Here is a 69964-nt window from a genome sequence, read left to right on the forward strand (position 1 = left end):
TCTCTCGGAAATTTTCTCTCTAAATAAAATTATAATTTAGCTAGTTTTTATATTTTTTTCACTTAAATATGTATAATAAGTATATAATTTTGATATTTATTAAGAAGTGATTAAATATTATTTTTTAATATAACCTTTAGAATATTTTATAATTTATATTTATTATTATTAATTATTAATTAATTAATTATATATATATATATATGATTTTTTTATTTATAACTTTTTAAATATCATAATTTATAGTTTCAAAATGTGAATTAATTTATTATAATTATGAAGAAAATTATCATATATATAGATAATAAATAAAAGATACAAACCTGTAGGGGAATTATAATGGATTATTGGTAATTTTTAACCAAAGAAACTCTTCGGTCCATGACATTTTATTTATTTAATTAGCTTAGACTTGAGAAATTTTATATATTTAAAATAAAATTGTAATGGAAATGAATTTAAATGGGTTTAATAAAAAAATATTATTTAAATATCAATATGAATAATTTACTTTTGATTTTCCTTAGAATTTGTTTACTTGATATTACTTATGTGACTAAGGAATACAACCATCATTAGTTTATTTTTGTCATTAAATTATATTGCTTTCATGATATTAATTATTTTATTTTTTATTATAAAATATGTTTTTAATAGTGTGATATTTTATTAATATTTTAAATTTGTAAATATAAATTATTTTAAATTACGTATTGTAATTTTATTTAGAGAAATTAAATATTTAAAGTGTAATTATTTTTTATATAAAAAAGTGATTATATATCTTTCTGATATAATTAACATATGCTCAACAACATATTATTAGTCCCTGCCTCCGGCATAGCAGGGACTATAGCATTCGATCGGGCGTTGACCCGGTATTATTTCTTTGGTTGACCGTAAATTTCCGGTGTTTAAGCGATTTTAAACAAAGTTTATCGATGGGTATTTGACTCCAAAAAAAATTTAACCAAACTTTCGATTTCACCCTCTTATTGCAAGCGTCTCTTGCCCCGATGTGATTTTAGTGACGACAAGTTATTTTATCCTAAGTTTTTTCTTGCCCGTGCTGGATGTTCTAGTTTATATGTAGGTTGGATGTTCTGGTTTATACGTATGTTTACGCATGTTATCCATCTGTCACTATGCAGCCTCCATGCATCAACACTTGGATTTGCCTCCATGCATCAACACTTGCATTTCTCGTTGAATGAAACCTACCCAGGATCCTTTGTTCTGTGTGAAAACCCAGAAGCGGGGCTGTCTGTCTATCATTCTTTCTCGAGTGCAATTCTTTCATTTTCTGGCTAGCTAGATCTGATCCTTTGTTCTGTGTGAAAACCTAGAAGCGGGGCTGTCTGTCTATCATTCTTTCTCGAGTGTAATTCTTTCATTTTCTGGCTAGCTAGATCTGTAAGCGGTAGCTCAGGCCACAGTGTACTAGTTGATTTCTGTGAGACAGAAGCAGGTACATGGGAGACAGGAGGGAAGACTGCAGCTCACAAAAAATCAGGTACATTTCAGAAGAAAAAAAAGCATAATTACTTACATGACCTAGTACTTCTTGTGCTTCGCTGAGAACTGGATTGGAACTGACTCGATTGGATTCACTATCATTGGTCAGTTTGGAATATTGAAAGCTCATGTGCAGGGAAGATACACTGATAACTGTAAATTCCCTTGCTGCTTAAAATAAAGAAAATGTTCCCTATGGTTACCTCGTTTCTGCCTTTGCTCCTAAGAAGTCGTATGATTTTCGATTTTCCAGCGCTAAGCTGCCCAGATGATGCATTCTTGAGTACGGTATATATCCATCGGCTTGAAATATGATCCTTGAACTAATGGTTTGTGCGCCTCCGGCCAAGAACGTCTGTAGCATAGGATGCCCTGCCTCAAGTGACGGAGTAGCCGCGACGATCCATGCTGCGGGGGTTGGCCTATCTAGCTTCCCTGCCCTAGAAGCTCTCTTACCGTCCCCGTAGTCTCCTTAGAAACTCGGCTCTCGACTAGGTTACGCAATGAGCTTGCTGCTCCGTCTGCCTATTGCTTTGCGACTACAGGTTCTCTTGTGGATAGCTAGGTCCTACCTGGGATCTAGGTATCACCACCGGGGCGTTACCGCTTTCCGGGCCTGCCAAATACTTACTCTCAGACAATCTCTTCTCGTACACGTCCAGAGCATTGGAGAACTTCTCCTCGTTCTTTGCAATTTCTGTCTGGTTCTGAGGAATGCCCCACAACGGAGCGAATCCCAGTTGAAATACTAGAAAGGAACTGGGAGGATTATAAGTCTGGCTTTCCACCTCCATCCACTGCTCAATCACAGCTCTCTCTGCCAAACTCTTACCTAACAGCCCAATGGTCCCCTGTGCTGCGTACTTCTCTGCAATGTACCGAACGATGGCCTTCGATTCTGCATTAACCATAAGCAAAATGGATAAGTAAAAGATGAATCTCTAACAAACTGCCATAAGTTTCTAGATGCAGTTTGAGTAATTATGTGCCATAAGTTTCTAGATGCAGTTTGAGTAATTATGTGCCATAAGTTTCTAGATGCAGTTTGAGTAATTATGTGATATGTATGGATACAAACCAAAAAGAGTCAGAGCGTCGTCCAGCACAGGTACCTGCCCGAAGGGCTACATAAACAAGAACCCAAATTATAACAGTATATCCAGGTTATTTACTGGAAAAAACTACTTGGCGAAACCTTCTTTACAAGAGTCATCGTTTGATAGCATGAAATGACAGTTGTTAAACTTAGGTGAACAGCTGGGTATAGTCAAGATTGGCACTTGTTAAAATTTAACCATCACTTGTCAATATTTTCACTTGTCAATATTCTAAATTCACTTCTCAATATTGTGAGACGTGTCCAAAAGAGATCTCCGGTGTATTTAAATAAATTATAAGAGTGGTAGTAAATAAATCTATGAGTTGCATTTATTCCTATGATATGTTGCTAATTCTATTTCAAGAAGACTGACTGACACACATATATTATGTCATTTACTGATATGATGCAGGTCACTTACTGATACAATGTAGGTGATATTGAAATATTTTTGTGAGAGAGGAACGGCGGTGTAGTAGAGCACTAACGCTGAGGCAGAAGCGAGTTTTCTTTTCCTGCAAAATTTGTGTACCTTCTGTATCAAATAGTCCTCCTTATCTGATTAAGGATGCATGCAATTATTCCTCCTGAGTGGTCTAGTTTTCTGTTACTGGTATTAATTGCAGCAAGATCTGGAGCACGGGAGGCAGTATCATCAATGGAGCCAAATGACGCTAATACTGTGAGTTAATCCTTTTGCACTAGAGTTCTACAACAGCTATTAACTTCGCCCTAATCAGGAAGTATAGTGTTGCACTTTTCAAGCCAAGCTCAGGAATTCGCTCACGACTGAACTTGGACTAACTGTTGTTGTGATATTATTAACTTCCATATTCGCAGTATTGCACTTACAAAGCTAAGGTCTAGAGTATATTGAGAATCGAGCTTGGGTTAATATGATAATCTAGCTTGGGCTATGAAAATCAAATTTCTATATATAGTAAACTCATAGAAATTTATCCCTAAATGTTGCCTTAAGAAGAACATGTGATGTGATCGGGATTAAGTTGTAGCTATGCAAAATATTTGGGTGGGCTGGGCTCAGTTGTTGTGCAAAGTGCCCAGTAAATATGAATCTGTATGTTCATTGTTTTGTGTGAGAAGGCCTTATTTCACTTGCATTTAGTGTTTGTGATAGAAAAAAGCAATGCAATCAATATGCACCAAACAATAGAAAACTTTTGAGTCATAACCTTTATCGGGTTCTGCAATGTTCTTCTTTTCAAATATTTTTCACACTCCCAATGCCATCCTGCTGGTGTTGTGTATATTGTATGCCCTGGTCAAAAACATAATTTTCCAAATGAGAAAAACGTTTAAACTTTTGTTATATGCTGTTGCAGGCCCCTGAAGGTGCAGGCAAGTTGAAGTGGATGTATTTTGGTGTGCACAAAACAAGTCCATCTCATGAATTTGAATCAGAATGTGCTAAAATGGGGAGCTCATGTAGGCCAATAGAGGTGTTGGGCTCACAAGCGCCATTAAATTTTGGCTCTCAGGAAAAAGGATTGTCTGAGACGTTGAACGTCTTTGGAGATACTAGGCAATCAAACTTGGCCCTCTTGCACATGCTGGAAGGCATAGGAATGAACGGAGACGAGGCCGGATCAGTACCAACTTGCAACTTCAATCATGGCCCATAGCTCCTGCTTCCTGTGCTAGAGCAACAGAGGTCATGGGGATTTCAGGAGCTGCTATCATTTCTGATCTATGATAATGATAGCAAACGTGAAAGTCCATCCTTTGACGAGTTTCTGCACGGTGGTCATGGATCTGAATATGATTTGAATCTGACAAGCTGTAGAAGGGCAGAATCATGTACTTCACTTGTCAAAATTGAAGCAAAAGATCAGTTCTCCAGCTTGGATGCCCCAGAGGAGGGTGTGAGTTCTTCAAGCCGGGAGCCCAACTCATCTAACAATGTGAATTCTTCAGACAATTGCAACGACAAGAGATTGGGGAATATTAAGGGTTACCAAGCCAATATAGCCACCCATGAATGAATTAGGAAGAGGAAGCGTTCCAAGGTCTGCAAGAACAGTGAAGAAGTGGAGAGCCAAAGGATGACTCACATTGCTGTTGAGCGCAATAGGAGAAAGCAAATGAACGAGCATTTAACAGTCCTGCGTTTTCTGATGCCAGTCTCTTTCATCCAAAGGGTACAAATTCTGCACCATTATATTGTCATTTCAATTCCTATAACTTTAAATGAAATTTATGGCTCGGGGATTTATTTGGGCCATATATGTCTTTGTTCAGGGAGACCAGGCCTCCATTATTGGAGGTGCAATTGACTTTGTGAAAGAACTGGAACAACTTTTGTAGTCTCTTCAAGCTCAAGCTCAAAAGCGTAGAAAACAATGTGAACTGGAATGTGAGCTCAAAATGATTTGCAGGGTTGAACTGATACGTGTGTTTTTGTATTTAGAGAAGCATTATGATAAGTGTTTTGGTTTTTTGTGTGGTTAAGACAGCATAAAGAAAACAAGATGTAAATGAAGTTGTGATGAACCAATGTGTTTTTTTATTCCTAATTAAGAAGTGTGCTTTTTATTCATGACTGCAATAAAAGGTTCTCCTCAAAATAATACTTATAATTTGGCTTTGTGAGATATATAACCTATTGTTTTTTAAGTGAATCTGTCCACCATTGTTTTCCCAACGTCATTTTGTTAATTTTTAACATTTCCTTATAAATGGACGGTTTATCTTTGACATCACTCTGTTTGTGCTTCAATGTTCTGGTCAATTCTTTGTTAGAACAGACAACGGACCATTTAAATGATTTTATTTTGGATTTGATTTAGCAAGGTATATTTGCATACTTTTCATAGTTGATGATTATAAAGCTTCAATTTCAAGTTAAATGCTTGTCTTTAGTACAAGCATTTTGGTCACTGTTACTAATTACAGATTTCATTTGTTTTCTTAAGAATGAGATGTGAAATTTCACTAGAAAGATAGTGGAATTGATGAGGAAAGAAAAGCTCTTCGCATGGCAAAGTGGACCCATTATATTAACACAGGTACCCTGTCTTGTTGTGATACTTGTCTTCAGTGTTGAGTCTGAAGTATGGCTTTCTAGTCTGACCCATAAGTTTATGCAGATTGAGGATGAATATGGTAATGTGGAGAAACCATAGATTGAGGATGAATATGGTAACGTGGAGAAACCTTATGGAGAAAAGGGTCAGTCATATTTACAATGGACTGCAAAATGGCATTATCATTAAATACAGGCCTCCCTTTGGTGATGTGGATTGACAATTAGGCAGGATGGTAACATTTTCTTTGCCTCATCACAACTATAAAGCATATTTACAGGCGCTTCCGAATTTTGATTTTCCCTACATCACAAAATTTACATATACTTGGGAACATTACTATGTTCGAAACAAAGCTGCAATCTATTGCCTCAGTAGAGCTTGAGTATTAGAAATGCGGGGTCTTCCTGTTCACGCTGCTAAAATATCGTTATCGTTTCCATTACAGGTTTACGACATTTGGATCGAGCATCCCTCGTAGGCCTACAGAGGATGTTGCTTTTGCAGTAGCCCGATTTTACCAGAGGAGGAACATTCCAGAACTGTTACATGGTGGGGTTTATTATTATTTTGTATTGAGCTCAAGGCCATATGTATTAATATTTATGCTACTAGGCTCATGCAGTTATATTTACGTTTTTATTTGCATGATAACCCAGGGTTTATTAAGCAACATACATCTCCCTAACCCTTAAACACATCCCAACCCTTAAACACCTGGCCTCTCTCAATAGAATAAATGAACAATCTTATTTACCATATGCTTTTTATGTTCCAATACCATGGAGGCATAAACTTTGGCCGGACAACTGGTGGTCCATTCATTGCCACCAGTTATGACTACGATGCACCAATTGACGAATATGGTATGCAAAGGTTCCCAGTGCCAAATTTTGTTCCGCAGTGAAAGTGTATATAGATATATTAAAATTTCTTTCATTGATTGAATGTTTTCCGGTTCAATTACCTTAATTCCACAATGGGAATTTAGAACCATTGTTAGGTCAAAGGGGGCATCTGAAAGAGTTGCACAAAGCTATACAGAACTGCTTGACTGACTTTAAGGCATCAAATACTGTGGATATGCAGGCAACAATATATTCTAAATGTAGTAGCTTATGTGCTACCTTTATCAACAACAAGGGCCTTAAGCATGCAGCAACCGTGCAATTCAAGCATGTAGCAACCGTGCAATTCAATGGAAACTCTTATCAGCTACCTGCTTCGTCTGTGAGTACCTTACCTGACTGCAAAGTAATAAGGTTCCGGCAACTCAAAGAACTCTAGTTTCTCAACCCCAGCAGGGACTACCGCTACAACAGTGGCTCCCTTGTTAGAATATATAAAATTATTTTTGTTTTTGTTGATCATGTTGTTTTTATTAATTCTTCACAATTTTACATATGATTTTCAATGGACTTTTTTATCTTCCCACCTCACTTAGACTGGATTTGTTGACCAAGAGAGACAAATAAAAGCTAGAAACAAAATGCCTAAAACTAAAACATTGACATGATGAAGATACACTTAAACGTCAAAATACATAGAGGATACATAAATGACTAATATGCATTAGAGATTACAAGGATGAGCCAGGGCATGCCCAACTTGATGAGGATCATGAGGTCCAAGTCCCTCAAATAAAAGCTAGAAACAAAATGCCTAAAACTAGAACATTGACATGATGAAGATACACTTAAACGTCAAAATACATAGAGGATACATAAATGACTAATATGCATTAGAGATTACAAGGATGATCCAGGGCATGCCCAACTTGATGAGGATCATGAGGTCCAAGTCCCTCGTGGGCATGGAACTCCAATTGGTCAATTCTTCCTTCAATCTAATCCAACCTCTTCGTCGCTGACTTCTATGGACTAAATCAAATCTATCTAGCATCACCCACTAGTTATGTTGTAGATAATTCATGAAGGAAATCACTTTGTTTTTGTCAATGTAACATTGTTGTTGCAATTCAACCAAGATCCTTGTGACACTAGAAATTTTCTAGCTATAGTCTCCAGGGATGTTTGTTCATTCATGGGACTAGGAGCTGGAACATTTTCTTGAGTCAACTCACCATCTAAGACGACATCCAGACACTCCTCGCCTTCACCCATGTTGTACCTTCCTTCATGTCTCGCCATTTCTCCGCGGGGAGTCCCCACACGTCTCATATGACACCGTTCCTTATACATGACTCCCACAACTACCTTCCACCAAAATTCAGACCAACTACTCCCTAGGGATCCACTACAAGGTACAACCAGCTCCCCATCGACAAGAAACAATGATTCAGTATCTCGACCAATCGAACAAAACCAAAGCCTTTCCAAAGAAGGTCCTCCCATAATCCAATACCTCTTCCAAAGCATTCAAACCATCACCACCAGATGATTATGCTCTCGACTGAAAGCCCAAACGCACAACAGGTTCCAGAATTCACCTTGAGAGTTAATCCATTCAAGTTCCGCTGAAACAAAATAAAAGCTACTTTTTTTTATTCACTGCATGAAATTCCAAAAACTACCATAAGTAAAAGCCCACACAAACAGGAGACTCACCCCACAAGCTATTGAACTCTAGAAGATGGAGGTGAAATCTCAATCACTTACCCAGTCCACAAGAGTTCGAGAGTTGAACTAGAGCTCTTATGCCGCAATGTCGGGCTGCATCCACCTGCACCACACTACACCAAGTCACTCTCCCGCACCAGGGTCCCAGATTCAGACACTCCTTCGCCTAATCATGACCCGGTTGCCTTCCCTCCCCCTGACGTACAAAATTATGCTTACATTGCACCAAAGAGACGACATGCATAAGTAAAGCTCCTATGCATACTCATCTACCACCTTTCCACCTTCTATTACTCCCATTACCTACTAAAGAATTTTCCAAACGAAGGTCCCTGCTTCCAATTTATCGCACATTGGTTTCTCGAAGGGTCGAGGCACCTAACTGACCAAATCTCACTTGTTCTTAGGTCTCATCATGGCATGTTAGAACTTCCCTTGGAGAGCGTACCTACCCACATCCAAAATTCAATACTCCTGGATCAAACACCCCATCGAAGTATACTTTTTAATTAATTTATACATACACTTATAAATTATTAAATTAATGTCAAAATATTTTATTTATAACAATCGTCTAAATTTTTAATTGTTATTATTTTTTAACTGTAATATATCAATTCAAGTATTGAAAGAATTACATTCTCTCACATTACAATGTCTTTTAATGCAACAAATATTTTTAACCCTAAAAGCACATAAACAATAAAAATAAGAAAAAATCATTTATTCATTTCAACAAAATACTTTTTATATATTTACAATGAGTCCAAAATAAAGTGCTGAACTAATGGTATCTAATCCAAAATTCAATGAATACTAAACTAAATATACACAACTCATCCAAAGTGTAATATCCCAACGAGCTTATGTAGCATACCTTATTTATTACCCTAAGTAAATTATTTAACTTCTGATTTGTTGATACCATGAAGTAGTTAGGGTTCAGTATGGTGGAAACTATCATAGAATAACCATATCCTTTTTTTCTTGATTTTATTTGGGATTATGTATTGGGCTTCATTAAGCACTCTAATGTTAAAAAAATTAGCCATCTACTGCAAGTTCAAATTTGTGTAGTTGAGAATCTAAAACTAGAAACACATTCGAAGTTTGCACTGGGAGCCACTGACAAGGTCAATGTCTCGTTGGTCTCACTATTTTGATTTATTGATACTCTACACACATATTTTGATAATTGTACCCATTGAAGGCCTGCATTGGTACCGAGCAGGCCTGTAATTTCAAATCCCCTTTTCCCGTCAAATGAAATTTTGATGACATTTTTTCATTTTTCATGCCCTTCACTTCACATTCTACCCAAATTTGTGAGTGTCGACCTTCCCTTAGCTAAAAACTACTCTCTTTCAACTACTCTTTCATCTCAACTTTCATTAATCTCCCTCTGAGAGTGCCTTGTTTTTTCTTAAGTTAGCATATATGTTTCGAGATAGCATACAACCATATATCCTCTTCGAAAGAAAATTTGTGTCAAAATCCATCTTGATTCTTTACCCTGCCAATATTACCTAACACTCTCAATGTCGTTTTGGTCATAAATGAGAACATTCACGTTTGTCACTTTTTATTTTATTTAATATCAATTGGGAACATGAAGAGAAAACACAAACAAACTTAAACACATAGAACCCCTTCATAACTTTAAAACCATTCGAAGCATGATCATCTTCATATACTGGCAACCAAATTCCAAGTTTAAACCTATGACGTATCTATCATTTTTTGAAGAATCTAGGGAAAATGTAGGTAATGTGATTCTTCTTAGCATGATAACTATTTGTGAGCTATTTTTCCATTTTTCTTCTTATTCCAATATTCACTGATTGTTATTAGAGTGTGTCTTCATTAGTTCATCAAATAACTACCAAAACAAAGAGACAAGAACACAAGATGTTGGCATCCTTCCAAGGCCAAAACCTCTCCCTCTTAGAGAGAAAAACCCGCATAAAATTCTTCTTATAAAGATTCCAATTGACGAATACTAAGACCCTTGACAATATTGACTTAAGATTACCTCCAATATACTTATCACTATCCCTACAATGTTCGGCCTTCAATCCATAGTCTATAGACTTTATGTTATTGTACTCCTTCAGAATTCAGTTTCTTATACCTACGTTGTCTTGTCATAGTATTCGACTCCTCTTCCTCGACTACTACAGTTCTTTGCTCAAGAATAAGTTACTTTAATTATGCCACTGCCTTGAGATAATCCTTCATGTTCTTGCTATTCTGATGATGATAGGATGGGCTAAAACTGAGGGGAGATATGTGTATACATAGTCTTTTGAGAGCTATATTTAGACTTCACCGAGAGTTGTTACTGTGTATATATATATTCTTCCGAGAGATATATTCAAACTTCACCGAGAGCTATCACTGTGTATATATAGTCTTCCAAGATCTATATTCAAACTTCATCGAGGCCTATCATGATGTATATGTAAGAGGTAGACTCCACCGAGATATGTATCACCCTTGATCACTGTGTATTGTGTTACTTCTTCTTCGCTGACTGTTCTAAGATGATCCAAAGACTTTTGCCTTTGTAATGCCACTTCGTGAGTTATATATATGGGTTAGCGACATACATTAGGCTAACATGTGAACCATAAGCTGGGCTAACATATCAAGGAGATCACTGTCTTTATGAAGCCAACTTGCAAGGGATAGTGACACTTGTTTGGAGCGTAGATATTTTGACAAGATGACTTTGACAATACTTATGTTAAGACACCAAATCCTAAAGACATCAAGAAAATTTCTTTGACCTATGGTAAACATATCTTGCTCATGAAACCCATGATGCAAGAAATAATAATTGTTTCTTTTCTTTACATAATATTTACAAGTCATAATGAAAACCGAACCTAGTTACATTTTATTCAACATCATTCAAGATTGATGTAAGATCTTCCCACCCATCACAATATAAAATTAATAGGGATAAAATTGTTGGATTTAGAGACGTCTAATTACAATAATTAAGTTGGACATACGTGCATTATGATTATGATATCAAATACTTTCAGTAATGATTAAGATATGCCAAATAATGTGATTAATTAAGTCATGGCATTATACGTATTTAAATAAGGATTTGGATACAAATACATATAGAATAATGTTAAACAATTATAATTGTTAATGGACCGATTATAGTTGATTAAAATAATAGCAGTAATAAATTTGAGCTGAATAAGGAAATCAGAATCTATTCTGATTGATTTCAGTTTTTCTGGAAAGTTCCCGATTTCAAAATCTGATGAAATCCGAAATTTCAGATTTCTTGACAGACTTGTTTCAGCTAAATTTCGGCTGCCCTAGGATTGGGGTTTTACACTGCTATAAAAAGGCTGAGTCTCCAAGGCTTGCAATCAACTCAGAAAAAAAAAAAAAAAAGTGTCTGCTCCATTGAAGACTAGATACTCTGTCTTTTAGGATAGCCAGAGAAAAGGATTGCAAGTTCTTGGAAGGATTCAGGAGCCAATAACTCAAGTCAAGACCAGGAGCATTTGAAGATGGAAAGTAAGTTCCGCTGTGCATTAATTTCAATTTCTTACAAAGGAGTAGATCTTGGTTAGGGTTTAAAGTAATTAGGAAAACCCTCAAAGTAAAACCAACAATTGGTATCGGAGCACCCTTATGTAAGAACTGTCTCTCCTGTCATATTTTTCGATCCTTAAAATTTCTGTTTTTTTCCTCAATTCGGGATCTGACCCGGTTTGATGGACCTAAGGGCGAGGTAGTCTCTATTGTTTTTTGGAGAAAGTTTGTACTACTCGGATTTGAGGCTAAGCATGCCGATGATCCGAATTCACAATCGGTTGATTGTCAAGTTTAAATTTCTCTATTTTTTTTTGTTAATGAACATAAAGTACTGTAATAAGTAATTTATATGGTTTTTTTTTTTTTTTATTTCCCGGCAATATCCCTCTGTTTTTGTGGATGCTTTATATCCCTGGACTTCTATAATCTCGACTTGCATGATCTAGTTGACTAGATTAAGTTTATAATATTTCATTGTTCACACGATCTTCAAGTTACAGGAATGCCCCTTTACAGCTTCTCTGTCTGGGTTGTGGATTCCTTTGACAACAGTTTTTTCAGTTTTCATAACAGGACCTATTGGACTGATCTCTTTGACTTCTAAGCATTTTTGGGTTCTTTGTCTTTTAACTGATTGAGCAGTAGCCAGAGATTCAACCAGATTACTTTCAGTCACTTTATAGACATGGTTTTCTGTATGTTGTTAGATTTTTCCCATGAATAGATGTTGGATGCGGAAATTTCAAATTAGCAGGGGCTTGATGCTTGGATGAGTTTAGATATTGGACTTCGAAACATTAGAGATGTCTGTCTCGCCTTGGGAAGGTCTTCATATATCCAGAGCAATTCTATTTATAAGGGTTGACATTATCATTGTGTTACTGGGTTAATGTGCTCTTTCCTGAGAGCTTGAGAGGGGTTGCTCACTTATATTTGATCATGGAGCCTGGTTGCTCCTATTTGATTGTGATATTGCGGTGGAGGCATATTACCAGAATTGGTTCATGATTTGACTCATGGCGTTGAGGTTCGTTTATGGTAAAAGATCCCAATGTTGAACCCTTGGGGTTAGCCAATGGTAAAAGGCCATCAAGAAGGGCTTACTCATAACTAGTATGCAAGCGTGCTATAGAATTCTTGGAGCACAAGTTGATATAACGTGCTGGAAATGGACGTGGGTGTTAGCTTTCCCAAAGGAGGGTTGGCGCCTGCTAAGTTGTTTGGTGCATAAGGGTAGTGTATAAAAATAAGTTGCAACACACATGGACTAGCGATGTCTAGAAAAGCATCGGGAGCTTGGAACATAAGCGATCCGTATGTGATCCTCCTCCCCCCGTTGACTGGCCTGGTCGTTAGTTCATGGATATGTTAATCTGACCCAAAGGTAGATTGACATGTTTGTACTTTATTCACTACACCAAAGTGCCTGAAGGTAATGATTGCACCCAAAGGTGTTTCATTACTGAATGGTGTTTTGGCTAAAGTTTTAATTGAGCAAATAGTTTTACACATGCCTTTAGATAGATTTTAGAATTATGATTAAATCGTGACGCATCGTATCTAAATTATTTCCTTGTTCTTGAATTTTTCAGATCCAAACATAATGTCAAGTCTATGTCAGATTAAGCCCCTCATGGGGAACAATTTCAAACAGTGGGAGGAAAAGCTGAAATTAGTCTTAGGGATCATGCAATTGGACACAGCACTAAGATTTGATCGCCCCAAGCCTAATAAAGAGAGTGAGGTAACTCCTCAAGAGAAGGCTGATATTGCTAGATGGGAGCATTCAGATCGCATGTGCATAATGGTGATGAAGCAAACGATCCATGAGACTTTTCGAGGCATCATACCTGATACAGAGACAGGCGCTATTGAATAACTTAAGGCCCTTGAAGAAAAATTCACAAAGAGTAAAAAGACTGATGTTAGTACACTCTTTGTGAAGTTGGCAACAATAAAATACAAGGGAAAAGAAGGGGTTAGAGAGCATGTTATTGAGATGACAAGACAGCAACGTGCCTTGAAAGGGCATAATTATGACATCTCTGATGAGGTTCTCATTGAGTTTATTTTTCTGTCTCTCCCGTCTAACTTTAGTCAATTCAAGATGACTTATAATTGTCAAAAAGAGACGTGGACACTACCTGAGTTTGAGGCTCAGTTGGTGCAGGAGGAAGAGAGACAGAAAATGACTAAGGGAGAAAGTGCTCATGTAGTAACATCTAATCCTAAGGGTAAAGGCAAGAAGCGCAAGTTTACTGCCAAGGAAAAGGGACCTACCAAGGTAGCTGCAAACAATGCCACGCAGAAAAGAAAGAAGGAAGATACTTCTGCGAAAGCAGAAGAAAAGAACTGTTTTTTCTGCAAAGCGCCAGGACATACAAAGAAATTCTGCACCAACTATCATGCATGGTTGGCAAAGAAAGGTATGTCTCTTGCTTTAGTTTGTTCTGAAGTTAATTTAAGTTCTGTATCTAGATATACTTGGTGGATAGATTCAGGTGCAACGACTAACATCAGTATGTCGATGCAGGGTTGCCTAAGCCATCGCAAGCCAAGTGAGGCAGAGCGCTACGTTTACGTAGGAAATGGAAACAAAGTAGAAGTGGAAAGCATAGGAAAATTTAGATTATTATGTAAGACAGGATTTTATTTAAGTTTTGATGCTTTAGTGGTTCCATCTTTCAGAAGGAACCTAATTTCTGTATCTTATTTGGACAAAAATGGTTATGTATGTTCATTTGGTAATGGAAATTTCAGTTTGTGTCAAGATTCTAAGCTTCTTGCTTCTGGTATCCTGTCTTCCTATGATAATCTTTATTTTATAGATATATACACTTCACATTCAGAGGCACTGCATATAGATAATAGAAAACGTAAATTAACTTGCGAGAAATCTGCAACATTATGGCACAAGCGATTAGGACATATCTCTATGAAAAGGATAGAACGTCTTGTGTCTAATGAAATTCTCCAACCTTTAGATTTTACAAACTTAAGTGATTGTGTAAATTGTATAAAGGGAAAACAAACTAATAAACGTAAGTATGATGCAAAAAGGTGTAATGATGTCTTAGAATTGATTCATACGGATATCTGTGGTCCTTTTCCAAAGGCTACAAGAAATGGTGACCGTTACTTTATCACATTCATAGATGATTATTCAAGATATGGTCATATTTACTTAATAAAAGAAAAGGCGGAAGCATTAGACGTGTTCATAAAGTTCAAAACGGAAGTTGAGTTACAACTTAACAAACGTATAAAGTCCATTCGTTCTGATCGTGGTGGTGAATACTACGGTCGTTATGATGGATCAGGAGAACAGCGTCAAGGTCCCTTTGCAAAATACTTAGAGGAATGTGGAATTGTGCCTCAGTATACGTTGCTAGGTTCGCCTGCAATGAATGGTGTTGCTGAGCGACGAAATTGCACCCTTAAAGACATGGTGAGAAGTATGATTGCTCATACAACTCTACCTGAGAATTTGTGGGGAGAAGCCTTAAAGACTGCAGCATACATACTTAATAGAGTGCCTACTAAAGCAGCTTACAAGACCCCTTACGAGTTATGGGTTGGGCGCAAGCCTAGCTTGAATCATTTGAGAGTTTGGGGATGTCCATGTGAAGCTAGGCCTTATAAGCCAAGCAAAAAGAAACTGGACGAAAGAACCGTTAGTTGTTACTTTATAGGCTATTCTGAACGATCTAGGGGGTTCAAATTCTATAATCCAACAGAACATACAGTTTTCGAGTCAGGAAGTGCAAAAATTTTTGAGGATAATGAGTTTGTGGGGGGAGATATGACAAAAGATAGTATTTTTGAAGAAGAAGAGACGAATGCGAATGAGACTATGGACCAAAGTCCTAGTTTTGTTCAAATTCCAATTGCGTTTAGAAATACATTTTTTGACAATGTGCAAACTTCATCATCCCAAACAACTCAGTTAGAAACTCAACATGGAATAGAGAACACAAATGGACCTGAACCCAACCCAAACCCTCACATTGACATGACAAATGTTGATGGCCTAGGGTCTGTGGGAGAGTCAGAAGTTGGTAATGATGTTCTTCCTCCTGTTGAAGATCAAGTTGTAAATGAACCTCAAGAAAATCTAGAGCCTGTGCCAATTAGGAGATCTACTAGAGAGAAAAGATCTACACAATCAAAGGATTATGCATATCTTCAAGAACATGAGTTTGACATTGTCATGTTTGAAAATGATCCTGTTAATATCAAACAAGCTGTGGAAAGCTCTAACTCTCAAATGTGGATTAATGCCATGAATGAAGAGATGAAATCTATGTATGACAATGACGTTTGGGATATCGTTCCGTTGCCTAAAGAAAAGAAACCTGTTGGTTGCAAATGGATATTTAAGACTAAGCGGGATTCTAAAGGCAATGTTGAAAAATACAAGGCACGTCTTGTTGCGAAAGGTTTCACACAGAAAGAAGGCATTGATTATAAAGAGACTTTCTCTCCAGTTTCATCGAAAGACTCTTTAAGGATTATATTGGCGCTTGTAGCACATTATGATTTAGAACTTCATCAGATGGATGTAAAGACGACGTTCCTCAATGGTGACATTGATGAAACGATCTATATGAAGCAGCCATAAAACTTTGTATCAGGTGATGCAGGGTCTATGGTTTGCAGACTTAAGAAATCTATCTATGGGCTAAAACAAGCATCTCGACAATGGTATTATAAGTTTCACCAAGTTATTAGCTCATTTGGTTTTGAGTCTAACATAGTAGATGAATGTATATACCTTAAGTTCTGTGGGAGTAAATTTATTTTCTTGGTTTTATATGTAGATGACATATTGCTTGCCAGTAACGATAAGGACATGTTGCATCAAACTAAGAATTTTTTATTTAAGAACTTTGAAATGAAAGATCTTGGTGATGCATCATTTGTTCTAGGGATTGAAATACTTAGAGATAGATCTCAAGGTATTCTGAGGTTATCCCAGAGGAACTATATCGATAAGATTCTAACAAGATTTGGCATGCAAAACAGCAAACCAGGAGATACCCCTATATCAAAAGGAGATAAGTTTAGTCTGAAACAATGTCCCCAAACTGACTTAGATAAAAACCTCATGAAAGATATTCCCTATGCCTCAGTCGTGGGTAGCATCATGTATGCACAAGTATGCACGCATCCGGATATTGCGTTCATTACCGGAATGCTAGGGAGATATTTGAGTAACCCAGGTATGGAACACTGGAAGGCAGCCAAGCGAGTGTTGAGATACCTAAAGAGAACAAGGGACTATATGCTCACGTATCGGAGATCGGAACAGCTCGAGGTCATTGGATATACCGATTCTGATTTTGGAGGATGTGTCGACAACATGAAGTCAACATCAGGATACATCTTTATGATGGCAGGTGGTGTTGTGTCATGGAAGAGCGCTAAACAGTCATTGGTAGCCTCCTCCACTATGGCAGCTGAATTTGTTGCATGTTTTGAAGCATCTAATCATGGCGTATGGCTGAAGAACTTCGTCACAAGTCTGAAAATTGTGGATTCTATTCAGAAACCACTCAAATTATTATGTGACAACAATTCAGCAGTGTTATACGCAACCAACAACCGAAGTTCGTCAAAGTCGAAGTACATTGACATTAAGTTTTTGGTTGTAAAAGAGAGAGTGCAGAATAATGAATTATGTATAAAACACATAGGTACAGACTCCATGATTGCGGATCCTCTTACTAAAGGATTACCACCCAAGAAGTTTCACCAACATGTTGCTTGTATGGGTGTAGCATCTGTTTAGGATAATTAGAAAATGTGGGAGTCTGAATATGTTTTAAGTTCTGTTTTTTGATGTTCTATGTAATGCAATTGTAAACATTTTTGATGATATATACAAGTTGCATTCAGTTTCAGTTTCATTATTTCTTTCTTTAAAGTTTAAATTTTTGGCCTCATACAGTAAAGTAAAGGTGACTCAATTAGAAATAGGCACGTCTAATCACACTTGCGTGTAATTTCTAAACTATATGTCCAAATCAGATTCATGTCATTCAGTTATGTTGGCAGCGTGATTTATGTCAGTTTAGTTGCGAATAAATGTGACAAATGCCGCTTAAGTCCTTTGTTAGCATAATTGATAGACGAAATTGTTTAAGAAATACGATAAGTAAAGACAGAAAAGTTGCACGCAATAAAGTTAAGGAAATATAATCAAAAGGTTGCACTTGTCCATGTGGGAGATTGTTGGATTTAGAGACGTCTAATTACAATAATTAAGTTGGACATACGTGCATTATGATTATGATATCAAATACTGTCAGTAATGATTAAGATATGCCAAATAATGTGATTAATTAAGTCATGGCATTATACGTATTTAAATAAGGATTTGGATACAAATACATATAGAATAATGTTAAACAATTATAATTGTTAATGGACCGATTATAGTTGATTAAAATAATAGCAGTAATAAATTTGAGCTGAATAAGGAAATCAGAATCTATTCTGATTGATTTCAGTTTTTCTGGAAAGTTCCCGATTTCAAAATCTGATGAAATCCGAAATTTCAGATTTCTTGACAGACTTGTTTCAGCTAAATTTCGGCTGCCCTAGGATTGGGGTTTTACACTGCTATAAAAGGGCTGAGTCTCCAAGGCTTGCAATCAACTCAGAAAAAAATTGTCTGCTCCATTGAAGACTAGATACTCTGTCATTTAGGATAGCCAGAGAAAAGGATTGCAAGTTCTTGGAAGGATTCAGGAGCCAATAACTCAAGTCAAGACCAAGAACATTTGAAGATGGAAAGTAAGTTCCGTTGTGCATTAATTTCAATTTCTTACAAATGAGTAGATCTTGGTTAGGGTTTAAAGTAATTAGGAAAACCCTCAAAGCAAAACCAACAAAAATATCCTACAATTATAAAAATATTATTAATAAATCTACAAAGATAAAGAGAGGACAGTTTGGGCGAGGAGTCTAAGGAATATAAAAAGTTCTAGTGGAAAATTATCTATAAATTAAAATACCTCAGTGGAATCCATGAGCAATCAACATTCAACGAGGAATGAGGAGTTAAATCACCTTTTCCACTCCAAGAGCTTAATAATTTCTTCCCCTGGTTCTTCGATTCCAACTATTGTAACAATATTTAAACATAAAAAGATCACAAATTTTTACATATATATATAAAACGACAATTTTCTCACCAGTTATCACAATTTACCTACGTTAAGGTAGTGTGGATAGTGTAGCTCGTGGCTTTCGTGCACGCGACATGGTCTTGTAAATACATAAACCGGTTTGGCTCAACATTTTGATGTACGTTTGTGCTTCTTTGTTCACAGTGGCAGAGAAAAACCTGCCATTTGTAAAACTGCATTTAGATTTTTTCTTTTACATGCCTAATTGATAAAAAAGGTTGTAACTCCAACAATAATCTCACATGAAAAAGACCGTGTAGATATATTTGGATAGGAAAAGGAGTCTTCGACTTGATTTTAGCTTCCATATACACAATTTTATCGTTAAAACATATACACGTGGTTATCGTAAAAACATATTGTGTCCACTAATCACCTGGAAAATTAAACATATACACACGATTATCTTAAAAACATACCGTTTCCAGTTTGAGAACTCACCTAGAAAATCTTAAAGCATCATTTTGAGTACATCAAATAATAGAGGCTTCAACTATCATTTTGAGTACATCAAATAATAGAGGCTTCAACTATCAACATTGTTGATTCCTTAATTGGATCCTTCCATTATATACATTCATTTTGTTTTTTAACATGTTGGAATCCACGAGGAATCAACATTCAACTCCTGGAGTGAGGTGATTTAACTACCCGTTCTTAGCTCACTTTCTTCAATTATGCTTCAAGCTCCATCATATTCATATCCAATTCACCCCTATTCTGACTAAATTCATTTGTTTGAAGTTCAAATAATCTCTAATGTCGATGCAGATATTGCAAGATTTCTTTCCATGGTCTTGATAATGGCCATAGTTTAACTAGCAGGAATTGCCCATAAGTTATGGAAATTCTGGTTATAGAAAATCTGACAATGATTTTTGTAAATCCAAGTTATAGTTATTAATCTTCAAAAATTTTGGTGTCTTAGAAGTTTTTGATGATGTTCAATTCATTTCCACCATAAAAACAAGATTCAAACACTGCCTCTACAAGATTTTTTAAAAATTTTTTGCCCAAATAATAACCACTTTTAACTGTCCAAGGCAATTCCTCTGCCTAGGTAAACTAGTGCCAATTCAATTAGACAGGCAAGTATTATTTGCACATCTAGTAATGCAGTCCTTTGTTTGACAACTGTGACTTTCTCGATAACAGTACATCTCGCTGCAAAGTAAGTGCCCTGAAAAATCCTTATTTCATATCGCATTGAAAACTTATTAGTCACTCAACTCGTGAGATATGATATTGATATTGCAACATTGAATGTCGTCGTCCTTACCTAAAGGGCCAAACACACAAAAATTTATTGCGAAACTTGTAACGACTATAGGTGAACATATAAATTTATTCATTGGTAGATGGAATTCAAAAAATTCGCCAATAGAAAGGATGTACCCTACCATAGGTTTTGACAATTTCAATTTGAAATTGGACATCATTTTGACTGGTAGCTCATCTATATTGCACGTCAAAGTTGACATCAAAAAATTTCGAGCAACTGTCAAATACATTCTGAAATGTAAAATACCTCCTACAAGACGTCAAGTTCTAGGACTGGTACCGGGTATTGGTAGCAGTACTTCTCAGAGGAACGAGGTTCAAGGAAAGAGTACATGTTAAGCATCTCAGTTGCCATGTGCATGAATAGGATGAAAACCATTTATACTGCTTATTTTAATTCCCAGCTTTGCTTCTTTCTAAATGCGGGTTCCATATTCTGCATATTGTTTTTGTCAGTATATCAATCTCAACCAAGGGCCTGAGGAAGGAGATTGAATGCATGGGAATCTCGAGTCGAAATAGACAAGTAACTTTATTGAAAAGGATTTCATAAAAATATTTTCAATAAAAGGTAATTATTATAATTATTTGTGTTATTTGAGAAGGGATTTGTTATCCATGCTATTTTTTTTTTTTTTTTTGGGAAATATTGCATATGTATTTTATGTGTGAAATGATAGAAACTAGTTTTTGAACATAAATATTTTGTACTTGCATTCATAATAGTTAGTGAGTTGGTTAGTTTTTGGGAAAATAATAATTAGTGTGTTAGATTTTTTGGAAAATAATATAAATTTGCATGTAGGGAAAAAGAGTAATTGTTGTGTTAAAATTCTTAAAAAAAAGATATGTTTTTGCATGCATTATTGTATTAGATTCTTGGAAAGTCACACTTGTAATTGCATGCTGTATTGTGTTAAGCTTTCTTTTGGAAGATTTTTTAGAAAAACATATGCATTTGCATGCATAGGAAAAATAATCGTGGTGTTAGGTGCTTGAAAGACTACCTATTGCATTACTTTTTTTAAAGAACATGTGCTTATATGCACATAGATGATAGTGTTTTTACTTGAATGGAATATGTGTTTTCGCATGCAAGATTTAATTAGCTTCCTTTGGAAAGAAAGATGTACTTTGTATGCAATAAATCATAACTACTATGTTAGCTTCATTTTGGAATTGAGCATCTATTGTTCATGTACAATAGCTATTGTAAATAGCTCTCATTTGGGAAAGATGATGTTGGAAAGAAAAAATAGTTGTATACATAAGAATAGTATCTATTATGTTAACTTCATTTTTGGTCAAGAACATGCATTTGCATGCATAAGCACAATATCTATCGGGTTAGTTCTTTTGGAAAATGATACATATTTGCATGCGCCACAAGTAAAGACTAAGGGGTTAGTTTCTTTTGATAAAGTTTATGTAATTGTATGCATGGAGATCATAACTAAGGTGTTAATTCCTTTAAAAAAATATGGACAATTGTAGTGGTTTTCTTAGGAAAAGAATGTGGACTTATGTGAGGGGAATAATAGTTAACGTGGTATTTATCTTCGAGATATTTTCTCTCTTCTTATGTGAAATAAGGATAATAGCCATGGAGGTTCTTTAATATTATTGCATTTTGTGGGCAGAGGTAGATGTTTCCCTTCTCGTGATAGATGTGGAATAGGGACAAATGAGCATACCTTGGTTATCTTTATGTATTTATTTATTTACACATGCGAATTATGGATGGATAGACACGTGTCATAACTGTACACACATAAAAATAAATAGAGATGCTTTAATAGTTAAGTGTGTTTAACTAATGCATGTGTAATATTGTTAAAGGAGGCATGTCATTATATTTTACTTATGTTTTATGAATGCACATGAATTAATTTTGAAGCATCACTAATAAATATTTGGTATTGGTTTGATCACTATTTGATCTAACCATGATATCAAATTTTGTTGACAGTACCAGTTACAGAAAAATACCATGACGTATGTGAAAGATAGATTATGTGGCAATCAATGAGTTAGTGGCCCATGTCGATTGAAGGAATATCAACTGCGAGATAATCCATTGATGGAAAAAATCAGGTTGCAAAGACATAATGTTTGAGGGTTTGTGGGTAAATGATATCATGATTATTGTAATAGTTCTAGCTAGTTATGTTGTATTTACAATGATATTTCTTTGTAATATTTTATGAAAATGGTAAAGGGATGGACTCCCTTGCAAGTCATTGAGTGGGGAGTGGACACCCTCACAAATGTTTAATAAAATTAAATGTTTGTTGGTCTTCACTCTACGGGATGTCGAGGGTATATCAGTGGTCAATGATGTGATTGTCTATTGTGTTATTCTTATGATGTTGATTTCTTGCATGATGTGCAATTTATATTATCAAGTATGTGATTAACCAACTGAGTTAAATGAGTAATGGAATTAATGCAAGGTTAAAACATGAAGTTTATGTTGTTACAATATGTAACTTACTATTCCTTTACTAATTTACTCTATCTAATGATGATAATGTTATCTAATGGTGAGTTAGGGATTATGGAAAAGTGAATTTGGATTATTACATGTTGGCAATTCCGTAAATTTTTTATAACCTTATGTACTTTTCAACGAGGTTTACTGGAGGATGTTACATAAACTAAGGAAATGCTAAACATTATAAATTTAAATTGACATAAACTAAGGAAATGCTAAACATTATAAATTTAGGCAATTTAAGAAGATTAATTGTACATGTTAGAATTTAAAAACTATTTTTTCCAATTATAAAAATTGAGTTATTTAAATTCCAAATCGATTTTGATCCTTTCCTTCTCATATAATTGCATAATTTTATTTATTTATTTTTAGTAATATAGATGAAATAATATTATTTATTTTTATTGAAATAAAATAAAATTTATTATATTTATAAAATAAAACTAAATTTATTGATAGCCCCAAGGGATAACTCAATTGGTCGAGTTCCCATTGCTAAGTACCTTACCAATTGGGAGGTCACGGGGTGAAATCTCCTCGACACCCTTGGGCTTAGGCCCAACTAGATAAGCTGGCGGGTAGTTCCCTTCGGGTGGATCTGCCCGAATTATTACCCGTGGATGTAGTAACCACTTAGTGATCATGAACCACAGTTGAAAAAAAAAAGACTAAATTTATTGATAGTTAAATTTTAGTTTATAAATTTGAAATGATTATATTTTTTTAAATATTTAAAATAATAATTTTTTATTTTTATTTTTTATAAATTAATAAAAATAATTCAAAAATTTAGATATAGGAAAAAAATATGAACTAATTTATGAGTTTTGGATACTCATGACACTCCACCTGAATTATAGTAAATATGAACTTAAGTTTAGAAAAAACATGAACTTAAATAAAATGAAGAAACACAACTTTTTCCTTCTTTCCGTTTAAGTTTAGGGAAGAGTAATATTATTTATTTAATTGAGCTAATAAAGACAACTTATCAATTAAATCCCAATTGCGAACACTCATTTTTATGAGTTCAACAAAATATGAAATACATTAGGAACATATAGTTACACGGATGGAAAACCAAAAAAGGACAAAATCATGCTTAATGATAAAATTGCAAATAGACTCCACCTCAAATATAGTGAATATGATGTGAAAGATGCTCGTGGACCCCACTTCAAATAAAGTGAATATGAATATGCCATTTAGATTAAAAAAATGAAGAAATAACTTTATTTAATTAATAACACAATCCACTGAAACTAGTAGCTCAAAATGATCAGTCATGGTTTTCACTGAAAAGGAGCTAGAGATGGAAGGACAACATAAACCAACACACAAGTAGTTTCAATCAGAACTACTGAGTCTTAAGTAAACTAACGGTCCATTGCATGTACACATATTATAAAGAATGTTATTATAGGCCCTATGAACTCGAACTTAATTTTTCTGGTCCAACTCAGGGTCACAACACTACTCCTCATTAATCGAGCATCTTGATGGATTATTTTTAAATCAACTGGTGAGATACAATTTCCACAACTGACTAGGTTATATATTGGCTTGTTTTAACCCTGGTTTTTGCATTAATTCTCTGTTATAGAAGGTGAACAAAAGACTTATTTTTAACGACAGGTCATCTACTATTACATTGGAGCCAGTGAAGGATGAAGCATATTGGGACTATAACTTTCTGAAATTTTTATTTTCTCTATACTATTTGGTAGATTTTCGTCTTCTCAGGACTTCCAGAAGAGGCTAATAACCTATTTTTACATACTTAGAGCCATACATTACAATTCTTCACCTAGGGGTCTGGATATACAGTTGATACACGGCTCAAAAAAGTTCCATATAGTTATAGTGATGCAATTGAAGCATTCGGGCTACATCGCAGAAATTCCAGGTTTTAGTGTTGACCTTGTGCTCTACAACAATTTCATTCTATTCATTTTTCTCTGTGAGACTGGTTTCAATGCGCTATTGGCTTCCTACAGAGCCTCTGCTGGTTGGACCACCTCCTATCCTCCTTGGGGATTTCCTCTTACCATCCCGTTGTTTTCTCCTCCCCGTATTCTGGCTACTTGAGGGGAAGCTTTAGTGGCATTCACTTTTATAATTTTCCCATTGAAGTTTATGGACCCCGATCCGAGGTGGCACACCCAACTTATCTACTCCATTATTGCTGATAGTTTGGTTCCTTGTTTTATCAAAACTGTCACTAAAATTCCAGGTACTATGACACTTGTTTCAACATGTAGCTTCCCACCTCACCTGATCCTGAGTAACTCATTGCCATCACAATTGAGGCGGAAAATCGAGTGCAACCTAACCGATGTAGTGAATATCCTCAGGTATCTGGGTATGAGCCTCTCCTCGAACATTAGATGGAGGTAATAAAAGACACTAGGGTTTTTTCTCATAGTATAAGTGTTATAAAGTATTCTAAAGCCTTGAAAGTGATCACTACACTGATACATCTTACTCTTAAAACAAATTCTTTTTGGGATAAGATCGAGCCCCTGAAATTACATCCAATTCTGGGATGTTGGCCATTTATACGCATGACAGGAGACCAAATTTATCAATGGATGTCTATTTATTAGCTTACCAAACTCAACTATCGGTTGAGAATCAACATGATGCACAACGTTTGGGTTTACATTCATTTTCTTAGTCAAGCAGGCGCAAAGTTTCCAGGTAGGCCTCACTCCATCATCTATATACTTTAAGGAAAAACATTATGTTCCTTATCTCTCTGTTGTTCCAGGTTAGCCACTAACATAGGGGAGATACTTTTGTTTGCAATTGTAAATCCCGTATAACAAATTGGCGACTCCGTCGGGGAACAAAGAATTCCCTTAGTGGTATCCTTGTCCATTGTGTTTGTTTACCTCCTTGAAATACCTTTGTTGTATCATCCAACCAAGAATAGCCCTAGGAAGTGACTTCATTGAACCTTCTTTGTAATTTTTGTGCCAGAAACCTCTTTCCCAGGCCCAATGCATCCCTTGTGTCTTTGACATAGCATCACACCTCACCTTGGTGCACTCTGCACTAGCGTTGCAATGCACTAGTGCCTCTTCTGCACCAACATTAGCTCTTGTTTTTGCATGAATTTTACCTTGGTTATTGAACCTATCTTTGGTTAGCCTACTACCAATTGAACTTCCCTGAGTCTTCAATGTATTTTGGTCTCTTTTAAACCTCCATTTGGTTTGAATCTGTGTTGTTTGCCTTTGGTAAGAATTGGTTTTGATTTTCCTTTGCTATTATCACTTGGTCACTTGCAAACTATTTTAGTTTGGTTGATGATCACTTGGATGTTCAAATTGTTGTTCTAGTCCACATTTTGAAAAGTGTAATTGAATCAATAATTGAACATTTTCATATTAGTTTTCTCCATTTCGAAAATTAAGTGTGATGAAAAAAAATGCATCGAGGGTTTTACATGTGTATTAGTATATGAACAGTTGCATTGGAAAGGAAATCTAAGGAAATCTCATCTTGCATCTTTTTTTTTGCATATTTTGTGTTGCATCTTTATTGTTTCTTCCCTTCCTTAGCTATATTTTCATTGAAAGAAAAATAAATTTTATTTTCTCATGGTAGATTTGCATCTTAGGAGATTAAGGTGACATTCTTGGTGAACCCTAAAACTAAAACATAATCAAAGATAAACAGTAAAATTTATTGAATTAACCTAAGGATCATTTGTAACATTAATGCAAACATTTAGAGGTATAGGCCGAAGAAGTGTCCAGATGTCATTAAACGTAGGAGTTGTCATTTTTTTCCAGCGTTGCATCCCGTGGGTGAAATATCGTTCCACATATATGAGTGTAGAGGACCATACTCCACATAACTTCAAGTATATTGGTGGCACTCCATGCATGTAAAGTATATGGGAATGCTATCATCAAAAAATTACACATTAGACAACACTACAGACTGCACTCACACGTACAGTTGCGTATATTTTTGGAGTCCCCAATAGTTTGTTATCCATCCATAGATAACAAAGTCGACCACCTTGTATATCATGATACACCGAACACAACATTCGGGGAGATTGCCTGCACGTGTGTTAAGTCCTCAGTTTGCCAAGGTGTATATTACATTTCACAGTTTCTTGGTAAACTTTAATGCCTAGTTACCCATTTGTTTTGTTTGTGTTTCTAATTTCTAATATCAATTAATTGACTGCGGAACAACATCCTCCTTGTGGAGAAACTCCTTGGTGGATATTAGGTTGAGACTAATGGCAACAGTTGCAGATTCTACCAATCAAGGGAACCCATCTGACAGGAATCCTAGCCCTTTTCCTTCTTTTGGAAATATTGGTGCTCTATATATGGCAACATTGTCCCTCCTCAGATGTACGATTGGTTTTTTAGTTTGGTTATTTTCAACCCCTATGGCTCTGAATGTCCAAACTACTTCTCAACCAAGTTCTGCTCGACCTGAACAACATCAACGTCATGTTGATCCTAAACTTGACCCTTTTCCTTCTTCACCTATTGTCTCTTCATCACTTTCTTCCTCTTCGCCTAGTGAAAGTATTGATTCCAGTAACCAGGAAGGTAAGAAGAAGAAGAAGAAGAAGAAGAAGAAAAGTAAGGGGCAACCAAGAAACCATTGCTACAGACACAAATAGTATGGAAAAATATTCCAATTAGCCCCATAAATTTAAATTCTCTTGCATGTTATGTAAGGGTAACCACCTTCTTAGATATTGTCCCGGTATTCCCAAGATATTAGAAGTCTGGTTTACAAGCTCACATCAGCCTTTGTCATCAACCTCTAGAGATAATGTTGGTGATAAACCATCCACTAGTGATAGTAAGGTCCATGGGAAAAAAAGTCAAATTTCCCTGTAAGTTATGTGAAGGGAATCATGTTATTCACTTTTGTCCTTATATGGATGAAGCCTCAAAAGTGTTGGAAAACATTACAAATTCTCAACTTAGACTTCCAACTGGTTACTAGAAGTTTTCTCCCAATCCTCCACTATTTGATGAAGGGATTGATCAAAATCCATCTCTAGTCAATCCCACTCTCTATGAATGTGAATCCCATGAGTCCATTCTTGACCAATCATTGGTTGAGAAACTGGTTGACTTGATTCCACCTTCATTTGATCGTACCTTTCCCATAGAGAGTGAACTTCATACCACTCAGGTTCTTCTCATTTCTTTAGGTTCTAATGAATTGGGGGATAGTTCTCCCATTCCCACGACACAGGGGGGAAATCCTCCTGTTCCCACAACACTAGAGAGCAGTTCTCATGTTCCCATAACACAAGGGGGCAGTTCTCTCATTCCCATGACAACCCTTCCAAGTAGTATGGTCACTTCCTTTGATTGGAGTCGACTGACAAGATATCGTATTCCTCCTTACATGCCCTTCCAGATCATAGTACATGCTTATAATGTGGTCGTACCTAGCACAATCATAGATGAAGGTGACTATGTTAGTATTTTGTCCTCAACTACTTGGAAAGCTTTAGGTTCTTTGCAACTTGTGCTCGTTACCCAAAATATGTTGGCTTTTAACAGAGGAACCAATCAACCATTAGGGATCCTTCCTAAGTTACCTATTACTTTGGGAGGAAAGACTATCTATATCGATGTGATGGTAGTCTAAAGCCCTTTCGATTTTAATTTACTCCTTGGGCGTGACTATGTTTATTTCATGGGAGCTCTTGTCTCTTCACTCTTTCATGTGATGTGTTTTCCGCATGGAAGACGAATCACGACTATTAACTAGCTTTCATTTGTTTGTCTTAATTTGACTCTGAATCAACCAACATCTCTAAATGGTCCTTATATGCAAGTGGTATCTCTCCCAACACAAATTAATTATGTGGAAACCTGTTCCATGCTCGTGTCTACTGATAATCTAGTAGGTGATGTAGTGCATCATTTACTGGGGGCATTGGAGTCTGATCTATCCATTGGATCCTTTGATCCCTTCTAGTGCATTGTTCTCCCATTTGATGAAAAACTCTTGGAAGCCATGGTCTCTTGGAGGCCATGATCAAGTGTTGGAGCAGAGTTCCTTTTCTTGTGTCAAGCTCCTTAAAAAATGAAACATGGTTCCCAGAGCATAATTCATTTTCTTGTGTCAAGCTCATTAAAAATTGAAACAGGGTGTCATGACCATAGTTCTTTTCCTATGTCAAGCTCATTAAAAAATTAAACAAATCCACTATCAATTAGATTCTTTGATTAGATCTTGTAAATTTCTAGTCGAGTCTTTCACTCGATATCGTAAGCGAACCTTCATTCCATCCACCTGTTAGTACCTAGTAGTCTACTTGGGTGCATGAGATGAAGCTTAGCATGTACCTTGAATTGAGTCATTATGGTGGGGGCATGCAAACTTATTTCAAGCAAAGTTTTTCTTCTCTTTCAAGCTTGTGTAAAAATGGACCAATTTCAAGCATAGTTTCCCATGTTTCAAGCTTCTATAAAAATGAAACCATTCCCATTTTATCCCTCATGATTGCCATTTTTATCAGCCTGTCTTTTCCAGATGAGCCTTGTTTTTTTATTTCATCATCTCCATCTACATAACCAATCATACATTTTCACTTGGTTTTTACCCCTTCCCGAGGAACCGCTGCGATGAGTGGTCTTACTAGCCCACCTCTTCAAATCTGTGTGTTTTGAGCAATTCCATCATGACCGGAACCAGTTACTACCCGTTATACCACTCGTTCCTCTAGGAGGAGTCTTCTTTTAGGTCTTTTCATACTCCCAAAATATGAAAGGATTATCGAGCACTTGTATTTTCTAACTCGTAAAAGTAAATGAAAAGACTTCTACTCAGTATAAGCTTAACCCTTTTCTAGACTAAGATAGACTAGCTACAAAAAATGAATACCTTAGTTGAACATGGCTAAGAGGTTCTCTTAGGTATTATTTTCTACCTTTTCAGACCTAAGGGACTACCTACAAAAATGGACATTTTGAGTTTTCTTTTTTTCCTCTTTTTCGAACTCTCTAAACATGAAAAAGATGTCGAGTTTTACCATCGTCAGACTCGTAAAAACATCAAACAATGATTGAACCTTCGATCATGACAGGGTCAAACCACTCCTTCTTAGGGTTTGTTAAATATACTCTGATGAATTCATCCGAAGGATGAACTTACAAATCAAGAATATGTTATCCTCCTCAAGCTTGTTAAAAAAATAAAGAAGTGTTGACCAGTATGGTTGGGAAATTGGAAAAAAGGGATTCCATTTTGCTAATGGTAGTGAGTTTCTCTTGAAAACGACACTCTCCACTTCATCTCTGTGGCTGTTGGGTTGGCCAATCTGATTGCCTTTTGGTTATCATACCATTTACGGAGCCTCCATTTCAGTTTTAGGTCAATGCTGCCAACTCCATTTAGTGTCGTTGGTGTGTTCAAGAGAAGTCATTTAGTTTATCTCTGCTACAATACTCTTAAGCTTTCATTTCATGTCTTCCTTTACTGATCCCATTCCATGTCAACATCATTATGATCATTCTATCTCAATCATGATACCCGTTTTGTGCCGTTGATGAGGGATACATCAAGGCCCTCCTACAACGAGTCACTTCCTGTGGACATCAGCACATCAACCAAGATGTTGACTTAGAAACACAGCTTTTGTACCTTGGTGCTTGCATGCATCAATGGAAAGTTTCTTCACTCTTGGCGACAGGTTTACATCAATGGCCTTCGACAGAAATATTTTGTGTGGTGTTCGACATCAACTCATTTACTCACACCATACAGGTTGTACTTGAGTACCTTAAGAGACATTAACAACATCGATGGTTTCTCTCGCGTCTATTAACGACTTACATCATTGGCCAGTAATAATATGGTGTCTACCATGTTTGACTCTATCTCATTGATTCACATGGTTAGACTCGTACGTTGGTTGGTCGCGTGAAAGAGATAGAAGACCCCAGATCTAGTTTCATCCTTCTGGGTTGCGATTGCAAGAGTTATACAAATATCACAATGTATGATGGCCATGGTCATCCATTCATGGGTCCACCAGCTGCATCTATGGACACATCTTTTGATTGTTATACAAGTTATGTTAGCTTATGATCTGAGTATGCGTATGTCTCCCTCAACAAACAAAAATTTCATGTTGTAAATGTATTGTAACAGATGAAGCTAATCGGTTATCCTTGATCCCAACTTGTCGCAAGGTAAAGCACTTCATTCATCAGTCATCATCTCTGACTTTGCACCTTAGGGGGCATTCTTTTATAATCCATTTTGTCACATCTGATTAATAGGCCTCCTAATGGGATCAATCAACATCTTAATCCCCCTTGTTATCATCATTTCACAAAGACCTAAGCATGTATCTTTCATTTCCCTGATTTTTTGCCTGAAAGCACCTTGTTTCACTCATTTTAAGGAGCAGAGCACCCTGCGTAATGCAGCAATTGCATTGTAGTGAAATCTCTCATTCTCTCAAGGTGTTATGTAGTGCACCCTACATAACTGTGGGGGTGCGTTGATTTTAGAAATTCAGGAAAAAATAAAAAAAATTACGAATCTTCCTCTTCTAGAAGATTCCAGAGGTTGTTTAAAGAATTTACCTTGGATAAACATTTGAATCCTATCTGATTCCACCTTGGAGAAATCACCATCTTATCCCTTGAGCTCATCCTCCCATCACTTTTGGATCTCAAGCCTAGATTGGTAAATGGATAAAAATTCCTTCCTATATATTTAACTCATTCCACAAGCATCTGGTTAGTTTTTGGTTGGATTTTGGAGAGTGATTCTACCCTTATGTTGTTATAGTGAGTGGTCATCATCTCATGCATTTAGGGTGATTGAAGGTGCATATTGTGACAAGGAAAGGAAAAGTCAACAACTTCGAGGAGATCTTCTACAAGATCAACTGCGACTTATGATTGTAATCTCCTTTGATTTATAGTAATGCAACTAATTCATTGTTTTTCTATATGAGATGTTGTTTCACTTATTTCAATACCATGTTGATCTATTGAATGAAGTACTTAGATTATATTACATAGATCTCCTATTTTCTTGGCTTGTGTTATCTGACTCTGCAAGTTTTAATTTTGGCAATCATAGCTGGGATTGGAGCTTCCAAGCTGAAGAAGGAGCGAAGTGTGAAAAGGATTCTAGGTAGGCCTCACTCCATCTTCTATTTACTCTAAGGAAAAACATTGTTCTCCTTGTCTCTTTGTTGTCCTAGGTTAGCCACCGACCTAGGAGAGATACTTTTTTCCACAATAGTAAATCCCGTATAACAATGATTTATCAACATCTGTCTCTTTTTCTCCTCAGGTACTTAGAGAAAATGAGCTTGATAATGTGGTTTCCCCATGATCATTTTGTCCCTTAAAATTAGGGGGATGGGGCCTGGCATTAAAGCCCGCTCTCTAAAATGGATCATACACAGACATAAGCCAAATATAATTCTACTTCAAGAACCAAGTATTTATCAGGAAAGAACTTGGAAAATCCTGCTACAAATCTATCCTCGGTGGTAGTTTGTGCAACAAATTCTTGCGGTATATTTAGAGGTTTAGCAATGGATTGGAAATCTTCCACACTTAATTTTTTGGAATACTTGACCCCTCTAGGCATTCTCCTAACTAGGCATATGCAAGGTTCTCATTTCCATTTCCGCATCCTTAATATGTACGCTCCATATTCAGGTAGAAGAATTTTCTGGGACCAAGTCTTGGATTCTGGTTTCTGGATTTAAATTCTCTCATTGTGGTAGGAGACTTGAATTTAAATTTGGGCAGTAATAAGATATGAGGTGATAAGGACAAGGATTATTTCTTGGAGTCCCATTTCATTTCATTTTTCAATTCTCTCTCCTTGCGTGATATTACTCCACCCAAGCTTGTTCTCACCTGAAACAATGGCAAGACGGGGTCAACCTGTATTTCTAAGTGACTGGATGGATTTATGGTAAAAGAACATCTTGTAGTGGGACTGATTGATCTATGCTCGTCAGTCATTCCCTCTTTCGACTCTGATCACCTTCTGATCTTGCTCTCCTGAGATAGGGAATCCTATCATAAGGATCTTCTCTTTAAATTCGACCAATCTTGGTTGGCTCATAAGGACTTTGAAGAGATAGTCCATCACATTTGGAATGATCCTCTTTTACATTAGAGCTTGACCTATATGGATAATCTATGCTACAAACTTAAAATCTTAAAGAGGGAGGTTCGAAAATGGGTTTTGGTACAGAAAAATGTTGAATCTCTTCAATTGGACTCTATTGAAGCTCCCTAGAGTGATCTTAATAATCTGCAAGATCCATCCTTTTCCTCTGAAGGTCGCAAAGCAAATATTTTGGAACTAGAAGCCAGGAAGAGATCTATTTACAAATTAGAGGAAGAGGCATGGCACCTTAAAAGTTGGGCTACGTGGGTAGCAGCAGGTGATAAGAACTCTAAGTTTTTTCATAGATTTATCTCTATGAGGAGTAGAGAAAATGCCATTTGGAGCATCCATGATGACGGGGACAATATTATCACTACTCAATTGCACATTGAATTGGCTTCCCTTTGCCACTTTAAGGGTTTTTTCTCAGCTAAAGACCTCTCGGCACATGCACAAATGGATTTCATCAATCATATGCCTTAATTAATTCATGAGCCTGAGAATGATATTTTGGGTAGACTGGTTACAAAAGAGGAAATTCATAGCGTTCTTCTTACATGTGTTAGGTATAAAATCCATTGTCCTGACCGAGGGGGGGTGGAATTATACATTCATTTCTTTCAGCTTATGTCCTTAGAACTTATAGCGGTGGTTGAAGAGTCTAGGATCAAGGTTTATATCACTGGAGCCATAAATGCTACTTTTATCACATTAATTCCAAAAAATAAGTCTCCTATCTCTTTCAAAGATTTCTGCCTCATCTCCCTCTATAACTCGGTCTACAAAATGATCTCTAAGCTCATTGCTTGCAGACTTAAGATTTATTTGTTGGACCGTATCTCTCCAAAGAAATTTAGGTTTTTGGAGGGGATACAAATACAAGACACTATGGATATTGCATAGGAATGGCTACATTCTATTAAGGTGCATAATCTAAATGCTTGTTTAATGAAGGTTGATCTAAATAAAGCTTTCGACAGTGTTGATTGGGAATTTTTGAGACTGATTTTACATAAAATCGATATATCTCAGTCAAACATAAATTGGATTATGGCATGCATGATCACTGTTAACTTTGTTGTCATTATAAATAGGCTTCCGATTACCTTTTTTAAAGCATCCAGAGGTCTATGTCAAGGATGCTCTTTGTCTCATATTCTTTTTCTCCTTTTCATGGAAACACTTAGCAGGAGGATTTCAAAATACCAGGATAGAGGATTGATTAAGGGCATTAGGATGACTAAATAAATCCATATTTCACAGCTGATATTTGTTGATGATATCATTTTTGGTGGAGAGGCTTCTGCCATGGAATGGACCCAATTTCATCATCTCCTCTTGCCCTTTGGTTCTGTATTCAAGCATGATATGAATAAGTATAAAACTGAGCTGATCTCTGCTCACTAGGATGAAGAGATGACTTCATAGATTTTTTATAGTTTTGGCATTACATCTCGGGTCTTGGACTCCAGTTTGCTTATTTAGGTTTCCACATCAAGCCTAATCACTATTTTAATTTAGACTGGGGCTAGACTATCTAGTAATTTGTGAGGAAATTAGCAAATTGGTCATACAAGTGGCTTACCATTGGTGGCAGACTCATTCTGATCATATTTTTTTTATAGTCTCATTCGGTATACTGGATGCATTTATATATGTTTCTGATGGAGATCATACATAAGATAGATGCTACCTTGGCAGGATTCCTATGGACCAGTTCTAATCAATTTGGAAAAATTCACCTAGTTCGCTTGTCACATATAGCTAAAGTTGTCGACAAGGGGGTTAGGAAATTTTGGACACGCTTTCTTTCAACAGGGCTTTAATATGCAAGAGTTTATGGAGAGGACTAATTGGCAGGGGCATTTGGTCATAGATCATCATAGGTAAGTACATGGAATATAAGGATTTTGAAGTCTGGATCAAGGATGGTGCGAAAATTACACAAATATCCTCTTACATTTGGCGAAGCATGATGAGGAACATGCTCTGGTTATTTGGGGACCTTTGTTGGGAGGTAGGGAATGGTTCTCGTGTTGAAATAGGTTTGAATGTTATTCGGGATTTGTAGGGAAATCATTCCCTATCAACACCTCTCCTTCTACATCTTCGCGAGAGAGGTATCATTTATCTTTCTCATATTGTTACTCTTCGGGATCATCCTCTTAATTTACAGTCCTAGCTTAGTGCAGCTGAAATTGGTCTCATTGGTTGTATGGCCACAGAATGGGAGAAATACATATTTCAGATTGATGTTGCAGGGATAACTATTTCAGAGGAGTTGGATCGGATGAGGTAGGCGAGACAATCACACAAGAATCAGATTTATGTCAGGGAAATATACAAGAGTATCTTACATTCTCTACCCATTGCGGAGGATCACATCTGGTTTCAAAAACTTTGGTCTTGGGATTTGCCACTAAAACTTAAGTGTTTTGGATGGGTGTCCTTGAACAATAAAATTCTCACATGGAAGAATCTTACCCATATAGGCTTCATTGGACCTAGCATCTGCTCACTTTGTATGCAGAATTCAGAGGATGTACTTCACCTATTTATGAGGTGTCCTATAGCCATAAGTGTCAAGAATTATGTCCTAAACACTTTAGGGATTGTTGCTACTTGGAATTCTAATTCTCTGGTATCATGCCTTAAACATTGGTTCGAGTATCATAAAGATTATTGCACTTTACCATTCTACATTTTCTGGGGCATCTGGTGATGTAGGAACCAAAATGTTTTTGAGCTAAAAAGGGTGGATGTTAGGATTATAGTGTTGGGGATCATGGTTTACTTCTCAGAAATTGGACCAAGGAAAAAAGTACATTAGCTGAGAAAGACACAAGCATTGGATTTGTGGCAAAGGTTCTTGGTTGGCTTTTTTGATGGAGCTTGCTCTAACGACAATTGTGGTTGTGATGCTCTTATTATTTATGAACCAGGAATACTTTCATTGCTAGTGGGAAGGAGGCAATGGGTCCAACAACAAGGCATAAATTATAGCTTTATGGGGCACTCTCTTCACTGAAAAATGATTCAACATCAATGAATTACAGGTATATGGGGACTCTAAGTGCACCATTGATTGGGTTTTGAGTCTCTATCTCGATTCCACCCTCCATTGTTAACAAATTGGATAAAGCACATACACTTAGTTGAACATACTTTTCAGAAAATCACATACAACCACATCTACAGGGAGCAGAATCACATCGCGGACAAGCTTTCAAAAAGAGGAGTTGAAATCCAAGAGTCATTTTTTATGCTGCATACAAACATGATCCAAGACTTACGTACTTTTCAGCAAATCACATACAACCACATCTTCAGGGACCAGAATCACATCGCGGACAAGCTTTCAAAGAGTATCTGCGGCTCTCCAGCTGGAGGCGGGTTATCTGCGGCTCGTCCAGGCTCTGTGAGAAAGAGCATCTGCGGCTCTGCGGCTGGACTCAGCTCGTCTGCAGCTCATCCAGGCTCTGCGGCTCGTCTGCGTGTCTGTGGCTCGTATAGTTGACCGGTATAAGTTGGGGCATGGTTTATATACAACGTTTTTAATTCATTGGAGCAGCGTTAATTGGTATACATTAGATATAGAGCGGATCTCGCTTTTCTGGGAGTGTATCGAAGGCCAGGGTAATTTTATTTTTGGCCGATCTGCAGCTCTTTATATACTCTACGGCTCGTCTAGATCTGCGGCTCTGCCGCTCTCTAGATTTGTGGCCCTTAACAGAATCGATTCACCAAAACCTTCAGATCTAGAACGTCCGTGGGTTAAGAACCTTCGTGTATGCCTCAATCCCTTCGGCAAACCCTAATTCCATAAAGGAACATTCTCTAGATGGCTCCCAGCTTCGCGAAAATAGCTGCTGGCTCTCCGTCCGCCTCTGGGGGGCAAGCTCCTGCCCATATCGTGAGTGAAGCCCCAGCTCCCACTGTCCAGGTGGTTCAGGCTTCACTCGATGAGGCTTTGAAGTTCTCTGAAAGTTCCCTAATATGCCGATTCAATGGTTTTTGGCCGCGGATGACAGCTCTCCACAGTTGGATCTTGAAGGTATGGAAGCCTCTAATTCCTGATGCAATTAATATCTACCCCTGTGCTAGGGGTTTCTTTATAGTATATTTTGAAAACCGTGAAAGCAGACAATGTATTCTAGATTCTGAACCTTGGTTCTAGGATAAATCAGGCCTATTCATGAGGCCATGGAACCCCTCTTTCGATCCCTCAACAACAGTCATAACCTCAGCACCAGTTTGGGTGAGATTTCCAAATCTATTGTTGCATCTCTGGAATTTCTCTTCGCTAGAAACCATTGGAAATGCAATTGGGAAATTTTACTGCAGGTGCCCAGAAACAGAGGAATATGCCAGAACCACGTATGCACGCATCTGTGTAGAAATGGACTTCAACGCCGGATTCCCAGCAGAAATACACCTAACAAGTAAAGACTATGTGTGGAACCAGAAACTCGATTATGAAAGTGTCCTTTTCAGATGTCGATCTTGCTTTGAGACAGGCCACCTAGCCAAAAATTGCCCAAAAGCCTCCCAGAAAAATTTTACTAGAAAAAATCACCATAGATCTACATGGTGGGAAGGAGCACAAAAAGAACAGTACACTGTCATCCAAGAAGAATACTCAGAAAACTCTGAATTACAAGAAATCGGGCAAGATGGAAATAACTCTCAAGACAAGCAGGGGGAAAGCCCCGCCCAACAACAAAAATGTGAACTCAACAACCCCTCAAGCATTGACAGTTATGAGGTTTCGAATAACGTGCAAAATAAATCTTCATTTAACAACGAAGAAAATCTCCTAGACCAAACTTCTTCTCCGACTATCTCCAAAGGGACGAACACAATAGATCGCGAAGCTAAGACACCAATGTCCCAAGAACCAGAAGAGATGAGGGAGATGCAAGATAAAGGAAGTTGGAAAACTGTAGAGAAGAAAAAGAAAGATACATCACCAATCTCGCCAAGAAAGAAAAGGATCCAGAGAATTAGAAATTAAGAAATTATAGGTCCGATACACCAATTTGGTCTCAGTGGACGTTAACCACCATCATCATCATCATCATCAAAAAAAGGAGTTGAAACTCCAAGAGTCATTTTATGCTGCATACAAACATGAATCCAGGACTGACACATGCATCATCTCCATCTTTTAGCCTCTACTATTTTCCACAAGTTAAGTCTAGAAATATTGATATATTATAACAACTATCTCCATTTTTTAACCTCTACTATTTTCCACAAGTCAAATCTAGAAATATTGATATATTATAACAACTTTTACATACTGTTTTGGAAATGGTTAAGTATAAAATAACATATTAATATTAATTTATTATAACAACTATCTCCATTTTTAGTTTGTACGGAAATAGTTAAGTATAAAATAACATATTAATATTGATATATTATAACAACTATCTCAATCTTTCCACAAGTTAAGTCTAAAAATACTGATATATTATAACAACTTTTACATACTGTTTTGGAAATAGTTAAGTATAAAATAACATATTTTTGCATGTTTTGTAAAGTTTCTGAATACTACTTTTCATATAATTTTTTTAACAAAGAATCAATATGTATCTCTTCACAACTACATGACAGATCTATATACTAAACCGAAAAAAAATATGTAACCTGTAATTTCTTTTTTATATATAAAATTTGTGTTTTTTCTCCTTAACAAAAAATAGTAGCTCAACCTATGAAGTTCGGAAATTTAAAAATATATGAAGTTCAGAAATTTCAAAATATACATAAATCTCATCGCCCTTCAAATTTCAAAATATACATAAATCTCATCGCCCTTCAGAGAAAAGTGGGGCGAGAACAAAATTATTTTATTCATTATTATTCATGAGAGTCAACTGCATGCATTATTTTATTCATATTCATATACGAACACACGTACACATATTTGAGCATATGTTGGCATAAACGAGCATACTCAATTCATAGGAAAATAGCTATTGAATATATACTACGGGAGTTTAGGGACTGTAATCATGGGAGTAGAAGGCTTTGTGGGAATCGTTGGAATTAGCAGAGGGGGAAGTAGTGGCTGAAGGGGTGTGGGTATCATTGGAAGAGTCGGAGGGGTCAGCAAATCCCAGGGAGATGTGGGTATCGTGGGAAGAAGCGGAAGGGGCAGGATTGTTGGGGGTGTTGTGGGTATCGTTGGAAGAACCGGAGGGTGCAGCAATAGTGGGGGAGGTGTAGGTATGTTTGGAAGAACCGGAGGAGGCGTTATTGGCGGGGATATTGAGGGTATCGTTGGAATTAGAGGTGGGGGTTGCACTGAGGGAGGTGTGGGTATTGTGGAAACAACTGGAGGGGGAAGCACTGGCGGTGTTGTGGGTTGCACTGTCGAGGGTGCTATGGGTATCGTTGGGAGCGGAGGGAGCAGCAATGTTGGTTGAGCTGTGGGTATAGTTGGAGCCGGAGGGGGCACTGTCAGGGGAATTGTGGGTGTCGTTGGAGTTACCAGAGGAGGCAGCAATGGCGGAGGGACTGTGGGTATTGTTGGGACCGGAGGCAGCACTGTCGATGGAGGTGTGGGTAATATAGTTGGAAAGGGAAAGGGAAGCACTGGCGGAGGGACAGTGGGTATCGCTGGAACCGGAGGGGGCTGCACTGCCTGGGGTGGCAAAATACCCTGTGGAGGACAACCAACGGTTCCTGGAATTATTGGGGATGAATATCCTATGAATGGAATGGGAGGAATGTTTGGAATGAGGGGAATACCCCCTATGCCTACTCTTTCCTGCAACAGCGATCGCCCGTTGCCTTTAGCAGTAACAGTAGGAGGCGGCATAATCTTCAATCTAGGTGACGAAAGATTGGTCTGCAGAGATGGGGAGGCAGAAGAAAGTAACCAATTTGCAATTTCTCCATATGAGGATCCCACAACACAATCTTCCTATTGGTACCTTGTGCTTTTTTTCCCCATTGTACGAGAAGAAGCAATTCCTCATGGCATGTCCTTGACGATGGCACCTACGAGATCTAAAAGTAATGCCTTCGTAGTAAATCATTTGACAATGTTTAAACCCGAATTAATTAAGATTCAAGTCTGCATAAAACCTTTCCCCTGGATCTAATTTCACTAATACCTTAGCCATCATTTTGAGTTTTGTAATTTATAAAGACATATTTGCTTCACAAAAAACCCCCAATTTGCTCCCTATGGCTCTAAACACATCTAAACTCCATAATTGCAATGAAAGTCCCGATAGCCTAACCCAATTAGGCACATAGTCAATTCGTTCACGGATTGCATCAAATTGAGGGCTCCAATGTTTTAATAACATTGGGGAGGAGTCAATATTCAAATTTTTCTCTAAAACCCAAGAAACATCTTATGTCTAACCGAATCCTAACATAAACCAACCAAGAACCAAAATATTTACCTCTAAAACCTTAGATGGAGTGTTCCCCATTCTTTATTGACCCAATTGTATAAGAGCTCCAATGAAAAATGTTGGCCTCTATCACACCCTACCAAAACCCTATAAGATGTGGCCATAACTTCATCAAGTTCTATGTATTCCCCAAAGAACCAAATTTTGGTTCTTGTTCTTGACCTTTGCACACTTCCCCTTTTTCCTTTTCTTCCCTATGCAGATTTCTCCCTCTTTTTCCGTCCCAACTCATTTATCCTCCACCAATTTTTCTTGGGCATCTTCCAAACTTTAATGCCTTCTGATATCCTATTATAATGTAAACATTGTTGTGTTTAAACCCCTAGGGTTTACACTAATATTTCCCGACAAATTGTTGTTCAAGGGTATTTTGAGCAATTCCAACACCCCTCCTAACGATAAAACCCCACCATTAAACATCTACTAAAAATGGCCATAGCCCCTAGTTGTAAACCTTCTCGACTAACTAGCCTCAGCCAATGGCCATCTGTTTACAAGTAGACCAGACCACAACTTGACAGATGAGCAAGGGACATGACTAGGGTTTGTAGACCTAGCTCCATCCAAAGGACCAAGCACCAGAATACACCCCAAACCAAGGCATTTGGACAACCAGAGGAAGAGTCAAAGGGACCATTCTCAATGTTACACTCCTAGCTCTAAGAAGAACTCGATATCTTCTCTGTGAAGACACTCGCTGGAACCCAACCCACATTGGACCAGTCTCCATGTTACACTCCTAACTCTAAGAAGAACTCGATATCTTCTCTGTTATACTCCTAGCTCTAAGAAGAACTCGATATCTTCTCTGTTATACTCCTAACTCTAAGAAGAACTCGATATCTTCTCTCTGAAGATAAGAGCTGGAACCCAAGCCACATTGTTATCATGCTGAGATGGCACATCAAACTATGTCATGGAAAAATCACTAGGGTCAAAACCATAATCAACGAGTTCTTCCATTGTTACTATCGGTAATCCCAAAATTTACCACTGTAAATGTTGAAGGGAATCGGCACTAGTTTGGTAATTTAACTAAATCTTCTCATATTTCACAATCACTAGCCTAAATATTAGAAAGTCCATTCGTTGATGTAGGGGAGAGAATGAGAATATGCCTATCTTTCATTTATGATCCTAAGATAAACATATGTATTGAAAGAAAGATTAATTTACCAACATTCAATATGGGAAACACATATAGTCATAATTAATTAAATAGATAATAACTATAAAAAACTTTAGATCGATCTTAATCATAGAAATACCAAGTGACTAGAGGGATCAAATCTTTTGAAGTGAAAACTTTGAAAAAAAAATCACACCTTAAGAGATTTGATCCTGATCACATTAACATGGATTTGTAATGGTTATATATATATATATATATATATATATATATATATATATATATATATATATATATATATATATATATATATATATATATATAATTTTTCATTGATTTTTTAATAATAAATAGATTCACCAAATCTTTGCTACATTTTAAACAAAATTGGCTAGAAAATATACTTGAATAGGAGTAAAAACATAGAATAATAAAACTACTTGAAATGTTTTAATCATAAAACTTTATTTTATTTTTTTAAATGCTTTATATAATATATACAATTTTTATTTTTTTGACCATATATAATATCTACATAATTAACATTGAAATATTTTACTTAACATGGGTGTTGAAATATTTTATTTATGGACCACATTATCTCATTAAAATGTTTTTTTTTACTTAATATATTTTGAAATATAGGTTAATACTATTTAACTAGTATATTAAAATGTTTTATTTATTTATTTTCCTCCTCTTCTTATTTTTTCTTTTATCTACTTATTTATTTCTTTTCTTTTCTTTTCTTTTTAAACTTTTAACCAATATAGATCTATTTTAAGCATGGATCTAGCATGACCCATGAGAGATCAAATCTCTTGTGCTTTAAACCTCCTTTAGAATGCAAATTTTGGAAGAAAAAAAATTGAGTCTCTCTCATCACTGTTTAAATTGTATTTTTGAATGCTATATAGAGTATGTAAATTAAACTTGTAAGTCTAATTTTTTCTCAGTTGGATTTTAAGGAAAATTGACCCAAAAAAAAACAAAAAAAGGTAAAATAATGAGACTACAAATGTTTTAACCATATTTTTTTTAATCACTCTATATGATATATACATATTTTTTTAAAACAATATATATTATAAATAGCTGATATTAATTTTTTTACATAACTTGTGCATTGAATTTTTTTTATCTATACACTACATTATCCATATTAAAATGCTTTTATTTTTGTTATTAATAGGCCAATATTAATTAATTATGCATATTAAAATATTTTATTAGTGATCCAAATTGATTTTTTATTATTATTGATATTTTTAAATGTCATATGTTAATTTTAGATTAAGAATTAAATGAATACACATCTCCCTCTTATAATTTTTATTAGGAAGTACTTGATTTTATTATTTTATTTTTATACCGAATGTGTTCCCTTTTCAAATGGTTCACTGTCGACAATCCTCAACCTTTTTTTTCCACCATTAGTTCGAGAAAACAACTATCACTACTTTTGTTTTCCACCATTGATTCAAACAAGCATGTGTAAGGCACATTGTATGTTGGCCATGTTCTGTCTTATTGGATTTCCATCCTTCCAAGCACATCAGTTACTAAATCTGAGAAGAAGTAGGATATAGTCGAATTATCATGATTAAGAAGAAGTTAAATTAATGGTGGTGTTATTTTAATAGAAAATTTCTTCCAAGTTCCTTTTTATTTTACACCTAAAAGGGAAATCCAATTCCGAACGAAGTCATGGCTTGTTTCAGGCGTATAAGACTGGTCTCTATCTGGCAAGCAAATTCAACAATTCAATTGTCCCATCAATATTTGAGCTTCACATCACTATAATGGGAAAAAAATCTAGAATCTACATCCCTCAAAACCTTCCAAGATGGTAAGAGATTTCCTCATTTCGAAGAACTCAGTTTGAGCCATCAATTTTACCCAACGAATGCATCCACTACACTTCAAATCCTTGAGGAAATTCAAGTAGTGTCAAGGAAGGATGAAAACCTTCAATCACAAGACCTAAGCAGTGAAGAAGGAGAAGATACTTTGCACCAGTTTAACAACATTGATGAAACCCCAACTAAAAAATAGCGGAAGCTAATGGATGTTATAAAGGAAATATGGCAAATCCTTTGAAAGGGAAATGTGGACATGAAAGAAACCCTTACTCAATTGGGTGTTCACTTAACTCCACAACTGGTAAAGGAAATATTGGATATAACGAGTTCCCTTAGTTCAACTTTGAGATTTTTCTAATTGGCCAAAGCACAACTAGGGTTTTGTCATAGCACTTCAACTTGTGACAAGCTTGTCAATGTTCTCGGTTTCTCTAGGAATTTGAAGCACTACAGAGGGTTTTGTTAGAGATATTCGCTAAATGTTGCAATAATTATGATGAAACATTATCATTTACTATTGTAAGAATTGATGATCCCAATTCACTAAATAAAGTCATGGAAATGGTCGAGGGGCTAGAGATTTCTTTGAGTAGATTTGCTTATGAAACACTTGTTGCTTCTCTTTACAAATAGAACCATGTCGATGCAACCTTAGTCGTATTGGAAAATATGGTGGGTGTTTATTCTACTCCCAAAATGTTCACATTTCGTCAACTAATATTGTTTTTTTGTCACAAATACTAGATGGATAATCTCCAATGGGTTTACGAGATGATGAAGATGTATGAATGTCCTCCTGGTCCGATGTGTTATAATTTAGTTTTAAGATTACTTTGTGAGGGAACCGATTGGAAAAGTGTTGAACTCCTTGAGAGTATGGCTAAGATGGGCTACAAATTGAATGCAATTACATATGATATAATGATTCAAGTTTTCTGCATGAAGGGAACAATTCAAGGTGTGTTGCGACTCTTTGTTAAATTGAAAGAAGAAGGAATTAGCCCTCTGTTTGGTACTCATAATTCTTCTCGATGGACTCTTCCAAACAAAAGGTTTTAAAGAGGAACACTCATTCTTGATCTAGCAGAGTGGAAAGGATAACATTTTAGATTTGAACAACTATGTATATTTGATCGATGTTTGTACCAAATCATGCCAAGGGCAAGAAACACACCATCATTTGATGGAAATGAAAGCTATGGATTTGGAACTTCTAGATGATCAATTATGCAATAATGTTTTATACAAAAACCAAGTTAGTTAGTTAGGAAATGTAGTACAACTATTGGTTTTCCATTCGATACGGATAACTATCACCACGTTAAGGGAGTTTTGAGGTCTAAAATGGGCCTCCTAAGAAAAATGTACAACAAAAATAAACTTTATAAGAACCAATAGAATTCAATATGATGATGTCAACTATGGGGGATGATTCACCATTTTTGGAGTAAAAAAGTAAAAAGATTAAAAAATAATAAAATAACAAAACTACTTTTTCAACTCGTGTTTTCAACTTATCTCCCTAAGGTTTTACTCAAATTTTGAGTAGGAGTACTCATTAGATGCAAATTTAATTCCTCATCTAAGGAGTGCCCATGTTGCATATTTTTGATAGACCCTCCTACACAAAAAATGAAAAATATATGAAAAAACGTGATTGCCATCACTCTTTTCATGTATTTCTCATTTTTCGTATATTGGGGTCCATTGAAAGTATGCAACATGGGTACTCCTTGGACGAGGAATCAAATTTTGCATCTAACGAGTGTTGCCACTCAAAATTTGAGTAAATCAATAGGGAGATAAGTTGAAAATACGAGTTGATTTATTTTTTTTTTTCCTTCTAAAATTTGATGATGTAATATAATCTTATTTTATTATTTCCACTATTATTTTATAATTCCCTGAGGAGGCCCATTTTAGACCTCAAAATTCCTCTAATGTCTATTGTAATGTTTAATATCTAACAAAACAACTTATAGAGCATGATTAACTCTTGTAGTATGCAGATTAATGTTTTCCTTGTATGAAATCATTAGAAAAATTATCTTGTTTGCAATTTAGCCCATCATACCAACACCAATACGGGAGACTTTTAAGTTGTTAATACACATCTTGGGAGTTCGAAGAACCCAAACTGATACAAATATTCCAACCATCTGCTTACTAACTATTTGTACATAGCGTTCCTTGACCCTTTTAGGTTTTGTAGGTGACACATCAACATTTGATGATGAAAGTGTCTCCAGGAAATTCTTTGGTTCTTCATTGAAATCACTTTTCTTGAAGGAAGAAACTAGGGTATCTTTAAGGATTTAATATTTTTCTTATGTATAGTATTGTGGGTGAATATTCTGGTTCAAAAAATCATATGTATATAATGTAAAAGAATATTCAATAAAAAACATCTAATTTACTATTAAAATTGGTAATTTTTTGGTGAATATCATCATTTAATCACATATATGTAAAAAATAGGCAAATGTTTAACCAAATTGGCGAATGTTTTTTTTAGAAAATGTCCAAAAAATAGCCCATTTGCAAAATTTCACCCCTAAAATTTTTCCCTAGAAGAAACATTGCACAGTAAATCTTGTGTTTTTGAATCCAATGGCTGCTCTCGCTAGCTCAATCCAATTTCAGAAATTGTATACATTCTCCTTAATCTAGAACCAAGTGATATAGCTTTCATTTCTGAGTTCGACAAAGGCTCTAACCATTTCATTCCAATTCTTCTAGAACTGTTGTAGCTCCTCTTTAAATTGACACTGAATTTTAAATTTTGTATTGTTGAATCAATTAACTCTTCTGCCAAGTTGATCCTTCTCTCCCTTGAGAAGCTAGAGACTCTCTTGAAGCTATACATATTACTAGAATCCAACCAATCTCTAATGGTATCTTTTCGAATGCTTTCAGATAACAAGTTGACATCTTCATTGCTAGCCACATATTTTTTAGGAGATAATATTTCATCTACAATGGTGTCAGAAGCATCAAATGCCTTGACCCTTGATGAAGAAGGAGGAGCAATATATAATTTACACTTAGATTTAGCTTGGCGTGTCATATTCAATGTTCTACAAATGATAACTTCCCACTTGGATAGGTGGCTATTATCCTCAACACCAAAAATATTACCAACATTCAAAGGAACTATCTCTTGGAAACTACATAGACAAAAATAGCCATGAATGAGAACTAGTGAACCTTAGGGTTTCTATGGGACTATTACAACTAGAAGGAATTTAGAACACATCTAACTAAGTCTTGTTATAAAAATTCAGAAGTAGAAGAGTGTCTAGTCCAACAGAATTATATTTCATCTTTGAGAAAATTTCATAACCTTACAAATTTACAAATCTACACAATTCAGTTTTCTAAGCTTCTTCCCCATGAGAAATAGAGATAGATAACCTTCCATTAAATTGAAATGATGAATACTGAGTTCAAAGGGGCAAAAAATCAAAATTCTAGCAAAGAGGATGATGTTTTCCCCATTTCTAATCAATTTCCTCATTCAATATAGCTGATTTTATTTTCGGTCAAATCTTAACAAACTTGAAATCAAATGAAGCATAGCTAGAGAATAATCAATGGAAAGATTCAAGTAAGGCAAGTTCAATTAGGAAGGTTACCCAAGGAAATACATATCTTCTTGCTCTTGTTTACCTAACTAGTCCTCAATATCCAAATCATTGGGTGGCACATTTTCACCAACATTCTAAGTGCCTACTAATATTCTGCCAAGAACAAAAGAAGAAATATCATGAAAAGCGAGTTGTGGCTCCATACCCTAAATCAATAAAGAACAAAAAGGCAATGTGGTCCCAAAATCTAGCTAGGGCACCACAAAGTGGCTTGTATGGGTCCCTAACTATGAAAAATGTCCATATCTACTCCAATGTTGATGGATTTTTAGGTGGTACTAGCCCTCCCAAGTCTCTAGAGGTGAGACCATCCTCATTTAGGAATTAGATCAACTGCATCTCTCATAACGTGTTAAGGATAGCCTGAGGGTATGCTAGGACCAGGTGTATCATCCTAAAAATTCATCAAATCCAGTGAAAAGTGGCACAACATCCTAGGTGTAAGGTGTTCTTTGGTAGATGTGTGACATGTTGGTGCTACTAGGAGGCCCAAGAGTTTCAATGCTTCACTTATTTAAGCCAATATGCTTCTCTAGTGGTCTATGTACCTTTGGGTAAGATTCGTAAGACATGCGCTGAACCACCTAACAATCATAACAAAGAGTCTAATGAAAGTAAGTAGACATCAGAGACGATGATCATTATTGCATCTAAGTGAACCAAGCTTGAGTGTCGTGAGCTATTTAATACTTCAAATAAAGATCCCCTTCCAAAATCAAGGCCTTGAAATCACAATGGTGTTTTCTCCTTAAGTAGGAGTGGCTAAAGGGAAACCCTATTAGGTGTTTCTAGTCCCTAAGGGGAAGTAACATTTCCTTAGTCAACCCTTCATTGATATGTGTTAGTGAATAATAATGATGATGACGAGGGGATAAGGCTTCACAGTCAAAGGGACCAATTGATGGGTGATCCACATCATGAGTATATAGATGTGAGCAGGGAGCAATTTTGGATGCATGAATTACCAACTTAACCTTTTTTTACGACCCCTCTTGTGCACCTTTTAATTTTTCTTGATTTTTTGTTGTATTACCACTCATAGCTCAAGGGTTAAGGCTTTTGTTGAATGATATAGCAATTGTATTACCCCCTTTTAATAAATTAGTTCATCACTCACCAGGGTTGAGACATGCAAGGGTTACTTTTATGATGTAATGGAGCAACATATGCTTAGGAACCAGGTGATGGCCATAATGAGTGAGGTAGAGCTCATGCTAGGCTTTTTCCCACATGTTAATATGTATGTCCCTGACCATCCTTTGTATTTTGATATTCTTTCTTTTGATTTTCTTATGTCTATGATATGATTTTTCTATTTCTTTTAGCTGCATCAACCTCCTAGGGTAATTCTTTCGAACCATACCTAGGTACGTGGACATATGGGTACCAAAGAACCAATGGTCAGATGAACCTAAAAAGTGGAGGTGAGATAAGAGCTTGTAATGTATGATGGAAATTGTAAAGTATGACATAGGGATAGATGGAATTATGCTATATCAATTAGGGCTTCCAAGGTAATGCCTCTCCTATGCCCATTAGGCCATTAGGGGACCTCCCATTAGACTAGGATCGAATATTAACCCCCTATTTAAGGTGAGAGAAAAAGATCATGGTCAAAGCCCGTCATTCTTCTATATCACCCCTATTACACATATCAAATGCCCAAATACAAACAAGCATAAGCACCTGATTGGAAAATGATTAAAGTACCTTTTGAGAGGAAGCCCCACCTTCGTCCATGTGCTCATGTTGGATGGGCAAGAAGAAAATGGTTGATGCAAGTGGCAGAGAAAATAACGTATCATCATCTAATGGTGGTTGTAAGGGACTGCTAGCTAGTCGGATGGCTGTCAAGAATAGTGTTGAAATATGACAACAAGAATATTCCAATTTAATTTTTCCTTGAATTAAATTGTGAATTAAAATCGAATTTAGTCTTAACATCTACTTGGAAATAATTAATTAATTTATTTTAAATTAATTAGTTGGAGAAATTCAAGTTAGAAGTATTTCTGAAGTCATGCAAGGGTCATCCCTTAAATTAAAGTGATAAGATTGAGTTATATTTGAGTTGTAATTAGTTAACTCAGTTTACTGAGTTAAGTCTAGCTAAATTAGTTCCAAACTATTTGAGGAACTAATAGTGAGTTAATAGTCAATTGATGCATTAATGCACTCAACTAGTGCCACTCCAGTTAACTGAACATTCCCTCATCAGAAACTCATGCATGTCTATTTTGAGAAAGACCCAATTGAAATTAATGTTAAATGACAGTTTACTATCAGTTGCATGTGTTTTCTCAAGGAGAAAACTCATGCATGCAGTCAAAGATTTAATCCTTGAGGATTGCACAATTTTAAAGGAGATCATCCACTTGGTAATCGGAGAATCATCCACAAGGAACAACACAAGGAAATAGGAGCTTGGAGGGTAGAGAGGAAGGTTGGAGAAAATCCAAGATTGCCTGTGAGAATTTGTGAGGATTGTACTGAGAGCTTGCTAGCTGTGAGAGCTAAGGCTTTGTATAATTCCTATGTATTTCCACCATGTATGATAATACAATAGAGTGAGGTTTTTAGTTGAGGCTTTCCCCAAATTATTTTCATGTGTATTGTGCCATTGATTCTTGTTCTTCTGTTTATATTTTTCAGCTATCTTTAATCTTTCGCAAATTGATAGTAGAAGTAGGTTATATTATTCTGCTTTGATTTATATTGCATTATCGGGTTAACCTACATTAGATATTCTACATGGTATCAGAGCTGTGAACAGTATACTGAGAAGAGAATTCGAAGTTTGAAGTTCGAGGTTGCAGGTGCAAATCGAATTCGTATCATACTTCAAGGTTGGCCAATGGCGTTCTATGGCTTGAGACTCGAGTATGCCTTGGAAGGTATCTCGAATTAGATAGCATGGAAAGATAGAATGGAGGTTGTATTAGAAGACAATGGCTTGAAGGAATTCATTGATCAAGAAATCCCAAAGCCAACTTCAACTAATGCACAAGAGTTGGCTGAGTGGAATAATTGTGTGGCGAAGGTGAGACAGATCATCCTTGAGGGAGTTCGAGACCATATTTTCTCTAGTCTCCATGGGAAAGATACTCCATTTTCAATGTGGAAGACATTAAAGGACTTCTACCAGAACAGTAGCGACCAGAGGAAATTGGCACTCAAGGATAAGCTTCGAAGAATCAAGATGGAGAAGGGCGATACTATTTCCACATATCTGAACAAGCTCACCACCTGCAGAGATGAGCTTGGCAGTGTGGGAATAACTACTGTCGATGATGATATGGTGAGCCTCGCTCTCCTTGGCCTTCCAAAGAGTTGGAATAGCTACCAGGACTCTATGAATGGAAGGGAGAAACTGTCGGATTGGGAACAACTGTGGTCAAATCTTATGCAGAAGGAGATCAGGACGAGCACACGAGATGTTTCTTCATCTAAGAATGACGATGAAGAAAATCTGACCTTAGCAAGTAAGGAAAATAAAGGTAAGGGGAAGGCTTCCCATTTCAAATCGAATTCTTCTCATGGAGGGAAGAAGGGCGACATGTCTAAAGTAAGATGCTTTAATTGTCACAATATGGGACATTATGCGACTAATTGCCCATCGAAGCAGTGCAAGAAGGGATCCTCGGAAGGATCAGAAGGTGAGGCATTAGCCTCTTAGTTCGAAATGGAATTTACCCTCATCGCATGCATGGTGTCATCGATGATGGGTTGTGTCTGGTATCTTGACAGTGGAGTCTCATTCCACATGACCGGTAATAAAAATTTATTCAGTGTCTTGGAGGAGAAAGACCTCAAGATGCGCATAGATATGGGTGATGATGAAAGGTATAGTGTTTCAGAAGTGGGCACGGTTGCTTTTCAGAGGGAGCATGGAGCTCCTCTCACCTTGACAGATGTGATGTATGTGCCTGGACTGAAGAAGAACTTGGTATCGGTCATGATGTTGGAGGACAAAGGCTATGATTTTGTCTTCAGTAAAGGAAATGCGTTCCTAATACACATAGCCACGGGTCAGACCAAGAGGACAGGGATTCAGGTGAAGAATCTCTATAAACTAGAGGTAGACGATTGTGCAACATTGAGTATGAAAGAAGAATTGGTGCAAAGCCAAGACATTGGCGAGTTGTGGCACAGGCGGTTGGGCCATTTGCATCATGGGGATTTGAAGATAATGCAACAAATATCTACAAGACTTCCCAAAGGTAAACTTGAGCAAGTTGACTCATGCAAAGCTTGTAACTTGGGAAAGTACACCAAGTCTTCCTTTCATGATCGAGACAGTCGAGGAGAGGATATCTTAGAGCGAGTTCATACTGATTTGTGTGGACCATTCTCGACGGCATCCACAACAAAGCAAAGGTATTATGTGATTTTCATTGATGACTATTCTCGTAAATGATGGATTTATTTCATGTAGAAGAAGGACCAAACCTTCACAAAGTTTTGTTAGTTCAAAGCTTTGGTCGAGAAAGAGTCAGGGAAGAAGATCAAGGCCTTGAGAAGCGACAACGGTGCAAAATATGTCTCTCAAGAGTTTAAGCACTTCTGTTCAGTGGAAGGAATTAAACGAGAGTTGACGGCACCTCATAACCCACAGCAGAATGGGGTGGCCGAGAGGAAGAACATAACTATTGTAGGGGCAACAGGGGAAATGCTACATGACCAAGGACTACCACTTCACTTGTGGGCTGAGGCATGTAACATAGCGGTCAATTTGCATAATAGAAACCTGCATCACATACTTGGGATGAAGACACCAGAGGAAGCTTTCTCCAGTAAGAGACTAGATGTGGGTCACTTCAGGATCTTTGGCTCATCGGTATATTTCCATGTGACAAAGGATGCATGAAAGAAGCTTGAGCCGATAACAGAGCTAGGGATATTTGTGGGGTACACTGATACACCTCACAACTATTAGGTGTACTTGCCTACCAGTTGGAGGACAGCGGTTCGCAGAGATCTCAAGTTTGATGAGCAGAAGGCCATGCGAGTTTCCCTTGAGAGGAAGCTCCAACTACAGGCTGTGGAGGAATTGTTGGTTCCTAAGGAGGAGGAGCCTTAGACTGATGTGGAGTAGCCACATGCAGAGGTTCGAGGAGTGGAGACATCCACTCAAGAAGAGTCTTCTAGAGATGGATGGAAGCAAATAAGAGAAGTTGACAGATTGTTGGAGGATGCAAGAGAGAATGTGGGAGCACCATCTTCTCAGCGTAGATAGAGGAGGTCACCTGAGAGGTACACTGGATACATGGACTTTGTTGGGGAATGTGTTGATACCGAGCCATCTTCCTTTGAGGAAGCAATGCAGCAGCCGACTTGGGTTGATGTTATGGTGGAGGAGTATGACTCCATAGTTCGTAACAGTGTTTGGGACGTGGTTCCAAGACTGGAGAACAAGTCAGTTGTGAGTTCCCATTAGCTTTACAAGGTAAAGCAAGCTGCTGATGGTAGTGTGGAGAAGCATAAGGAAATATTTGTTGCCCATGGCTTTTCAAAGGTCGAAGGGATTGACTATGATGAGACTTTTTCTCCTGTCGTAAGGTACTCATTTATCAAATCTATGTTGGCACTATCAACATAGATGGGTTGGAAGATCCATCATATGGATGTGAAGATTGCATTCCTTAATGGCCAGATTGAGGAAGAGGTGTACATAGAGCAGCTAGAAGGTTTTGAGACCTTCGATCGTGAGTTGGATGTGTGCCGACTCAAGAGAGCATTGTACGGGGTGAAGCAAGCATCTCGTGCTTGGTACACTAGGATAGACAACTACCTCACCGGGTTGGGCTTCACAAAAAGTGAAGCGGATGCAAACCTGTACCACATTGTGGTGAAAGGTAAGTTGTTGATCATCTTACTTTATGTTGATAATCTCATATTGATTAGTGATGATCAGTTGATCGTGTCTTGCAAGGAGGACCTTGCAAGAGAATACGAGATGAAAGACATGGGTCTCATGCATTACTTCCTTGGCATGGAAGTGTGGCAGAAGGATGGGGAGTTATTTGTGTCTCAGGGCAAGTATGCCAATGAGATACTCAGGAGATTCCACATGGAGAAGTGCAAGCCTATGTAGACTCCTCTAGTAGGTAACTGGAGGAAGGAGGTTGCTACTTCAAGGGAAGTGGTAGAGGCTACTGTGTACAGGAAGCTTGTGGGTTCACTGATGTACTTAGTGAACACACGACCATATTTGTGCTATGCAGTGAACCAGCTGAGTCAAGCGATGGTTCAGTACCAAGATGTTTTGGAAGGCGGTAAAGCATGTATTGAGATACCTTAGAGGCACATCTCAGTATGGATTATGATACAGATGGAAAGAGGGAGTGAAGCTACATGGCTTCACTGATGTAGATTGAGCAGGGAGTCCATTAGATCGGAAGAGCACATCAGGAGGGATATTCAACCTTAGGTCAGCGACAGTTTCTTGGTACAGCAGGAAACAAAGGTCGGTTGCACTCAACTCAGCAGAGGCAGAATACATGGCTACAAGTCAAGCAACATGTGAGGCCATCTAGATGCGGAAAATCCTAGTTGGTTCTTTTGATCAAAGGATGGATCCAACTATGATGTATTGTGATAATCTGAGTTGTATCAAACTCTCTAAGAATCCAGTATTTCATGATAGGTCCAAGCACATCGATATCCGGTATCATCATCTCAGAGACTGTGTAGCAAGGAGGATCATGTCGCTACAATATATTTCGACAGAGGAGCAAGATGCTTACATCTTGACAAAGGCATTGTCAAAGTGTAAATTCGAGTTCCATAGAGATAGGATTGGGGTGGCAGATAATCCCTTTCTTGTTGAGAGGGAGTGTTGAAATATGGCAAAAAGAATATTCCAATTTAATTTGTCCTTGAATTAAATTGTGAATTAAAATCGAATTTCGTCTTAACAACGACTTGGAAATAATTAATTAATTTATTTTAAATTAATTAATTGGAGAAATTCAAGTTAGAAGTCTTTATGAATTCATGCAAGAGTTATCCCTTAAATTAAGGAGATAAGATTGAGTTATATTTGAGTTGTAATTAGTTAACTTATTTTATTGAGTTAAGTCCAATTAAATTAGTTCCAAACTGTTTGAGGAACTAATAATGAGTTAACAGTCAGTTGACGCATTGATGCACTCAACTAGTGCTACTCTAGTTAGTTGAAGATTCCCTCATCAGAAACTCATGCATGTCTATTCTGAGAAAGACCCAATTGAGATTAATGTTCAAGGAAAGTGTACTATCAGTTGCATGTGTTTTCTCATGGAGAAAAATCATGCATGCAGTCAAGGATTTAATCCTTGAGGATTGTGCAATTTTAAAAGAGATCATCCATTTGGTGATAGGAGAATCATCCACAAGGAACATCGCAAGGAAATAGGAGCTTGGAGGGCATAAAGGAAGGCTTGAGAGAAGCCAAGATTGCATGTGAGCATCTATGAGGATTGTACTGAGAGTTGGCTAGCTGTGAGAGCTAAGGCTTTGTATAATTCCTATGTATGTCCACCATGTATGATAATACAATAGTGTGGGGTTTTTAGCTAAGGCTTTCCCCAAAGTATTTTCATGTGTATTGTGCCATTGATTATTCTTCTTTTGGTTATATTGTTCAGCTTGATATTTAAGCTTCTACAAATTGATAGTAGAAGTAGGTTATAGTATTATGTTTTGATTTATATTGCATTATTGGGTTAACCTACATCAGATTTTCTACAAATAGGAGAAATTTTTTCTCCTATGGTGTTACCCATTTTGGTGGGTAACAATCACAACTCCCAAGTAGGTGTACTCCTAGCCATAAATGTAGATGTTGGTAAAAATACCGCATTATATGAGTTTCTCGTATATATGCATTGTGGGTTGTTGCATATATATGGGGAGGTTGCTAGTTCCCCATGAATTGTTTTTGTTTAAAAAGAAATACTGCAATATATATTAGAATCATAGTAAAGAGAAAATATCAAGTTTTTAAAATTAGGTATAAATTAGTTGGGATAAAATCTTCCATTAACATTTTTTTGGTAAGTTTACAAATTTTTCTATCTTATAATAATAATTAACATTCTTAAGTGTCTCTAGGGGGAAACTCAACTAGTGAACGAAGTGATATGAAATCGTGTAAACCAAGAGATCTAAGGTTCAATCCTCCAGAAGTAATCTGGTCTATGGAGAGGAGGACAGGTGGTAGGCCCTAGAGCTATAGTCGTATTGGTCGGAGTTGACTCGTGGGTGGTCCCCCATAAGTAATCTGGTATATGGAGAGGAGGACAGGCGGTAGGCCCCAGAGCTATAGCCGTATTGGTTGGAGTTGACTCGTGGTAGTGGTCCCCCAGAAGTAATCTGGTATATGGAGAGGAGGACAAGTGGTAGGCCCCAGAACTATAACCGTATTGGTCGGAGTTGACTCGTGGTAGTGGTCGGGGTTGACCATTTGCCAACCCCATTTGCCAAGCGAGTACGAGACTGACCCAATTGTCGAAAAAATAACTTTCTTAAACTAAATACATATGAATACTAAAACAAATAATAACATGATGTGATAATATCATTCAAAAGTATTATTTTCTTGTATTAATGAAATTTTGAGGTTAAAAAAAACATATATATATATATATAATAACCAATAATATTTGATGTCATCCAAAATAAGAAAACAAAATAATATTTGATATCATCCAAAATAGCAAAACATTTTTTTTAAATATATTTTAGATATATATTACTCAATTGTAAATTGTAAACTTGACTTAAATATAAACCCATAAAAATTAATAATTCAAAAATAAAAAATTTCTTTTTTTAATTCATAAATTTTATTTTATTGTTGTTTTCTCCATTTTAAATTTTAAAAATAAATATTATAAATAATAAATATCCTTACAACCAACACATCTATTAAAAAATAATCCTACTATTCAATCAAATAATTACCTATTATAAAACAACTTTACTATTTTATCCCACTATGCTCATATAACCACTTGTTGAACACCAACTCTCATTCACCATAAACCATTTGTTAAAGATAACATTCAACTAAACCACTAACCAGCGTTCAACTCAATTGGTCCCATAAAGGTCTAATAATGAGTTTCACTACCGAACTTGGTCCCATAAATGGGTTTCACTACCCCAAACTCTCACTCCGGAGGAAGCTGCTCTATCCCATTGTCAGGCTTCACATTTAATTTCTAATTAGTCAAGTCTCATTCACCATGAAACCTGTCCTAAACACATTTTCACACATCACCCTTAATGAAAGAAGTAGTATAGAAATTTGTACACGGTGAAACTCGAGCTAACCGATTTTCACACATCACGTTTAATGAAAGAGTATAGAAATTTCACACATCACGTTTAATTAAAGAGTAGAGAAATTTAATAGTACGTTTAAAAAGCATAATGCACTTTTTTCGCAATGCTTTTGGTTTCCTTAAGAGTTTGCATCGTACCATCTGCACACTATAAAAATGTTGTACTGTAGTTCAGTGATGCTTTTGCATTTCACCGTCTACACATTATTAATAAGGGGGATTTTGATACAGAGTATTTAAATTGCCAATATCCACTGGGATTTGATGATGGATAAAGAATGGTAAAAATTGCAGACAAAATCGAAGTTTAGGAATTAGGTTCTAAAGTAAAAGTTTACATTATTTTGAAATTATGATTTTATATTAAATAGAAAATTTTGACTAGAAATTTTATGTAAATTAGATGTTAAACGTCTTCCTCTCAACGGCCGTTAGTTTTTGGAAACCAACTGTAGTAATTTCTGGAAACCAATTGCAGTCATTTCCTTAAATTACAGAAATCAGTTGCAATTAATTAATTTCTTGTTGGGAGCTTCTCAAGTGGTTCATTACTCCCTCTGCAGTTCTCTACCATGATTTGTGGAACACTTGACACATAGCCAACAAAAGCGTGATGGAAGCTTGCCTATAAATACTATTGTTTGGTCCCCAAGCTCATGAACTCAATCCCCTTTAGTTTTACACCATCAAGCTAGAGTAAGTAGAGCTTGGAAGTTCCAGATATATTTTTCTTGAATTCACCATCCAGATCTGTGTTGCTTCGCATTATCCGATTTGCATTTGGGTTGTTTTGGGCAGATGCATGTTGAATGTTTCCAAAAGTTTTTTCTGCATGTAATTTTTGGTGCGCTCCTTCTATTTCCGGATATTCTATTCGAGCCTCATTTCCATCAAAGCAAGAGCCATTCCACTGAACAATTTTTGGTCTGAGACCGATCTCACAAATTGAGGTAGCAAATCCACTGCGTTGTGAATTGTATTCAACACTGGCCAGGACACCTGAAGCGACAACATTGGTAAAAAAAAAACTTTTGGCCGGAAAGGCATCTTCAGTGCCTCCGATAATTCACAGTAAGCAGCCACGCACATAACAGAGAACCTTACAGCCGAGAAGAAGATCTATTAAGAACAAGCATCAATGGCCAGAGGTATTTTTCTTGGGCATTAAAGTTTATTCCACATTAAAGTTTAGATTTAACATTGTTAAAGTTTTCGATTCATTATAGCACCGTTATTTATGCTATCATTTGGTATCAGAGCCCATCTTTTATCTCTGCTTTGGTGTTTACCATTAAAATGAGGGTTTTTTGGAGTTTCTTGATTTCGTGTGTTTTACCCGATTGAATGAGGTCTCTTGTTTCCATCTGTTGTCATTCTGTATTTTGGTCTGTCTATCAAATTAATTGTAATGAGAGTGCAATCCAAACTACGTTTGAAACCCGTTTGTAAGATCTCAGGTTTCAATTTAACACCATTGTTTGGAGGATTATTTTAATTGTGAATCTCTAAATTTAAAGTCACTTGTAAAAGTACAAGCTGAGCGATTGTACAATTTGTTTTTACTTGAGTAAAAAGAGGAATATAATGAAATCAATGAGTGGCTTTATAAATAATGATTTTTTTTTGACATATAAAGAATTTTCAGAATGTACAGGGGAATTCCAGACTCTTCACTAAACACTAAAACGTAATGCATTACATAACAGATTCCCATTACAGAACCTAATTAGAGTTTTTTTTCCTAAACACTAAAACGTAATGCATTATATAATAGATTCCCATTACAGAACCTAATTAGAGTTTTTAAGAATGTTATGCATGAATATTTTAGTTTTATTTATGCAAATTATCATTATTCTCATATCAAGTTAATTTTTTTTTTTATTTTTTTTTTTTTTATGTAAGAAATAATGTCTAGTGATCCATATAATTTTAATTGATTAGAGAATAGCCACAACATCTCTAATTAAATAATATTATATATTATGATTGGTTAGGATCACATAAAGATTATTTAGACATTAATTGTAAATAATTATACTAAATATAATAAATTTTATCCCACGGGAATTTTTGTTATATTTATGTAATTAATTAGGATAAAATATTCATAACTTACCCACAGGAATGATGAATTAATAGTTTTATCATAAAGTTCAAATCTAATATAGAATTTATATTGAATTATAATCATAATATACCCTTTAGAATTATGAATTAAGTGAATAATTTGATAAATTCTATCATAAAGAATAATTGAATTTGCTTGAATTGGAAATTTAGCCCACAAGCAATTTTTATGTCATTAGATTCAATTTTAAGCATGATTTACATTGGTAAAACATGAAATTTTATTTAGGCCTCAATTTTAACATAAGCATGTGATCTTTAATTTTATACAGTTGTACAACCTGCAAATTTCTCTGAAATTCGTTGTGATATCCCTGAACTTAAGGGAGATAACTATCAAGTCTGGAAGGAGAGAATTCTCCTTCATTTGGGGTGGATGGACATAGACTATGCTATTAGGAGAGATTAACCACTGGCACTCACTAATACCAGCACTGCAGCGGACATCACGCTTTATGAATGATAGGAACGATCTAATCGTCTAAGCATGATGTTCATCAAGACTAAAATTTCAACTGGTATTCGTAGTTTCATTTATCAGCATGAAAAGGTCTGAGACTTGCTGAAAGCCATTGATGATCAATTCGTCACTTCAGACAAGGCACTAGCAAGCACCTTAATAATGAAGTTCTCATCCCTAAGGCTCACCAGTGTGAAAGGTGTGTGCGAGCACATCACACATATGAGGGACACTATGGTTCAATTGAAGAAACTCAAAGTTGAAATATCGGAGTCCTTCCTGGTGCACTACATTCTGAACACCCTTCCACACCAATACAGACCCTTCAAAATCTCATACAACACACATAAGGATAACTAGTCAATTAATGAACTCATGACCATGTGTGTTCAAGAGGAAGAGACACTGGTGATGGAACTGGGAGAAAGTGCAATGTTGGCAACACATGGAAAGGGCAAATCTCAAGCCAATCAGAAAGGAAAAGGAAAAGTACCTCCCAAAGACGATATCAAGAAGGACTCCAAGTGTTTCTTCTGTAAAAAGAAGGGACACGTGAAGAAGGAATTTGCCAAATTTCAGAAATGGCTTGCAGACAAATTTAAGCCAATCTCGTTTGTTTGTTATGAATCTAATATGGTTAATGTCCATATTAACACATGGTGGATTGATTCTAGATCAACAATTCACATTTCGAATTCCTTGCAGGGTTTGCAAAACTTAAGGAAGCTGGTGGGAAGTGAGCAAAACATCTTATTAGGAAACAATATGGGCTTGCATGTGGAAGCTATAGGAACATGCTATTTAACTTTAAGTAGTGGCTTTGTTTTAGAATTAAAAAATACCTTTTATGTTCAAAGTTATTTTAGAAACTTGATTTCAGTTTCAAGGCTTGTACCTTTTGGATATTCCTTTAACTTTTCAGAAACATCCTTCAATTTATTTTATAAATCTGATTATGTTGGGAGTGGTATTTGTCTAATGGTATTTATTGCATTAATTTACAAAACAATATCACATGATTCAATGCATGTTTACACTGGCACTAAAAGATGTGTTATTAATGAAGATTCCTCTAAATTATGGCACCGAAGACTAGGTCATATCTCCATAGAAAGAATTAAAAGATTGGTAAATGAAGGGGTACTTAAATACTCTGGATTTTTTATTTTATTTTGAGACTTGTGTGGACTGCATAAAGGGAAAGCAGACTAACAAGTCAAAGAAAAGTGCCAATAGGAGTTCGGACATATTAGAGATCATACATACTGATATATGTAGTCCAAACACGGACTCACATGGTCAAAGATACTTCATCTCTTTTATAGATGATTGCTCACGATATATGTATCTCTACATGCTTCATAAAAAGAGAAAAGCATTAGATGCCTTTAATATCTTTAAGGCTAAAGTAGAGAAACAATGCGGTAAGAAAATTAAGATCGTGAGATCAGATAGAGGTGGAGAATATTATGGCAGATACACAGAAGATGGACAAGCACCGGGGCCATTCATAAAATTTCTTCAAGAGCATGGGATTGTTGCCCAATACACCATGCCTGGTTCACCCGACCAGAATGGTGTAGCGGAAAGAAGAAACCGAACATTATTGGACATGGTGCGGAGTATGCTTAGCAACTTCAATCTTCCTAAATCCTTGTGGACTGAAGCACTTAAGATGGCAGTGTATATATTAAACCGAGTTCCAACCAAGGCTGTTCCTAAAACGCCATTTGAATTATGGAAAGGTTGGAAACCGAGTTTGTGACATATGCACATTTGGGGATGCCCGTTTGAAGTAAGAATATATAATCCACAAGAGAAGATGCTAAACCCAAGGACCATTAGTGGGTATTTCATTGGATACGCTGAAAGGTCTAAATGTTACAAATTTTATTGTCCATCTCATAACACTAGGGTTGTGGAATCAAGAAATGCAAAGTTTCTTGAAAATGACTTGATCACTGGGAGCAATCAAACCAGGAACATAGTTTCTGAGAAGGATCATTCAGAATCTCAACCTTCCACCTCAAGTGATAGATTGGCTATTGTTCACAGCACCCCTTAAGTACAAACTGGTGTTGAACAACCAATTGTTGAAGTTCCACAAGCTGCTAACGACATTCCAGTAGATCAGGTAGTTCAAGAGTTGCCAAGAACTTTTGAACAATGAGTTGAACCACATACTTCTCCAGAAGATGATGGTACAACATTAAGAAGATATACTAGACCAAAGAGATCAGCAATTCCTGATGATTATGTTGTGTATCTGCAAGAATCTGACTACAACATTGGAGCCGAAAATGATCCTGAGTATTTTTCACAAGCCATGAGTTACAAAGAATCAGAATTATGGTACGATGCCATGAAGGAAGAGATGAATTCTATAAAGAGTAACGAAGTCTGGGATATTGTTGAGTTGCCTAATGGTTCAAAAGCCATTGGATGTTAATGGGTCTTTAAGACAAAGAAAGACTCATTGGGCAACATTGAGAGATACAAGGCAAGACTTGTTGCTAAGGGATTCACTCAGAAAGAATGAATCGACTACACGGAGACTTTTTCTCCTGTATCTAAGAAAGATTCCTTGCGCGTTATTATGGCATTAGTAGCCCATTTTGACTTGGAGTTGCAACAAATAGATGTGAAAACGACTTTTCTCAATGGAGATTTATAGGAGGAGGTTTACATGAAACAACCTAAAGGATTCCCCTCTAGTGATGGCGAGCAATTGGTTTGCAAGCTCAAGAAATCCTTATACGGTTTAAAACAAGCGTCCCGCCAATGGTATTTGAAATTTCATAGTGTAATTTCTTCTTCCGAATTTGTAGAAAATGTTATGGATCAATGTATATACCTGAAATTCAGTTGGAGTAAAATCTGTTTTCTTGTTTTATATGTGGATGACATTTTGTTAGCAACCAATGATAAGGGTTTGCTGCATGAGGTGAAACAATTCCTCTCTAAAAATTTCGATATGAAGGATATAGGTGAGGCATCTTATGTCATTGGCATTAAGATCTATAGAGATAGATTTCGAGGCATCTTGGGTCTGTCTCAGGAAACCTATATTAATAAAATTCTAGAGAGATTTTGGATGAAGGATTGTTCACCAAGTGTAGCTCCCATTGTGAAGCGTGATAGGTTCAATTTGAACCAATGCCCGAAGAATGACTTTGAAAGGGAACAAATGAAGAACATTCCATATGCTTCTGTTGTCAGAGGCCTAATGTATGCTCAGGTCTGCACAAGACCTGACATTGCATTTGTTGTGGGAATGTTGGGACGATATTAGAGTGATCCAAGTATAGACCACTGGAGAGCTACAAAGAAAGTAATGAGGTACCTTCAAGGAACCAAAAACTACATTCTTATGTATAGACGGACGGGCAATTTGGAAGTAATTGGCTACTCAGATTCTGACTTTGTTGGATGTGTTGATTCACACAAATCAACATCAGGATACACTTTTATGATGACTAGTGGAGCTATATCATGGAGGAGTGCCAAATAGACTTTGATTGCCACTTCCACCATGGAAGCTGAGTTCGTCTCCTATTTTGAGGCTACTTTACATGGTGTATGGCTTAAGAGTTTCATTTATGGGCTTATAATTATGGATTCTATCTCTAAGCCATTGAGAATATATTGTGACAATTCAACTGCTGTTTTTATGGCTAAAAACAACAAAAGTGGGAGTCGAAATAAACACATCGGCATTAAGTATTTAGCTATAAGGGAATGTGTTAAATAAAAGAAAGTGGTCATTGAGCACATTAGCACTGAGTTGATGATCACTGATCCTTTGACTAAGGGCATGCCACCGTTTAAATTCAAGGATCATGTAATGAATATAGGACTTGGTTCCATTATGTAGTTTCTCATTGTATGGACAATGTTATTTAAATGAAATTCTTAATTATTGTGATGTTTTTCTCATATTTATGTGCACCTTAATTTGATTTGAGAAAATTCATCTGTGTAGGACCAAGAATAAACATAGGGTTTATTCATTAAGAAATTGTTACCACATAAATTTTTATAGAAATAAATACATAATAATACATGGAAGATAATACTTGTCATTAGAGGACTTATTGCCATGATTCATGTATCTATTACTTAATACAGATTATCAATGGATTTTAAGATGAGACATTAAGATTGGAAGTATGGACCAAGTGGGAGAATGTTAAACTCCCTCTCCCAACGGCTGTTAATTTCTGGAAACCAACTGCAGTAATTTCTGGAAACCAACTGCAGTCATTTCCTTAAATTACAGAAATCAACTGCAGTTAATTAATTTCTTGTTGGGAGCTTCTAGAGTGGTCCATTACTCCCTCTGCAGTTCTCTACCATGATTTGTGGAACACTTGACACATAACCGACAAAAGCTTGATGGAAGCTTGGCTATAAATATTACTGTTTGGTCTCCAAGCTCATGAACTCAATCCCCTTCAGTTTTACACCATCAAGCTAGAGTAAGTAGAGATTGAAAGTTCCAGATATATTTTTCCTGAATGTGCCATCCAGATCTGTGCTGCTTTGCATTATCCGATTTGCGTTTGGGTTGTTTTGGGCAGAGGCGTGCTGAATGTTTCCAAAAAAAAATCTGCATGTAATTTTTGCTGCGCTCCTTCTATTTCCGGATATTCTATTCGAGCCTTGTTTCCGTCAAAACAAGAGTCATTCCGCTGAAAAAATTTTGGTCCGAGACCGATCCCACAAATAGAGGTAGCAAATCCACCACACTGTGAATCATATTCAACACTGGCCAGGACACCTGACGCAGCAGCATTGGTAAAAAAAAGAGTTTTGGCTAGAAAGGCATCTTCAGCCCCTCCGATAATTCGCAGTAAGCAGCCACGCACAGAACAGAGAACCTTAGAGCCGAGAAGCAGATCTATTGAGAGCAAGGATCAATGGCCGAAGGTATTTTTCTTGGGCATTAAAGTTTATTCCACATTAAAGTTTAGATTTAACATTGTTAAAGTTTACGATTCATTATAGAACCGTTATTTATGCTATCATAAGAATCTAAAACCTTGCAATATTATGACAGTAGAGTGCAATGAAATAATATCATGATGGCTTACCCTGATTAAGTTTTAATTTTAAGTGGTTAAAATTATTATTAGGTATTGTAATTTGTATAATATGACACTGAAAAATATAGTTAGATTTGAGAGTTTTGTGATTTATATTATAGATAAATGTTTTTCAAATTAATCACATTATTAAGATTTGGTCTAATCATAAAACCAAATCTTAATGATGTGATTAATCAGAAAGACATTTACCTACTAAAAAATAAAATTTAAAAATCTGACAAATTATTTTGATATCACATCACACTTTTAGCTACCAGTAAAAAAAAAATCTCTTTACACTGCCCAGATGACGAACCCTTGAATGTTCGGGTTACAAAAGTCGGTAGTGGGAAGACATCTCTTATGACTGCATAATTTCTGATTAATCACGTGTATATCGTTCAGATCATGCCACTGATTTTACTGTGGAACATTACGCTGTTATTAATAAAGAGGTTTCAAATTTGCCTAGAAAATTATGGAAATTTTAGTATGATTTTGATCAAAAAAAATTTAATAGAAATTTTTATAAATTTAAGTTTAGCATAAATATTTGTAAATTTAGATTTAGTAGAAAATTTTGTAAATTTAGATTTTACTTCTAGCATTTTAGATAGTTGTCATCAGAGTTTGAAGCCCGAAGTGAAGGCCCTAAGGCTCTTTGAGTCAGTACTGTTTTCATTTTTTTTATTTAGTTCTTTTGTCATGTCAAAAGGTCAGTCAGTCTCAAGTCAAAAAATCAGTTTTTATACATGTTGACTCCATTACCCAATGAATAAGGCTACTTGATCTATGGTGTTCTTGACACCTCCAAGGAGCTGCCATCCCCAATTGGAGCCAATGTTAGTGTCAGTCTTGTTAACCTATCACGTGGATCAAAAAATGCTTTTACCATGTTTTTTCAGGTTCTCACCATCAAATTTTTCTGTTACTAGGTTTACACAACAAATTTGGTCATTGTATGGTCAGTCCAAAGATGAAGTCATTGTTTGAAATTTCACTCATGCTAGTCACTTATCATACTTTATGAAGGTTTCACCATGAAAATGGGTCAAGTCATCATCATCATTCCATTAGGTCTTAGGTCATCCATTAGGTCACAAGGGTCCCCAAGGTCCATCATTTCCATAAAAAACCAGCAATAAGTCAAACATGACAAAGCAACTGTTGAAGAATTGATCATGATTTATTCACACACTTTTCATATTCTCATGACATCAAAGGTTTCAGAAGAAGGAAGCTCCAGCACTCAGGAAAGCAAAAGCACATTTGCAATGGTAAAGGTAAAATCTGTCTTCATAAAGTGAAATCAGTTCACAAAGGAGGGTAGGTTTCTTTTCCTTTTTGAAAAAGTGAGGAAATTGTCCCTATATAAACTCAAAAAGACTCATAACCCTTTCATTCATATCCCATTCACTCCTCATCATCGAGCTCACTCGCCCAAAAAAGAAAAAAACTTGTTTCCCTAGGAGAAAATAGCAAAAAATTGGAGGCGATGCGCATAGATACACTGCGCTGTGCTTAGGAGGTAGGCACTGTGCTTCTGTGAACTGCACTGCACTTTGGCGCTGCGCGTAGGAGCACTGCGCTGCGCGTAGGAGCACTGCGCTGCGCGCAGGATAGAGTACCCCGAAACTCACCCAAATTCTCCCAAATTCCAAATTTTTGCTTGCAAGCTTGGTCTAATTGTCTTCTAAAGCTAAGGAACAAGTAAGTACACCATCACCCTCTATCTTTTGCTTTCCCAATTTCATTCCATGTCAATAATTTCTCAAGCTAGGGTTTATAGCAAATTTTTCATGGGAAATGCTAGGGTAAAAATGGTCATCATAATTTTTTATCTCCAAAACATGTAAATTGATATCCTACACCTGCACACATGTCTGATGAGTCATTTTGACCAGTTCATCCACCTCCAAACAAAGTTTAAACACTGAAAAAACAAAACCCTAGCTCATTCCTAGAGTTCTTTTGGGCAAATTTCATCATAAACCTTCTTGGTCTCACTTGCAAGCAACAACATCTTTTTCACTATTTTCCTCACTCATTTCCATCAATTTTCAAAGTCATCTCATCTTTCATAAAACCCCTCCCATCATTTTGTCAAAATCTCTCACATATCACTTCATTTCCATTCACATCTTACATCTATTTTCACTTCTGCTACTAGGACTTTATGTCATCATGGAAGCTGAATCTTCGCCAGAAAGAAAGAGACAACACAAAGGAGGGAGGATTCTCATATATGAACCATCAGACTGCAACCAAATCAACTCCTATCCTTTCATCAAACAGTGCTTTGAGGATGTTCACTACTTGGAATTTTGTAAAAGGGTAAGTGAAGTAGGGTTTTATGAGCAGCTGACAGATTGGGTATCTACACAACTGAAAGGAGAGACTGTCGTCATTATTGGTATTGAGTTTGGTTTCTCAGTGGCCTCCATCTCACTAGCAATTGGTTTACCAGACAATGGGGAATATTGGTTTAAGGGAATGAGTCTAGATCTTGAAAACTACAAGCCCTTCTTAAAGACGCCATACAGAGAGACACATACTCACCTCATGCCTTTAAGATATTTGCTTGAGAAGTATGCCCCTTAAATGAAAACTACCATGAGGTTCTTTACTTGTGAAGGTAGATTCTCCAGGTTGTATGCATATCATATTCGCCTCTTGATGCACTTCACATCTCAAAAACCACTCAACATGTGCAATTACTTGTTCAGGAGCATTTCAAAAATGTCTGAAAAGATACAATTAAAGGACAAAGAGCACTCCCCAAGCTTGTTTCATCACAATCTCATCAAAACCATTGTCCTTCATCAACTGGTAGAGAGAGGTATGGCTTGGGAAGCCTTTTTAGAAGCAGCTTTAAAATGGCATGAGGAAAATGCAGCATCTCAGTCCCCAAGTGCACCAAAACAACAAACAGAGATGGGGTCATCTAGCAAAACAGCAAAGAAGACTCAGCTACCTAAGCTGGAGGTGACCAAAGTGTATAAGAAAGGGCAGAGGCTTGTGTTTTCTTCTCACAAAGAGAAAGGGGCCAAGCCTTCTTCATCGACAAAGCAGGAATCAACAAAAAAGATAAGGATACAGTGGAGCATGAGTTTGAGCTAATTGATACAGAGCCAGAAGATCAAACCACAAGCATGAGACAGGTTATCAGGGACAAAGACTACCAAATCAAGGAGCTGACGATAAACTTGGAAAGGGCAAAGTATGTTATAACATTCCTTGAACAGGAAAACAATCAACTCAAAGCAAAAGAGTTGATCCTAGAAAAGGAAAAAGCTAAGCTAATGCAGCAAGTCGGCAAAGGTAAAGAGATAATGACATCAAGCGAGCTTGAAGCATCAGAGGTGAAAGGGAAAAGGAAAAGACCAAGAACAAGAGGCCTCAAGGAAGCTTTGCAAGAGGAACAAAAACAAATGTTGCTTAATGAAGACCTTGACCTAGAAGAAAGGATTGCCCTAGAGGTACATCAAGATAAAGAATATTGGCTTAATAGGGTAAATGAACACTTGGAGAAGCTCCTAGAGAAGGAAAACAGAGATAATCAAATGCTCAGACACATGGAGCATCATTATCAAGCTCAAAACATGATCGCCAATGTCAAAGTAAAACAACTTGAAAACAAGCTCAAGGAGGCCAAAAAAGATCAAAAGGATGAGGGAAACTTAGAGATGCTTGTTGAAGCATCCATGAACCTATAAAAAACTCATTTTTACACCTTCCCTCCAATTTTGAGCAAATTCTGAGCATTTTTAGTTTTTTGGCAAATTTTGGTCTAAATTCAGAAATTTAGCCTTTCCAAAAGCACAACGCCTTGGCGCTGCGCTTTTTCCTCAAGCCTTCATTTGAGGAAAGGTCTACATTTTTGGAAAGGTCTTGACATCCTCTAAAAACACATTTGCCCAGATTTTGCAAACGTGGCTTATTTTTGGCGAAAAGTACAAAAAAGTGGCAAAAAACTAGCATTTTGGACCATTTTTTTATAGGCATTGCGCTTCTGGAGCGACCTTGGGAGAATGGATTTTTGAAGGTCTTCCCATGCTCCCACTTCAAAAATTCAAACTGTTCTGGAAATTAGACTTGAAGGGATAGTTGACCGTTCTCTCAGATTTGCATTTTGACCCTTGTAAGGCACCTCAAAATCAGCTCAAAGTCGGCGTTGTGCTTCTGCACTTTCTGTGTTTTTATTTGGAAAATTTCACTGTGTAAAATTTCTAGTCTGACTTGGTCAAAGTCAAGGTTCTCTATGTAATGGCACAAGTTACGAGGCTAGGTGATGTAGGCATGAATAAATGTATATCATAAGTTGTTTTTGATGTTTATTAGGCCTCATAAAAGAAGCAAATTCTTAAACAAACTCTTCATGAGGTGTTTGAGTTGCACCTTCTCACGCTCACCTATTGGTTGAGAGAATCTTGGAGTCAGTTCCTCCACCAAGGAATTCGACTCCTGAAGGTGGGAAAGTGGTCTAGGAGATTCTATAAGTATCATTTCACTTCAGGAGAAGAGGGTTGAACTTTTTGTGAAAGAGTCTTGCATTGTAATCATCTTTCAGCTAATACAAATACAGGGTGCAGCTATTTTCAAGGAACTCTAGCCCAGTGAGTTCATGGTGCTTGTACTTCATTCTTTTTGTTTTCTCATGGTCTAAACATCTTTATCTACATTATATCTCTTCTTTCTATGAATGCCTTGTGATAAAATACTTAGAATTCTTGTTTTTCAAGCTCTGTTATATGGTTTTCATAGTTATGTGTTGTGTCTTCCTAAGCTAATGAAATCATGTTCATTTATGTTCATTAGTTTCTTCCACTCTATATCCTCTATGCTACAATGACAAATACTCAAAATACACCATGTCTTCTGACATCTAGCTCCTTCTTATGTTTGCTCCTGCATTCCCATAGCCTAGACCTACTTGTGGCTCCAAACCCTAAGTTTAGCAAATCCTTTAAAAAAACCAAATTCTCACAAATAAACAAACAAATACTCATATCTAGTCTAAAATCCATTTGCTTTAAAGTCATATCACTCATAAGAGACTTAGAGAGATCCCGCTCATGCTCAGTAGGGCTAGCTACTAAGTTGAAGTGGTTTGAGGTTACCCTTGTCGATTTCCTTTTCAGCCTAGGAGATTGTAAGGACTAACAACTTGAACCCAAAATCATGCCATATTTATTATATCAACCATTTGAATGTGTGGGGTAAAAGCAACATTTTTAATTTCAACCGATGCCTACAACTTGTATCAACTTATTCTTTTTACCCACATTTTATAACCTCACATGAAAATCAAAGTTTGATATATTTTTCTTCTCTTCTAACAATAAAACCTCTTTTAGTTCAAACAGAACACTATAGTTAAAACGTTCACTATAGTTTTTTTTTTAAATACCAAAACTCCTACAATCCTTTTTTAAACATGCTATGTCCGATCAGAATACTTGACAAGTTCTTTAAACCTTAAAGCATTCAGTAGACATAGTAAGTTGAGCTCAAAATGAAGACAAGAGTATGAACTTTGTTTAACATGTATGAGTGAGAAACACAGAATGAGTGAGACATGGAATAGAAATTCAATCTCTATAAATTATTGTGCAATGGGTTTCCATAACCATTATTTCCGGACATGATTACCAAACATAGAGACTGTTACCATATAACTTTACTTCATAGAACAAATGACAATATTTTTTGAATTAGGAGGGGAAAGTGAGAAACATATTCAACAACCAGCTAAAAAAAAGGCCATGTTAAAAAATTTATCAACAAAATCAAGCTACAATACGACTTTTAAAATCACACAAGCACTCACTCGACTAGACTTGTTCTTTGTGACAATCTTGAGCATATAACACCCCATGCAAAGATGCTTTTTTGAGAACTAAAATAATATCCATGATAAGAAAACTATTAAACATGCTCATAGAAACATG

The 69964-nt window shown here is 36.4% G+C and overlaps 2 pseudogenes; one reads left to right on the forward strand and one right to left on the reverse strand.

Annotated features, from left to right (window-relative positions):
• Positions 1 to 1693: 1693 nt before the first annotated feature.
• LOC149202558 (glutathione S-transferase F10 pseudogene) lies at positions 1694 to 2444 on the reverse strand (annotated as a pseudogene).
• Positions 2445 to 3182: 738 nt separating this feature from the next.
• Positions 3183 to 39167, forward strand: LOC149202559 (uncharacterized; annotated as a pseudogene).
• Positions 39168 to 69964: the final 30797 nt, after the last annotated feature.

The sequence above is a fragment of the Pinus tabuliformis genome, chromosome 2_1, assembly GCF_031772625.1.
Source record: "Pinus tabuliformis cultivar Carrire ecotype Pingquan chromosome 2_1, CPIR1, whole genome shotgun sequence".
In the NCBI taxonomy this organism is placed as follows: Eukaryota; Viridiplantae; Streptophyta; class Pinopsida; order Pinales; family Pinaceae; genus Pinus; species Pinus tabuliformis.